Source organism: Coffea arabica, chromosome 1e, assembly GCF_036785885.1.
Source record: "Coffea arabica cultivar ET-39 chromosome 1e, Coffea Arabica ET-39 HiFi, whole genome shotgun sequence".
Lineage (NCBI taxonomy): Eukaryota > Viridiplantae > Streptophyta > Magnoliopsida > Gentianales > Rubiaceae > Coffea > Coffea arabica.
The window spans coordinates 915,921-984,947 of record NC_092311.1 but is presented as its reverse complement, the minus strand read 5'-3'; the positions used below and the strand labels follow the sequence as shown (position 1 = coordinate 984,947).

The window sequence follows — 69,027 nt, the reverse complement described above, 5'->3', positions numbered from 1 at the left end:
TTGACTAGATCTTTATTATCAAAGTCCTGGTGTCTGGTTAGGAATAGAAGTATTCATGTAGAATAGACATTAAGAGGTCAATCAATTTTCATGTTTCTGGCCTAACTTCATGCTTTAAACGATTTTGATGCCACATTTTGATTACTAGGACAAGAAAGGTTAACATGTGCTTAGTCCATAGAATTAATTAGGCCTGTGATTTTCTTAGAGTTCCTTTACACCTTTGATCAATTTATCCCACAAGATCATCAAGAAACAAGATTAACAAACTTGCATCAGGGAGATCAGAAAAAATGAACCATGTAATATACTTCTTTACAGGACTACAAATGCAAAGTGTTAAGACACCAGCACTAGGAAAGACATGAATTCAGATCTCCAAAGGAGTTTCCGCTTAAATGTCCAAAATATCCTTTTCCTTGCTTTTTCTTTTTCTTTCTACCTTATGTTACCCATGGCAAATCTACATAAAACACTTGCCAAACAATGGCAAGACGGAAGCAACAAGCATTAGACCTACTACAGCAAGAGACAATATTGAAACTGAGGTTTGAAAACACTGAAAGTTCAGTTCACACATTGAAATTTTAAAGTTAATACAAGCAAAAGTTTGTGGTCTCTACCAGCTAGGCTTCCATCCTCAAGCAGTTAAATGAACCTAAAAAGGGTTAAAGGGCCTTTATAAATTTGAGCTAAATATAAGCTGCACCATATCAACAACTAGAGAAGAGTTTTCTTGTTGGTTAATACGTCCACCACTCATGCCCTGCATTTGCATCTTAGACACAAATTTTCCACATCTGCCTAATTATTGTCTAATCATGCATATGTGTGTAGTTTACAACTCAGAATATATCCATATCTCAGTTCCGAGTTCATATCAAATGGTCAGTCTACATCATTTATTTATGCAAGAAAACATGACATTTATGGATACTAAAGCGAAATACATATGCAAGCCTTTCATCAAACTGCAGAAAGCAGATTCTGGTTGCCTGCTCATGTACAATCATCAAGTGAAAATTGCAACAAAATTGCTCTCTTGGTTCTGAAAAATTGTTCAATTTCTGCTACTCTCAATGCTTTGACCAAAATTATGCCTAAAGGGCAGTTTGATTTTTCAAAGGAAAAAGTTCTTAAGATTTCTGTTGCAGTGAATGGAAGAAAAATCCATCCAAACCTTAATATCCCCAGGCCCTGAAATGAATTTCATTAGTTTCAACTTGTATACGTCCTAAAAGAACTTTACTGTCTGTCACAAAAGCAAATACTTCAAGATCGAAACCTTGAAATTCACATTTCTATTTTAAAAGAGTTGGACGCTTTATAAGAACAAAATGGTATCTAAATTTTTGAACACGAGAATCAACATTGAAAGTCTGACTTGCATTTCTTTTTGTTAGGTAAAGTCTTGACTTTCTTATCACCTGACAGCATAGTCCCTCAGAAATCCCATACTAATACAATGTCACAATATTCAAACTTTTCAACTGCATTAATCTTTTATAAATTCCCAAAAAACAAAAAAAAAAAAAAAGAAGAAGAAGAAACAGAAAAGCTCCAAAATTCCAAACTGTCAGACCCAATCAAAATCGCAAAAATCAACCAAGACTTGAAAAGAATCATCAATACAGTGCTTACAGTGAAGGGAACCAATAGATAGGAGGCCCATTGGTGGACTCATCATAGTTATGATAAACAGAATAGTAAATGAGCTGATGAAGAGCATGTGGATGGCATGGTTTCAACAATTTCTGGGCTGTCAGCTCCCTCCATAGTTCCTTGGGGTCAAACGGCTCCTCCCCATTATCACTATTTCTGCTAACCTTAAAAATCGAATCTTTGAGGTGCCTTTGGAACCCTTTTGCCTCCTCAACTGACAGGCCTGCTCCAACCAAGTCTTCCACTCCCACATCACTAATGCTCTTCCCCATGTCTCTCCCCTTCTTTCCCTATCTGGGCTCTGCCAATTTCTCCTCTACAGTCCCCAAAGCACATAAACAAAACAAGTGAAGCTATAAATAGACTTGTCCATAAAGCTTAAAACAGACACTAAAAACTTGCTGTACCAGTGGTGCTTACTACTTAGCTCTTGCTTCTTGGTACTACTTACCAAAAACATAAGACAAACATAGCCTGCTCCGAACCCTGTCGGTCCGTAGAGATGGTAGAATTGAGAATGACAGGTAAGAGTCAGTTACTAAACTAAAAAGGTTGGTGAAGCATCCATGTGATGCATATGGCACAACGACCAATTCAGATTCTCTGTTTTGTAGTCAATTCTGTATACTAGTGAATTGCCCATCATCAGTAATCTAGCTTATGTTTACTCGAGTAATTCGAGGATTATAGGAATGAATTTGGTTTAAAAATGTTTTTGCATTCAACATTTTGGAATGAGAAGGGTAAAATGAAACACTTGATAAATAGATGATGAAAAAAATAACTACACGTGACTACATTATCAACCAATAACCATGCGGACAATTTTTGATGCATCATTTGATAAGTTTGACGTAGTAACATATTACGTGGCAAAAGTACAAGCCAAAAGTCTGGCATATCACGCACCAAACACCATAAATATACGGCTAATGGCAAAAGTACAAGCAAAAAGCCTAGCATATCACACACCAAACACCATAAATATACGGCTAAGTAGGAGGTTGGCAAAAAATCTAGCATAGCACACCAAACACCATATATATATATATATATATATATATATATATATGTTTATTATTACCATCTACACCTATTTGTACTCTAACATATACTAGGCGATGATCGATCAGGGTTACGGAGAACCGACGGGGAGTGAATCACCATCAGATCATAATAGATCTAAGCAAAATTACATTAAGTTGTAATTTTTTTTATGGAATGCAAGATTTGAATCCTTGATTTCTCACACGTACAAGACATGTGGTGGCCAACTCCTCTAAAGAAAGTGGGTTAACACCATAAATATATGGCTAAGTAGTAGGTTGGCGATTTTGCACGCTGGTGTAGGTAGAGTAAAAGTCTTATATCAGATGATCTGCTTGAAATTCAAATAATCTACCACCACTTAATCTCGATGCAATGATATTACTCAAAGATAATCAGCAAACTAGAGCTGTGTATACGTCAAACCACTCGCGAACGACTCCAATCAAAACTCATCGAGTTCGAGTCGATTGAGTTCGAGTCGAATTCAAATTCAAATTAAAAAATACTCAACTCGTTAGCTCACGAGTATGCTCAATTATATATATCATTATCATTAGGAAGTGTAAGTATAAGCACTTTTTTATCTTAGTTTTTGTTATCCCTAAATTACCCTCATGTCTTTTAATTAGAATTATTGCATTTTAATGTGGTAATAATTAAAAGAAATAAAACACTCCAATTGATTACATCTTAATAGTATTGATAATTATAATTAAAAATTGCTCATTAAAAACTATTTACCTACCATTGCACTCCACTCTTGGTATTAGGGAGTATAAGTGTAAATTTTTTTTTATTTTAGTTTTTGTTATCCCTTAATTACCCTCGTATCTTTTAATTAGAATATTGCATTTTAATGTGGCACTAATTAAAAGAAATAAAACACTCAAATTGATTACATCTTGATAGTATTGGTAATTATAATTAAAAATTGCTCATTAAAAACTATTTACCTTCCCTTGGACTCCATCTCCGATTATTATACGTATCAAAATTTCTTAATTGAAACATGAAATATTTATCATTAGTCGTTAGTTAAGATTGTAAAAAAAAAAAATCAATGTCAAAATAGAGATACTCTCTAGAAAATGAAGAAACATACAAGACGAAGAGAACATTTGTTCATCTGTATATTTTCATACAAATATCACGAGCAAATTTTACAATTATGCACTTTTTGCCAATATAAAGAATTTTTCATATTGCACCCAATGGAATTTCAATATACAAAAAATGATGACATATTTATAACTGAAATAGTAGTATTAAATTGGAAAAAAAGAAATCTGAAATAGCAATATACAAACCACTATTATTATTAATAGCAATCGATTAAAACAAGAAAAATTGAAAAAACAATTGAAAACTATTCATAAAATGACATAAAGTAAATAGGAAATGAATTAAAAAATTTAGAATACAATTCAAATAATACCAAAGACAACAGTCAAATCACTTATATCCAAGGAAAGACACACATTATTATTGACAATAATATGTAATGCTTCATTTGTATTGGTTTGAGCAAACCATATCCATCTATCAAGGCAGAAGCCATTTCTAATGATAAAATAAGAATTATACTAAGAGTAAAGTTAAAATGAAAAATGATAAAATGAAAATGTTATCCAAATTGTTTTTGGTGATGCCCAAAATACCCTTATTTTTTCTAATGATTACATATATTTATTGTATTGAAATATTAGCTAATAATGGAAACGGTTATGAAATGAAAAACTTTAAAATTAAGTAAATTTTATTTATGGTGACAATTGTAATTAGACATTTAGTGCATTCCAATAATTGATAATAATGATGGCGGTTATGGATTAAAAATTGGCAATTAAAAAATACAACACTGCAATATACAAAAAATTAATATTAAAATTGTTAATTAGCTACAATTCTCACTCCAATTCCATGATCATCAAAAAAATAATACTAAAACCAAAAATATTGTGCTCATATGAAAAAAGTAGACTTGTTGCTTTTGCTTCGCATGGGATTGTGCTAAAGATATGAATAAAAAAAAGGAAAATAGAAAAACTCTAACTATCTCTATCTATAAACTTTCAATTATCAGAATATACAAGCCAAAAAAACTTTACGTCGTGAATCATTTATACTCCATTATTGACAAACATAGAATCAACATAATACAAAGAATTTAAAATTACATGTATGTTCATTTATTTTTCTAACTTAATTATATTCTTTGTTTATAAAAAATTACAATGATTATGGTTTATATGCAATAGAATCATGAATATACAATAATTTTGGTAAAACATGATGTTATCAATATTTGAAATGTTAGAGTTCAAACAATAAATCAAAAAGTGTTTGGTACATGATTCCAAATTCAATCCTAAAGGAAATGTCAATTACATTAGAATGTTTTCGGTCTCTTTTCATTTAATAAAATTTTTAAAAGTAACTAGCTTAAAAAAATAAATAACATAAAAATACTATATTATGATGTTGATGATCAAAATTTCATAAAAAAAATTTTAGTATCTAAAGAATAATATATTTTAAGATATTACAATCACGTGCAAAGCACGTGAACTATTACTAGTGTGTGTGTGTGTATTTATATATATATATTAATAGTGAAATTACATACATATTCCTAATATTTTAGTATTTGTAAATAAAAATTTTTATTTTATTCATTTTTAAAATATATTCTGGGAGTGTTTTTCAAAAACTTTATTGTAATTGTATACATGAAACGCGGTAGGTGTAACATCCCGAATATTAGGAGGTTGTTTGTGAAGAAAATATTAAAGTATATTTTTTCGGGTTTGATTTAAAACCTTATTTTGTTTTAAACGACTAGAAACCCTAATGTTTTAATCAAAAACCCTAGTTTACTTGTGACTAAACGGTTTCTTAAATCTTTCATATTTTACTAGAGATTCTAATGTTAATTATTGAAATTGTAAATACCTCACGTTTTCTTAAAAATTTCCTTTTATTTGAAAATTATTATTTATTAAGGCCCTACTACCCAATTGTTCAACAATAAGTGCAGATGAACCTGGAAATAGGGTTTTACACTTCGGTTTCAAGATTTGAGCAAAATTGGGGTTTTCGCGATTTTTTTCGCCGGATGAATTTTCGGTACTGACCAAGGATCAATTTGGTGATTAAAAGTGACTTTTAAGTGAAAAATAATATGTGAGTAGTAGCAATGATATAAAGTTAGTGAATGGGAAGTAAAAACCCTAGTACGTGAGTTTTAAGAAAAAAGGCGCGAACCAGCGGGTCCCGCACACTACCGATTGAACGCACCACTGGACCACCACTTTCTTGCCATACAAGTTTATCACTAATGGAGAAAAATATCTTCCCCCTCTTAGCTCTCCTATTGGCCGAAATTTAAGGCAAAGAAAAAACAAGGAAAGAGAAAATTTGAGTGGTTGAAATTGAGCCAAGTGTTAGGCCAACTTGTGGTCACAATTAGTCCTAATCCTCTTGTCTTATTAACACCATATTAGCAGCCTTTCTTCCTCATTTCTGCACCTTCACAGCCGAGCAAGAGAGAGAGAAAAGGGAGAGCAAGAAACAACCATTTTCTTCTTGATTTACACCATCCAAGTAAGAAACAAAAATTCTAAACCGATTAATCTTCTCCTTGAGTGATTAGCTAGTGTTTGGTGGTGAAAGTTTGGAAAAGGAAAGCTTGGGGCTGCTTTTAGAGACTTCTAACCAAGGTAAGAGAACTCATCTCTCTAAGTTTTGCTTTTGATTTTGTTAAATTAAGTTAGTAGTTTGATTATAGTGGTGGAATCATGGATGATTAGCATGATTTAGAGGTTTTCCCCAATTTATTTGATGAACTAGGGGTTCTGATTTTCTGCTCAATGTGATGTATGATGTGTAAATGTTGCAATTAAGGTTATATAAGGTTGTTTAGTGGTGATTAGAACCAGAAATTTGAGGAAATTACACTTAGAGCTAAAAATTCCAGATTTCTGGAAAATTTCCCAAGCATTCTGTCCGAAATTGTATCTATATGTTAGAGGCCGATTTGGCCTTTGGTCAAAGAAGGAAAGTTGTAGAGAATGGCATTTTATAGGTGCCTATAAAATTTCAGCTCAATCGGAGCAACGGAGGTCGTGAAAAGTCCAAAATACCCTTGCTGTTTTAAGAATTTCCCAGCAGTCCGTTTCTTCAGTTCAGTCCAGTTTATCACGATTTTTGACCAGGATCCATTCTGATTTAGCTCTGGGCCAAAACATGAAAGTTGTAGTGTTCTGAAGTAGCTTTAAAATGCCTCTAAGAACACATGATTTGGACTTGTGTACACTGAGTTATGACCATTATAGTGTTCTGCGTTTAAACAGCCGACGAATTGGTTTCTGGTTTAGTAATTTGAGAATTTGACTAAGTTACATTAGGAAATGGACTAAGTGACCTTCATGAATGTTGTAGCTCTGTATCTTAGCTTCGAAACAGCATAGGTTTTGCCTTAATCCGATAAGTGTAGCTTCGGATAAGTTATTTCCGCTTTCATACATCAAATCTGTTTTGTGCTAGATTGAATTTCTACACTTGCTATCGTTGTGAATCTTATTATTATGATATTGTGAGCCTATGGAACGGCTCTTGGCTTGAATTGTTTTTATGTGTGATGTTGGGTGGTGTTGAAGAAAAATAATGAAGCCTAAATGGCTGGAAAATTAGGTAAACACAAAGGGCATGCTGCCCAAATTTACGCTCGAGGACTATATAAATACACTTGCGACTTGGGTCGAGTTGATATGAATAGTACTTGAACCATCTAGGGTACTTGAGTCTTCTTGTTCGAGGTATATAAGTAAGGACTTGGCCGAACTTGTACCCTTGAGAAATGAAATAATGATTGCTCAAAGTACGTTTTCCCTTGTACTTTCGACTCGCATGACCATTTCAAGTATAAATGTTACAAAGTTTTATCATTTAAAAAGTGAGCGAGTATCTCACGAGTATTCTCTAAGTGAATTTCAATTCTTGATTCTTGTTGAACGAAACGTTTAAGTTTCGAACTCTAGTCATGTTTCAAAGTTCTCAAATTGAGTTTTATCGCAGATTTGGACTCCGAACTCGGAGTATAACCTGAAAGTGACCAGTAGCACTATATCTTTTGGGTGAGTGCTTTCAAATACCGAATTGAACTTGATACTTGAACTTGATACGTGACCAATCTGATTACATGTTATATACGTGAATTGTAAGGGCAAGAGTGTACTTTATCGCACTTGCCCTTACGTGATATACTTGTTTATTGTTGCAATTGACTTGATATACTTGTTTATGATGCGCGCACTTCCTGGAATTCCAGAAACCCTGTGGCGAGTTACTCTAGTCGAGCCGGCAAGGGCTTGGTCGATTGGGTAACGAACCCTGGGTCTCTTGTATCGTCGAGTGGAGTGATATCTCCTCGGCTAATCGGTATACTCGAGTATTACCACCCGTGTTCTTGAGGATTTTGGGCCCAGCTGGGGGTTGAACGGTGGACGGAGAGTCGTGTAAGTGGTGTTCTACTGGATTGGTTACTTACTTGAAAGTTGACGGAGTGTCAACTACTACGGGATCAAGCTTCTGGTAATGCCATGGGAATTTGGCTCCTGAGAGTCATCCGTATCCTTATACTTTGGAGTGATTATTGTTTATTGGATTATTGTTTCTTTTGAAAAATTTTTACATTCGCCCATTTTAAGATTTCTACTTGACGTGTTACTGTTCACATTTATGAACACTTTATGCTCGTTACTTTGCTATATCGAAAACTCGTACTTATAAATAATGGTCAATTTGCTATTTGGAACCTCACTGGGCTTTTAGCTCATTCCACTCCATTTGTTTTCCTTTCAGGGGTACGAGCGAGGTGTGAGATATGTAAAGTCTAGCATAGACTAGCTGTTTGATTTTGACTTGTACTCACGCTATTTCTCGAATGGAACATGTTGTATTTGGATTGTATTCATTTTGATCTAGTTTGGTGTATTGAGACTTCGTACTTCGATTTCTATTAATGTAAATTATAAGCTTGAATTAGGAATGTTATTTATGGTTCATGAATGTGTGTACGTGACTCGATTGAGATAGTGAGTGAGTCCTGGCGAGAGCTGGGCAGGCGGTCCGCCGAACCCTTTGGTACGCCTTAGGGGGAGGTGGGGTCGTCACAGTAGGAGTTTCGGAGCAGGAGTGAGATTTACTGTGTTGCTGAATACAAGCATCAGCGCTGGAGGTAAAGGAAGAGAGAGTGCAAGATGGGAGAATGCACAGTGCAATCCGGATATAAAACAGTAATGGGCAGAAGAGGCAGAGGCAAGGAAGAGATCAATAAACCAACAAGCTTGGAAGGTACTTCGGAGCTTAGACATTAGTCACAAAATTAAACTGTTCATTTGGAAAGGACCAAAGGAAGGCTGAAGATTCGACACCTAATATGTTCAAGTTCTGGAGAGGAAATGGAAACACTGGAACATATGTTGCTAGATTGCAGCAGAGCTAAAGAGATATGGAAGTTGGCTCCAGTGCAATGGGATGGAATTAAAAACTTGACAGGAAACTTCAAAAACTGGTGGCCATCAGTAACCGAAACAAGACACAGGGTTCAAGGGAAAGATCATATAGGTCTCACGGCCTACACCTTGTGGCAAATATGGAGAAGCAGGAATGAGAAGAAGTTCAACAGCAAATTACAGGATCCATCTTGAGTGATAACTAAAGCCTGTAATGCTTGGATGGAATTTGACAATGCAGCAAGGAAAGCTAGGATTTGTAGCATAGGCAAAACAATAGTACCACAGCAACACAATGTCCAAAATGCTAGTCAAAATGCTGATATTATATCAACTGGAGTGCATCTGAGGATAGCTATACAATGGAGAAAAGAAGCAAAGGCTGTAGGGTATGGCATTGTGGCAGAGGACGGAAGAGTACAGGATCTAATGCGATGGCCAATGAGAGAAAGAGCAAGTGAGAATCAAATTCAACATCTTTCTGAAGGAGTTAAGCTTGATCTAATCAAGGCAGGGGAAGAGGGATGCAGCCTAGTCAACATTGGAGTTCCTGTCAAAATCTCCTATAGCAAATTCAAGGGGCAAAATCAACGAATGCATGGATAACAACATTGATACATGACATCCAAAAGCTGAGTACTATGTTTAACAAATGCTGCTTCTACCTAGGAGTAGTTAATAGGAATGATCTAAGTTTTCAGTTTAGTGCTCAAGCATTGAGCGTTTACCAAGATGTGGAATGGGTTAATCCCAATTTGTTGTGCTAATGGCACATTGTAAGATTCGAGCCTCTGCTCACATGTAAATACTTTTGTCTCAATAATACAATCCTACCATTTCGTCAAAAAAAATAAATAAAAAATACAGAGCCCTTTATTTTTTAGTACGCTCGCCAAACTGTTCTTAACTAAGTACCTCAAACTCCAAAACTTCTTTGTTTTCGGATAAGCGACAGAAATTACTAATGTTAAGGCACACCCAAATGTGTGTGCAATTAGGAAGCAATTGAAATGAATCAAGTTTGTATAGATTTTGTTTGTTACATACAAAAAATTTATATAAAATTTTCATGGAAGAATTTTGGTTTATATGATTATGGTGATTTGGTAGTTACAATACTAAGTAGTTATATTGGTAAAATATGACTAGGTGATAAAATAAAAATTAATTTTTGTAAGGATAAAATTGAAAGTTCAAAAGACGACAAAAAATGTTAACATCAATTGCCATTACTCATGCATTATATATTGTATAGGTGATATTATTATTATTGTTATTATTTAATTACATGGAACAACAAAAACAAGCTGGTTCAGTAGACAATTAAAAAATTTTGTTTTCATTTTGTTGGTTATAACTATTTACAACTAATCAAGATAACTTGCTATTGTTTAATGTTAAAAATTTGCTAAATTTTATCAATAACCCAAACTTGATAAACAAATGAAGAAACTTAATTCAATTTGAATTAAGTAATTTAGTGTTAACAATTTTACCAATTTTATTTTTACCTTATTTGGTATACAGTCATGTTCAACTCGGTAAAGGTTTAATGTAATTTAGTAACTAAATGAATACATCTAGTGCAACTAAATGAATACATCTAATTTAATTTTACCAATATAATTTTGCCTCTATATTTAATTAAGAATATTTTTGCCTCCATAAGCAATTAAGGATATTCGTACACTCGTTTGGCCTAGTGTAAGTTTGGCGTTCATAAGTGTTACAAAATGAATTGAACCCACTCACAAAGTCAATATGCAAAAACATTTTGTTTGCCATTTTAAAAGCCAAACTAAGACTTTTGTCTTTCAAAATTCATTTAATTTTATGTAGGAGTGGATATGGGTCGGATACCACCCAGTGCATCATTTGGCTGATCTTATTTACACTTTGCAAGTCAGCTGCTTTTTAACCCTTATTCGTTTCACGTATCAGCGAGTATCCATACCTGAATTCAATCACTCAAATAATATTTTATATTCTATATGATCCACAATGATGCTTAGTTCACAACTAATTAGAACCCTATACTCTTTTTTTCCTTATGTGCTGGCAGAACTCTCACTTGGCCTGGAACAATCTCTTGAAAAGAGGACTAGATAGTATTAGATAAGACATCTACACAGATAAATATTTGAATCTCTAAAGTTTTGAGTGAATTGTTTCAATTTTTCATTCTCTAGGGACCAAGTGTGAAAATCTTCACTTTTACCTTACAGTTTTTTTTTTTTTTTTTTGTCAAAAACTTTTACCTTACAGTTGAGTTGACCAAAAAATCTCCACTTATAAGTCAAGTCGCAAGTTGCGGAACCATACCCTCCAGCAAACCCCCCCGCCGCCGCCGGTGCCTCTTCGCGGCTCCCGCCACCGCCTGATCTCAGGTGAGCTAGCCTTCCTTCATCTTTTCTTCCTCTCGTCCTCAAATTAATGGGTTTTCGATAATTTATTTTTCTGAATTTGGTCACTTTTTATTCAGTAATTAAGTTCTTGGTGAATAGGCAGAAATTCTTAACATGTGGGAATGGCAATTTCAGTTCACATTAATCTGTTTAAATTTGGTTTTGTCCGTAATTCTTAGGTATTTGATGTTTAGTATTATAAATCATATTACTGTGGCTAATGGGTGAGCTAATTTTTGCATAATTGAAGAATGTTTCAGGAATAGCCAGACCAGTGTTTATTGTTCTTGTCTTTCTGTTATACTTGAAAAAGTTAGGATTTTTAGAAGAAAATGAAAGCAAGAAGTAAGACTAAGATTACTGAAAATTGATTGAGGAAAGGCAAAAAGAACTCTCCTTTGTCTTAATCCAATGTTGATGAATATCTTGCGGAATAACCATCTGTAATTGTTGAAAGCTCAACATATACTTCCCTCTGAATGGGACGTAACAAGAACGACAAAAAAATGATAAATTTAATCCTATTTGCAGGAAAGAAGAATTATGAGGGGTATTTTTGGTTGTTTTTGTCTATGTAAGCCACGTTTTTGAAACAATGGGAATAGGGTAGCGTGATGACAAATGGATGCACGTTTTCAAAAATGATGTCTTTCTATTGCAATAGAACTGTCAACAATATGCTTGATGGATCCTAGATGGGTTCCTCTTCTTTTCTTTTTGTTTTCCCCCTTCCTGGGGCAGGGGACTGAGCCTCCCGGGGGGGGGGGGGGTGGAAGTATGTGAGCTCTTTTATTGTTCTGGTTCATCTGTTGTGGTTTGTTTGGATTCTTTTCAAATTGTCTGCAAAAATACTTCAGCTAAGATAAACATGGTTGCTGTTGTAGGATTACAGCCCATTCATGGTAAAATCGATAGCTGAGTTTATTCTTTTCAACAATCATGTATCATTTGCTTTGTCTTTCAGGATCCTAACCTTAATAGAAAGACATAATGAGGTTGGAAAAGTGTTGGTTCTGCTCTTCTACTGTATATCCAGGACATGGTATACAATTTGTTCGGAATGACGCAAAGGTAGGATAAATTTCTTCTCATATGTTCTCCACAGAATGGTCTAGTGAATTCATTTATTTGAGCAAGGTTTGCTTTCCAGTGCTAAATTGATTTTGAGGCCAAATCGATAGTGTAGAGAAAGTTTTTTAAAAAAAAAGAAAGAAGTGGGCTTCAACTTGTTAGCAATTCTACTTGATCATGCATTTTAATTTCAAAACCTGAGAGATTGGATGTAGCTTATTGAATTTGCCAGGAACTTATTTCTCTCATGTTGGTGGTGGTGCTTCTTCTCAACTCATTTGTGACTCATCTTGAAATAAATGTGCAAATGATAAGAGATGATGGTTAGTAAAATCATGGGAGCATGTGTCTAAAGTGACTACAGTTGTGTGCTTGTGTGGGGCATCAAATGCAGGATGTTGTCTAATTTTAGCACTAGGTTCAACAGCTTTGTGATCAATTATAATTTGAACTGCCAGAAATCGGAAAAAAGAAAAAAAAAAGAACAAAAGGAAGAAACCTCTCAGAATCTCTCCTAGAAACATTCACTGTCCCAACCCAAGGCAAAATAGGATCAGTCTTATCTTAATCAAATTTTCTAAGATTGAATCAGATTAACGTGAGAAGAGTTATAATTGGTATGTATACCTAGTCTCTTTGGACTGTAGCTTAATATTTCTAATCTCCAATTCTAGAAGATAGACCTATATAAACAAAGCTAATCTCCTAATAGGATTGATATTGGATATCAGATAGCCAATGTTGCAAACATTTTTTTAATGCACCTTTAAGTGCTAAAAACCTAATAATATTAAGTGATGGATTCCATGAGTGAGGGCTAGACCATGAGACTGTCAAGATTGGGACACTTTATAATATGACTATCTTTATTATGTTAATGAAATCTACATAAATTTTTTAATAAATGTAAACTACTAATTCCCAGAAGCATGTATATATATTGAACTGAACTTGCATATAGTAGTCATAACCATTAAAAAATTGTGAAATTCCTCATTTTCAGTTTCTCCTTGTTTCTGTTAAATGTCATGCTTTGGAAATTTAAGACCTTTAAATAAAGGTTGAGATTTTCTATTTTTTGTCTTCTTGATATGAGACTAGTTTTTCTCATTCCAGTTGACCGTCCATCAATTTCTTGTTTGTCATTTTGTTTTCTTGATTCAGCTAAGAAACTGCATCGAATTTTAAGATGCAAAGGTAGGATAAATTTCTTCTCATATATTCTCCACAGAACGGTCTAGTGGATTGATTCATTTGTGCTAGGTATGCTTCCCAATGCTAACTGATATTGAGGCCAAATCGATAGGATAGAGATAGTTCTAAAAAGTGAAATAAGTGTGTTCAAACTTGTTAGCAATTCTACTTGCTCATGCATTTTAATGTTTAAAACCTTGGTGATTTTATATATCTTATTGAATTTGCCAGTAACCTTATTGGTCTCATTTTGGTGGTGGTTCTCATTTTTACTTGTGTTCCAACTCATTTGTGGCTGGTCTTGGGAAACTGTATAAACATGCAAATAATAAGAGATGACTGATGGCTAGTAAAACGATAAGTAACTAGAGTTGTGTGCTTTATGAGGCATCAAATGCAGGGTGTTGTCTAATTTTAGCACTATGGTTCAACAACATTATGATCAATTGTAATTTGAACCGTCTGAAATTGAAAAAAGGACAAAAGGAAGACAACTATCGGAATCTCTCCTAGACATAGTTTGCCGTACCAACCCAAGGCTACATTGGATCAGTCATATCTTAATCAAGTTTTCTAAGAATGAATCATATTAACGTGAGAAGAGTTATGTCTGCTGCGGATACCAAGTCTCTTTCTATTGTAGCCGAATATTTTAATTGCCAATTCTAGAATATAGGACTCATAAACAAAGCTAGCCTGTACAAAATAAGCTTCGTTATATGATTGAAATTGGATATCAGATCGCCAACATTACAAACTTATTAAAACACCTTTAATTGCCAAAACCTGTAATGTTAAGCAATGGATTCCCTGATTGGTTGCTATGAGATTGTTAAGATTGGAACACTTATGATATATATGTCTTCGGTATGTTAATCAAATTTATATAAATGTTTTATTAAGTGTAAACTACTAATTCCCAGAAGCATGTATATATATATTTGAACTGAACTTGCATGTAGTAGAAACAACCACTAGTAAATTGTGAAGTTCCTTATTTTCTGTTTCTTCTTATTTCTAATAAATGTCTTGCTTTCGAAATTTGAGACCCCTAGATAAAGTTGAGATTTTTTATTTTTGTCTTCTCGATATGAAACTACTTTTTTTTTCCCCACTCCTGTTCACTCCCCATTTGTCATTTTGTCTTCTTGATTCAGCTAAGAAACTGCATTAAATTCTATGGCATCTACAGCAGCAACTTATGTTCTCTGATGCCCAGATCAAAATTTTGATATCGAGATGTATAGACACACCTTCATGTGCATGACTGTAGTTGGAATGGTTGTTCTTGATGGGGGCAGTAGCAATAAAAATAGATGAAATGTCGACCAGTGAGAGCCACAATAAAAAAGGCTACTGCATGTTTCTCCGGGCAATGGAAATATGATGCTCTGACACTGCTATCCTGAATTAGTTAAATATGTTGCAGTGTACAAGAGTCCTTAAGGCTAATTTGGCAAATGTGCTTCACCTAACTGATGCGAGATTTGTATAGGTTGTGCATCTGTTGGAGCATGCTAAATTAAATCTGGATCTTAAATTGCTATTCTCTTTGCCTCTACATTACTTGTCCTTGACATTTGACATTTTTTATAGGTTGCATTTACAATATAACCACTAGACTTCTTAAAGGTTATTCATTTGCAGATCTTCAGATTTTGTAGATCAAAATGCCACAAAAACTTCAAGATGAAGAGGAATCCTCGCAAAGTCAAATGGACCAAGGCTTATAGGCGGTTGCATGGAAAGGACATGACTCAGGTGAACAAAATTAGTTCTGTAATCTTATTTCGCTTGGCCCACTTTTCTTATATTACCCTTTTCTTTAGCTTCATTAATGCTACGGTGTTCTTTTGTTGATGCAATGCAAAAATTTGTAGGATTCAACATTTGAATTTGAGAGAAAACGAAATAGGCCGGAGAGATATGACAGGAATGTCACGGAGAACACCTTGAAAGCCATTAAGAAGATCGATAAAGTCAGAGTTGATAGGGAGGCCAGACATCATACAATGAGGTTCTTTCATCTACTTGTGCATTCATCATACTGCAAAATCAGTTTCTGCCTTTTGCTCCATGTTGCTAAAAACCATTCTAACCTCTGTTTACACACTGGCAGGATGAGGGGAAAGAAAACCATGGAGCAGAGAGAGGCAGCAAAGGAACTGGAACAGAGCATCCACATGGTCAAAGCTCCGGCTCTACTCCAACAAGAGCCATCTCTCACGTTGCCAAAGATCAAGGTCAAGGTTTCCCAACAGCTATCAGAAGAAAATCGAATGGAAGAGTAACGTTACCACAATTGCATCCTTCTCAAGCCAAGATCTTACCAAGTATAGCAGATGAAGGTTCAAGAGGTCCAAGCTGGATTAGTTTTGTAGTCATTGGAGTTTTTATTAGAACTAGTGTGAGCGTATGTGCATTGCACAGCGCAAGTATTACGTTTTGTGGTACTTGTTCAAATTATCATTCTTGAGATCAATTAAAAGAAAATTTTTAGCTTTTATAAGTAGCTATCCAATATACTATGAGGAATAGCGTCCTAGTTTTATTTGCAGACGTGATATTTTCAAAATCATTGATCTACAAATATCCATTCCTTAGATAAATTATTTCGTGCCTATTATCCCTACTCTTTATGGTACACTAAGCACGACCAAATTGAATATTGGTTTAATTATTTATAGAATAATAAATTCTTTTTACATATTTCCACTTACCAAAACTAATATTTGATTCTATTTCCTTCTTGAATGTAGTTTGTTATCTTTTCTTTTTCTCAATATAATCCTTATAATATATTGAGAGAATGTAAGATAACTCTATGTTTTTGTGAGTGTCCTTCGTAGTAAAGCAATTACTCATTATTGCCTTCTTTTTTCAAAAAAAAAACTAAAAATGCAATAAATCCAATAATTATAAGGGAAAAAAAAAAGAAAATTGGAACATAATTTTGACCTGTCAAATTTGTGGATTGTGTTTCTTTCTCTATTTCGAAGGTATCACGAAGGTATATGAGCTTATAATTGATGAATATATCATATTATCATTTATCAATTTAATCTGGTGGTAATATGTCAAAGAGCTTTTGAAAATAACAAATTAGCAGTACTTTTCTAAAGAGGTTGCGGTTTACTTCGGTTCCTTGGTCCTATCAGATAATCCAAAGTTCCATTACAGATTTGGACCTAACCGCGTGCGATGCCCAATCATTAATATAATTTAGCAAACCATGATTAGTTGGTTCATTAATATAATACAAGTTGATTCATTTAATAAGGACAGATTGCTCATTTTCAAAAGGTTGTGCGTTTGAATCTTACTATAAATATGAGAACTGCGTTAATGAGAAATATTTAAATTTGTATTCATTGACTATTTATGCACGACTATAATTTATGTGTACGTTGATTACAAATCTAAATATCTCCCAAGTCATCTACACAAAATTTAGAGGGATTTGAAAAAGTTTCAAAGCTGTACGTAATCCAAATCTATCAATCTAAACTCCTATATACATATTCTGATTTAGGAATTTCTCTTGATCTAACTCAAAAGTTGTTAATTGTGATTTGAGGTACTTGTTGAAGGGAAAGGTTGCTAGAGGTAAAAAATGAGTAAAGATGAAGTTTTGGACTGATAAAGGGATGTGGATGATTTCTGAGAGGGGATCGAGGATCCAGATTGGATTTTTCCACGTACGTGATTTAGTTGCTAGATGAAGAAGTAAATAATTCAATTTCATATTGTTTCTTGAAAATCTCTAACAAATTAGTTTTCAGAATAGTAAAATTGAAAAAAACCTTTTCACAAACGAATACAATTTTTATTTATTGTTTGCAGATACACACAGCGTACGTGCCTTAATCACTAGTGTTATTAATTTGTGTTCTTTGTCGAAAGTGAATATTTAATAAAAAGTTTGAATTATATTCATTGCCTACATATTGAAAAATTAAAAGCCTTCACAAAATTTAGTTTCAAAGCCATGCAAAATTGTCTTAACAAAACTTGAGATAAACAACTTGGTATCTGAACTTGTATCTAGCATAGGCCAATATATTGCTTGTGAGGATGCTTTAGATGGGTTCACCAATTGCAATTAGGAGAGTCTTTTCTTTGTGCTCTCAAGTAATCCTTTTTGAACTTGAATAAGTAAAATAAAAATTGTTTTCACACAAAATAAAGAAAATTAGTAAATAAAAATTAGTTTTGGTCCAAATTAAATAAAGGAGTAATTGGTCAATTGCTTCTTCCAACATTAATTCTGTAGCTTAAATAAGACTTAGCAAATTCAAACACAAACAAGAAAAATTTGTGACATCATACCTAGATCAAGTTTGAGAAAAATTTGTGACATCATACCTTTGCAAGTTTTCGATTGTTTTGAAAAATACAAACAAGAAACCAAAAGTCCATCCTCGTGCAAAGTTATTCAAAGGGACTTGCGAATTGAACATTTATCATCCTGTAGCAAGATGTTCAATTATCATCCGAAGAAGGTTGAAATTCAAGTTCTGAAGCCTATTTCGAACAATAAAAGGAAGTAATTAGATCATTTACTTCACAGATGGACAAGTCCTTTAGCTTTCAAAGGATTAGTTGAAACTAATGCATCACTTTACTGAAGTTAGAAAGTTAAACGGGTTCATTAATGATTTTCTTTTCCAGTCACCAACAAAAGTTGTATGAGATGAGCTTATAGTTTTTCTTTTGTGTCCCTAGTACATTTATTTTTCTTTTTTGTGCTCTTCCAAAAATTGTTGACATTGCTGATCAGATAGAATGATTTTCTATGATTTTGATGAACCCCTAACTGCTTAAGGTACTAAAGATTCGAAGTTTGATTCCGGGCAATCGCTCTCTTTCTCCCTTCCTCCCTCTCCATCTAATCCAGCCTTCGATAAAAAAGTTTAAATAAATTAAGAAAGTTAGTTGTAAACTGATACTCTGGAAGGAAGAAAAGCATTAAATACGATCTCATCTCGAGAAAAGGTCTTACCAGAACTCCACATCTATGTGGAAAATGCATGTGGTAAAGTTGGAAATATTTACATGATCTTGTGGCCTTGGTTTCACAAACGACCACATTAGTCTTTCTGTACTTGCGCGAGGAAAAGAAAATTGAGAAGTCGCAAGTAGTTGTTGTAGAATCATTCATTGATTGAATTGTGAAGAAATAGTTTACAAAGTTTTCACTTTGCATTTACTAGTTCAACCAAAGATAGCTATAAATAGGAATCTTTACCACATATTCATCCACAATCTGAGAAGAAACAACTTTTCATCTTTTCTAACTAGCTGATATAGTCTGATACTTCCTTTCTGATAACCATGGCTTTTCGCTTCCACATAGCTGCAGCCATCTTGGCACTTGTTTTCACAATGGTCCGTGCATCTGATCCAAGTCCATTGCAGGATTTTTGTGTCGCAGTTCCTGATGCCAATGCCGGCGGTGGTAAACTTTCTGATCTTGTTTTGGAAAATTTCAGGACTGTCTTGTTTGATAGTACTATAATGTTGCATTTTATACTTTAACTGATGTTTCATGATCTTGGTTAATGCAGTATTTGTCAACGGAAAGATATGCAAGGATCCAAAGCTTGTGGAACCCGAAGATTTCTTCTTTCAAGGGCTAAACAAGCCGGGAAGCATATCAAAGCCACTCGGGTCCAATGTAACACAAGTAAATGTGAACCAAATTCCAGGACTCAACACTTTAGGTGTTTCCTTAGCACGCCTCGACTTTGCGCCTTATGGTTTGAACCCTCCCCACATTCACCCTCGTGCTACCGAGGTCCTCTTTGTTTTGGAGGGCACTCTTCTTGTTGGCTTCGTTACTTCGAATCCGGGCATGAACATGAAGAACAAGCTCTTCACCAAGGTTTTGAATCCAGGAGATGTGTTTGTGTTCCCGCAAGGCCTCATTCATTTCCAATTCAACCAAGGAGAGACCGACGCTGTTGCTTTTGCTGGTTTTGGCAGCCAGAATCCAGGAGTCATCACCATTGCCAATGCTGTATTCGGATCAGATCCTCCAATTTCTCCTGATGTTCTTGCCAAAGCATTCCAGGTTGGAAACGATGTCATCAAAAAACTTCAGTCACAATTTTGGTGGGATAACAACTACCCTTAAATAATATATATGGGTATCTCTTGAAATTAAAGGAGCTTCAGGGTGCAATTAATAGTAATGTGTTAAAGCATAAATAATTGGGTCCTTCAGACCTTGACCTCCTTACTGATGTACTTTAAACTATAGATTAAATACTCGTAGTATTTGGACCCTTTTGTATTACTACATCAATCTAAGAAGAATACTACATTGGCACTTTCCGTGGTACGGACAAAGCAAGTCAATGAATTTGTACTTTGCGCACCATCAACACTTCTTAATAATTCAGCCTCTTCCTTTATCTGCCCAGTGTCTTCCACATTATCGGTGTAGTACTTGAGTGGATTGGGATGCACAACCCATGCAAATGAACAATTTAAAATATGAATCTCTAAATATTATTTGGCATGCATCTACACTTGTTAGTGTAATACAATTTCTACACCAAGAAATGTAGGAAAGATTAATACAAGAGAAAATGGTGAAAATAGTTGGAGAAAAATAAGAAAGAAAATGAAAAATTATATAAAAATAAAAGGAAACAACAAAAAAGGAAAAACATTTTGTTTCTCAAAAAGAATTGTTGAAACTTTTGTCGTGCGCTTTAAAGCCACTAAGTTTGGTGATGGAAAAAGTTTGTTTTGGTGATGGAAGTTTTGGTGTTAATAAAAAGGTAAAAGGATTAAATAAACAAAAACAGGGAGTAGAGAAAAAGAAGAGACTATATCAAAAAGAAAATGGCAGAAGTTGTCCAAGAAAATAGAGAAGAAAAGGAAGAAATTATGTGCGAAAAGATAATAAAACAAATGAGAAGAAAGTAAAAATTTTATTAGACAAAGTTGAAAATTTGGTCAACTTTTTTAAAACCGGCCATTTTGATGGTAGAAGAAAGTGAAACAAGAACTACTTTTGGTGTTAGAAGAAAGAAAAATAAAAGGACTAGATGGGATAAAGTGAAAGATCATGGATAATAGATAATTTTCATAAAACTTTCAAGGACTAAATAATCTATTTGCAAAAAAAAAATTTTCCGTTCAAATACTAAATTGATTGTAAATTGAAATTATAGGACTAAATGCCCAACCCCTAAAAATTAGGTTTGAAAACTAATTGTAAATTGACTGTACTAAATATGTTTTCAATGAAATGAAAATTGTCCAAACCCTAGACATTGACTGCGATAAGTTTCATTTTCCCTTTCATTTAGACTATTTCTCTGATATCATGAAGTAACTAAGGTTTTTTTTTTTTTTTTGGTTGCCCGCCCGGTATTCGAAGCTTTGCCCCGACTAATCCGGACCCGACCCGCGTCGCGCACCATAAGTAACTAAGGTTAGTAAATATTAGAATTGATCGATTGATACATTTGATAATTCCTTACAAGGGTGGTTAATGAATATTCATTAGAAACTTTCTAAATTTTCCTATTGAAGACGAATAAATCATACGAATGAGCAAGATAACTTTAAACTTAACTTTAATTATTGCATTCTGTGATGTAAACGAAAATATCAAAGGTAAATTACTTTTTACCCCCTATGATTTGGTGTCTTATTATATAATTTCCCTATAGTTTAAAAACATATATTTAACCCTCTCATAGTTTGGGTTAAAGTATTACCATTAGTTTTTTTAATTAAATTTAACGGTCAATAATAAAATGTCAAAGTCAAACTAATAAATTAATAAATTTACCCTCTCACTACTTTTTTTCTTTTTTCCTTCTCTCTCTCTCTCTCTACCTCTATCTCTCTCTCTCTCTCTCTCTCTCTCTCTCTCTCTCTCTCGGGAAGAGAAGAGATGATTTGGAAATTTTGTGCTTTGACCTACAAAATCTTAATTTTGTCTAAATACAAAAAAGATGAAGGGGAAATAAAAATAATAAATAAATAACAAAAAAAGATGGAACGAAAAAATAAAACAAATAAATAAGAAACAAAAAATTGCCAAATATTTTTTAACTACAAATGTCATTATAGGTTTTTAAACCAAATCTTTAATGGTAATTTCTATTTTTTATTTACCATTTTTTATTTCAATTTCTTCTTTTTTATGTTTGGAGGAAAAAAAGAAGTAATGAAAGCTATTACTGCTGTGAACTTTGATTGGGTAAATATACAAGGACAGGAGTAAAATCTGGTATTGAATTGAATGAGTAAAAGAAAATTAAGTTTCATCCAAAATTTTGGAAAGTTAATCAAGGGTTACATCTATATTTTCTTCAACATTTAATAGCTTAAATAAAATATGGCAATAATAAACCAAGGTGATTTAAAAACCAGCACTAGAAGTTAGAACTTCCCAATCTGCATATACGCAAGTCTAGAGTAGATTTTGAAAACATAAAAAGAAAGAAAAAGTCCATCCACCTTCTAAGTTACGTACACAGACAAGAAACAGGAAATGAAAAGGTCCATTTACATGTTATTAATCAGTCTTACTGAAAATGACAAAGTCGAAAGTAGTTGTTGCAGAATCTTTCGTCGGTTGAATTGTGCAAAAATAGTACACATAGACAATGTGGCATTTTTTAATCTTTAAGATAAGAAAATATAATGACCAGTTCAACGTACCAAAAGTGGCTATAAATAGGCATCTTTCCCACATATCCTTCCACCACCAGAGAAGAAACAAGTTACCATCTTTCTAATTAGTTCACATAGTTTGATACCTCTTTTGTGATAGCCATGGCAGTTCGGATCCATATTGCTGCAGCCATCTTGGCACTTGTTTTTACAGTTGTCCATGCATCTGATCCAAGTCCACTGCAGGATTTTTGTGTGGCAGTTCCTGATGCCAATGCCGGAGGTAAACTAGATTACTTCAAAAATTTCTTGACTCTTGAATGTTATACTTGAATTCTAACTATGTTTGACAAACTAACTTAGTTGAATCTTGGCTAATGCAGTATTTGTCAATGGAAAGATATGCAAGGATCCAAAGCTTGTGAAACCCGAAGATTTCTTCTTTCCAGGGCTTAACAAGCCTGGAAGCACAGCAAATCCACTCGGGTCCAATGTAACAGCAGTAAATGTCAACCAAATTCCAGGGCTCAACACTTTAGGTGTTTCCTTAGCACGCATCGATTTTGCGCCTTATGGGTTAAACCCTCCCCACATTCACCCTCGTGCTACCGAGGTCCTCTTTGTTTTGGAGGGCACTCTAGTTGTCGGTTTCGTTACTTCGAATCCGGGTATGAACATGAAGAATAAGCTCTTCACCAAGGTTTTGAATCCAGGAGATGTGTTTGTGTTCCCCCAAGGCCTCATTCATTTCCAATTCAACCAAGGGCATTCAAATGCTGTTGCTTTTGCTGGTTTAGGCAGCCAGAATCCTGGAGTCATCACCATTGCTAATGCTGTTTTCGGATCAAAGCCTCCCATTTCTCGTGATGTTCTCACTAAAGCATTCCAGGTTGACAAGAATGTCGTCAAATATCTTCAGTCACAATTTTGGTGGGATAACCATTACTACCCATAGTATGGGTAATACCCTCCAAAGGAGCTTCAGGGTGCATAAATAATTGGATCCCTAGTTTACACATTGATCTCCTTACTAAATTACTTCAAATCATACGTTATTTTGGACCCTTTGTTAGTGCACGAATTCTATGAACAATATAATACATGGCATTTTCCGTGTTTCGGGAAAATACAATTTGTGGTCACTATAATTTTTTCTTAATATTTGTACCTGAATTATAATCAATTTATGAAGAACATTTGTTTTTCTTTTACCCTTGCATACCGGAAAGATGAACCCTGTTAGACTAAAGGAATGCATCATGCATCTCCACGGACTGGATGAACTTTCTCTACCAATACTTTAAATTTTAATTGTTCAATATAAAACCTTTGGAGCTGTTGTAACAAGTGTTCAATGTGTTTCACAATCTCACCCAATTTTGGTGGGATAACAACTACCCGTAGTATGGGTAACTCTTGAAACCAAAGGAGATTCGGGGTGCAACAGTAATGTGTTGAAGCATAAATAATTGGGTCATTTCCACTTTGATCTCCATATGGAATTACTCCAAAATCCTGCATTATTTCGGCCGCTTTGTTACTACAATGGTTCTACATAGATTAATACATTGGCATTTTCCCGCCTTACAGGAAAATGCAATTTATAAATCACTACCTCTTTTCTTAATTTTTTGTACCTTGTGATATAATCAATATATGAACCATATTTGTCTTCTTTTATTTTTGGATTCTAGAAAGATGAATTTTGCCTGATTAGAAGAACGCATCTCCACAGATTGGATGAATTCTTCTTACCATAGTTTCATTGTGCAATGAAAAACCTTTGGAGCACAGATTGGATGAATTCTTCTTACCATAGTTTCATTGTGCAATGAAAAACCTTTGGAGCACTTGTAAGAAGTATTTGAAGTAGGACTAAAAATGAATTAAACCGCTCGCGAGCTCAAATTCGAGCTCGACTTGAGTTTGAACTGATCAAGTCAAACTCGAGTTCAAAGATATTCAACTTGTTAATTCGCAAGCCAACTAGATATTATATATATATATATATATATATATATATATTATTTTAATAATAAAATTACATCTATATCTCCAATATTTTATTATTTGTTAAGAAAAGTTATAATTTTATTCATTTTTTAAAATAAAATAATTATTTTTTATTTTTTTAAGTTTGAGCTTGACTCGAATTTTAGTCGAGTTCGAACACGAACTTTACATTTTTGAACTCGTCAAATTCGAGCTCGAGTTCAAGTTTCATAAAACTAAGTTGAGAGTCGATTTAATTAGGCCAAAATTCAATTCGGTTCGATTCGTTTGCACCCCTAGTTCAAAGCGCTGCAAAATCTCACACCAAAAAAAATAATAAAAACCATTGCGAAAACAAAAATATCAACATGTCTGTTTGTTAACACCATCAAAATATATTCAATATACTGAAAAGACGTATAATTGGAAATTCACCTAACAACAAAGATGTAGCCATTAGATTATCCTCAAGCTCAATCTCAAATTAGAAAGAGAACAAAATCATCTATGTCCATCATCTGTAAAGTAATCTTGGCAGCTTCTTTCTCCCTTTTCAATAATTCAGACGCTTCCTTTATCTACTCTGCATCTATCACTCGTGCTGCCTCTTCTTCCTCTTTTTTTTTTTTTTATTTCAAGAGAGAATTTCTTGGCCGCTGCCAAGAGCGGTTACATGAAAAGGCAAAATTGCAAGCTACAAAATCCTTCTCCGAAAACTAGGAAAGCCTGACCTATCCATCTGTATGTCACCGCGAGCCATAGGGGGTAGCTCTACAAAGGAATCAAATAAAGCAAAACTGCCCCGAATCGCACCCATCTTAGCCAACCTATCCGATGGTTTATTTGCCTCTCTAAAGCAATGTGCTATTGACCGAAACTGACTCTGAAACCGCAACAGATCGTCCACTTCTACCTGCAACCGCCAGGGGCATGCCTGCTCCCCTGATATTATCTGAACTAGGGTTAGAGAATCCACCTCCAAGTGGAGATCCATGTAACCCCGACCTACACACTGTTTTACCCCATACAACAAGGCCTGTAATTCAACATGTAGGGTGGTGGTGACGCCAAGGAAACAGGAAAATCCAAACTGAAAACCCCCCTGAGAGTCCCGCAAAACCCCTCCCCCTCCACTCAACCCAGGATTGCCAAGTGAGCACCCGTCCGTATTCAGTTTATGCCCTGCCCTCGGGGCCACCCACTTCACAGGCAAAATGAGCACCCGTTTTGGCCGACCTTCCAAGTAAGCGTGCAAGCTCCTCCAAGAGCCATAGGCCCATGATAGTGAAGGGAATTGTATGTGCAACAAATCCCTCACCCGCAACAAGGTCCGAGCAGCCACTACTTCCCCATCTGACCTCCCCCCTTACATTAAAGCATTAGTTCTTGCTCTCCACAATTCCCAACATATCAGAGAAGGCAATAGGCGATAGACAAATGCCAAGTATTGGTTCGGCGCTGGGCATATCCACCACGCGATTGCCATATGGCGGGCCGAGCAGATACAAGTATTCATCCTTTCCTGAACTTCGAACGCCTTCCACGCTTGTCGGGCAGTTTTCCCTGTGCAAAACACATGGTTCAATCATTCCTCCAGGGGGTCGGCACAGCAGCAACATCGAGAAGGACCCTAGACTCCAAATCGTCGTAACTGTTCCAGTAGGGGTAACCTATCTGAAAGAAGGCGGAGCATGAAAAAAGAGATTGTGATTGGTAAGGACATGTGCCAAATGCAGTCGGCGATGAAAGACCCATTAGAATGGGAGCGGACAAGCGATAGAGCTGAGGCAACCGAGAACTCCCCATTGGGGGTTAACATCCACACCATCCTATCCTCCCCCTGAAGTGTTGGAGGAGTGATTGTCGTTACCAGCCGAACCAACTCCGGCTGCAGAACTTCTGAGAGTAACCGAACGTTCCATTCCCCTCCATTAACAAAATTCGCTACCCGCTGATTGTGGAAGACCTCCACTCGGTGACACAGTGGACCGGACCCTACCCAGTTGTCATGTCAAAAGTCCATTGTCCCTGACCGAACAATCCATCCGATGTTGTCCTCCACTAACCCCTGGATCGCACACATCCGTCTCCAAGTGTATGAACTCCCTATCCGCTCCTCCACCAAGCAGGGGTGTCGACTTCTACATTACTTGGCCGCAAGGAAGGAAGCCCAAAGGGAACGACCCTGTCTTCTTCCTCTTTTAAAAAAGAAAAGGAAAAAAATTATATAAAAAGAAAAGAATTAATGTTGTCTAGATTTTCAGTGTAGTAGTTTTTTTATACTAGTGGGATTGTAATGCATGCTACAAGTGCAAATGAAAATTTTGAAATTTGAGTAAATATTATTTAACACACATCTATAGTTCTAATTTAATAAGATTCTTAAACTAAAAATGCAAAAAAGAAAATGAAGGAATAACATAAAAAGAAATCAAAAAAATTATAGATTTCCTTTTTTTGAAAAAGAATATGAACAGTTTGTCATGCCCTTTTAAGCCATAGAGTTTGGTGATGGAAAAAGTTTTCTAGCAAATGGTATTTAAGGGGAAAAAAATAAAAGGACTAAATAGAAAAAAAATCAGGGACTAGAGAAAAAGAAGAAAGGAAAGTATCAAAAATAGCTAAAGAAAGTAAAAAAGAAAACAAAGAATTGATGTACAAAAGAAAATAAAAAAAAAACAACAAGAAAAGTAAAGGTTTTTTTTTTTTTAAGGAAAGGTTGAAATTTTGGTCATGCTCATCAACGTTGTCGAATTTGAAGGTAGAAGGAAGTGAAATCAAAAAGTACTTCTGGGGTTGGAAAAAAAATAGAAGCATTAAACATGATAAAATAAAATATCATTTTTTATTTATTAAGAAAAAAGATAATTTACAAAAAAGAAAAGTTGAAGGACTAAACGAGCTATTTGTCAATTTTTTTTCCCACCCAAATTGGTTGATTTGCTATCACTTCTACTATTGATTATAAATTAGATTTGTAGGAACTAAATGTATTCTCAATGAAACTTTGTGGATGAAATTTTTCCAACCACTAAATATTGGAGAGGAAAAGTATCATTTTCCCTTTCAAACTATTTTTCGTGATCATATAAATTAAGTTTAATAAATGTTATAATTGATAGATTAATACATATGATAATTCTCTACAAGTGTGCTTAATATGAATATTCGTTAAAATTAGTTCTTTTAGTTTTAGAAGAAAATTTTCCTAAGTATTCAAGACAATGTCTGTTCAAGATGAACAAATCATATAAATGAGCAGGATAATTTATGATTTTAGCTTCAACTATTCTTTTTAACCCTCCCATCCCTTTTTACACCATTTCTACTCCCAGTTATCAAAGCTAGTTGTCAAACCACAAACCTGATTTTAACTTCAAATAATTCATTCATTTTGATGTAAATGAAAATATAAATTACTCCACTAATTAATAGGGTAAATATACAGGCATGGGTTTGAAATCTGGATTTAAAATTGAATTGAGTGAATTGAAATTGGTTTCATCCAAAATTTTGGATAATTAATCAAGGGTTACATCTTCCTTCCTTTTTCAATATTTAATAGCTTAAATAGAACGCGGCAATATCAAACTAAGATGATTAAGCAGTCACTAAGAAGGTAGAATTAACTTTGAACTTCCAAGCTGCATATTCGCAAGTTCTGAGATGATTTTGGAAAGAAAAAGTCCAGAAATGCGCTGAATTACACGGACAATAAACGGATAATGAAAAGAGGTCTATATATTTAGGTGCTATTGATTGGAATATTTATGACCCGCGAGCAGGAATTATTTGCACAGACAGGAAACAGGAAATGAATGCTTGGTATTCCAGCTAGCTAAATTATGCACATATAATTACATATCATAGGTTTTGCCAAAGAAGTTTGAAATTCAAGTTCTGAGCCATCTTTGTATAATTATCTGAAGTAATTAGGTCCTCTACTCCCAGACGATTACCATATATTTGATTCTTTCGTGCTAATCCCAGATACTACTTTGTAAAGTTGGATTGAGCCTGCGATTTCAAACTGATTAGTTGCAACTAATGCATCATTTTACTGAGGTGAGAGAGTAAACATCTGGAAGCAAGAAATATCAAAGGCCATCTCTTCAAGAAAAGTTCTTACCAGTTACTTGGTCCGTCAACACCTTGTATCAGTATACCACTTCGTGGGAAATGTCCAAAATGACCGAATCAGTCTTTCTATGCTTGCAAGAGGAAAGAAAATGAGAAGTCACAGGTAGTTGTTGCAGAATCATTCGTTGGTTGACTTGTACAAAAATAGATTAGGAAGACAATGTGGCATTTTTCTAATCGTTAAGATAAGAAAACATAATGACTGGTTCAACCAAAGATAGCTATAAATAGGAATCTTTACCACATATTCATCTTCAATCTGAGAAGAAACAACTTTTAATCTTTCTAACTAGCTGATATAGTTGGACACTTCCTTTCTGATAACTATGGCTTTTCGCTTCCACATAGCTGCAGCCATCCTGGCACTTGTTTTTACAATTGTCTATGCATCTGATCCAAGTCCATTGCAGGATTTTTGTGTCGCAGTTCCTGATGCCAATGCTGGCGGTAAACTATATTATTTTTAAAATTTTCATGACTGTCTTAATTGATACCATTATATTTCTTATCAGAAAAATAAACACTAATATTCCAGTTAATGTGTGACATACTAACTTTTTCTTGATCTTGGCTAATGCAGTATTTGTCAATGGAAAGATATGCAAGGATCCAAAGCTTGTGAAACCCGAAGATTTCTTCTTTCCAGGGCTTAACAAGCCTGGAAGCACAGCAAATCCACTCGGGTCCAATGTAACAGCAGTTAATGTGAACCAGATTCCAGGACTCAACACTTTAGGTGTTTCCTTAGCACGCATCGATTTTGCGCCTTATGGTTTAAACCCTCCCCACACTCACCCTCGTGCTACCGAGATCCTCGTTGTTTTAGAAGGCACTCTTCTTGTTGGTTTCGTTACTTCGAACCCAGGCATGAACATGAAGAACAAGCTCTTCACCAAGGTTTTGAATCCAGGAGATGTGTTTGTGTTCCCTGAAGGCCTCATTCATTTTCAGTTCAACCAGGGACATTCCAATGCTGTTGCTTTTGCTGCTCTAAGCAGCCAGAATCCAGGAGTCATCACCATTGCTAATGCTGTTTTCGGATCAAAGCCTCCCATTTCTCGTGATGTTCTCACTAAAGCATTCCAGGTTGACAAGAATGTCGTCAAATATCTTCAGTCACAATTTTGGTGGGATAACCACTACTACCCATAGTATGGGTAATACCCTCCAAAGGAGCTTCAGGGTGCATAAATAATTGGATCCCTAGTTTACACATTGATCTCCTTACTAAATTACTTCAAATCATACATTATTTTGGACCCTTTGTTAGTGCACTAATTCTATGAACAATAATACATTGCATTTTCCGTGTTTCGGGAAAATACAATTTGTGGTCACTACAATTTTTTTCTTAATATTTGTACCTGAATTATAATCAATTTGTGAAGAACATTTGTTTTTTCTTTTACCCTTGCATACAGGAAAGATGAACCCTGTTAGACTAAAGGAATGCATCATGCATCTCCGCGGACTGGATGAACTTTATATACCATAATTTAAATTTTAATTTTTCAATATAAAACCTTTGGAGCTCTTGTAACAAGTGTTCAAAGTGTTTCAAAATCTCACCCATTGAAGAAAAAATGGAAAAAAAAAAAAGTTTGCAAAGCCCAGAACATCTAAAATGTTGGGTGTACAGGGTAATCTAACCCTCATATAATTAGATGGAAAAAATAGAAATGTCTAAAAAAAAATACAATACTTGTCCAAATTAAACAAGAGCCTACAGTCGACCACTCTAGAAACTCATCAACAAAATACATGATTAAAATATTACATAATTTATGCACATTACATAACTAAAATACTGAATATTCTAAACATTTTGTTTCCTTTTCTCCATTTCTTAAAACTACCAAGCCATTTTTCAACGACAGTAGGTTGCTCCACAACCAAACAGGATAGGTCAAAACTTTTTAAAAACAAAAGTAAGTAGAGCAAAGAAACAGATATAGCTATTATGAGCAAGGAAAAGTAATTTTGAATAGAGGAAAAGTACCAAGAGTAGTGGAGTGAATGGAATTAGTGACAATGAATGTAACAGTTGAAAAATGTAACAGAGTTAAGATTAACTGGTTTAATTCATAAGTCAAAAAGAAAATATAAATGTGCAATGGATCTCCTAACTTAATTTACAAGTAAATGACTAAATAGTTGGAGATTGTATTTTGGGTACTGGTTGCCCTAACCAAATTATATACTCATATATAGGTAGGTTCAAATAACCATGTTTTTGTAAAATAAAAAACAATATCCAACCTATTTATGTCAAGTATATTCGGATAACATAACCATTTTCAAAATTTGAGGTAAGTTACCCTATATTTTGATTTGGACCAATTTGGGGTATCTCAATTGCTCGCATTTTCAGCTTTTCTTGAACACATTTAGTCTCGGCAGCTTCCCTCTCTTTCTCACTCTCCCTCTCTTTCTTTATCTTCTATGTGTCTCTCATTCATGTTACTCTTCCTCCTCCTCTTTTATAAAAGAGAAAAGGAAGAAATTATAGAGAAAATAATAATTAATCTTTTTTGTATTATTAGTGTAGCAATTTTTTCACACAAGCAAACTGGAACACATGCCATATGTGCAAATGAAAGAATTTGAAATTTGAATAAAGATTATTTGGCATACATTTACACTAGCTAGTGTAATAAAATTGCTACACTAACAATACAAGAAAGATTAATTCAAAAAATAGCAAAAAATAGTTGAAAATAATTTTTTAAAAAAAGGAAAAGGAATATTTAAAAAGAAATGACAAAAAAGAAAAGATTTTTTTCTAAAGAATAGACGAACCTTTTGTCATGCTTTTAAAGCTACCTAATTTGAAGGTGAAAAAAGTTTTTCTGCAAAGGAAGTTTTGGTGCTTAAAAAAAATAGTTAAAGTGCTAAATGAAAAAAAAAAGAATGGGAACTAGAGCAAAACAAGAAATTATGTTAAGAAAGGAAAATAGTTGAACTAAGTAAAAACTAAAAATAAAAATAATATAAAAAAAAGAAAACAAAAGAAAAGGGAAGAAAGTTTGCCAAGGAGACTTTAATGTAGTGTTAAGATTTAAACCGTATTAATTAGCCCTAGGTTCAAAACATCTTCCCCCCCCCCCCTTCGTTTCTTAAATCTTACCCTTCCTTTGCCAAAAAATTAAAGAATTTTTGGTTGAGGAGAAAGTTGAAATTCTGATCAAAACTTTTTGACGCTGCTGGGTGGTGGAAGTGAAATAAGAACTAAGTTTAGTGTTAGAAAAAATGTAAAAAGACTAAGTGAGACAAAATAAAAGACCATGGACTAAAGATACTTTACATAAAATGTAAAAGGACTAAATGAGTTATTTGCAAAAAACTTCCCATCCAAATTGGTTGATTTGCTCTAATAAATTGGTAGCAAATTGAAATTATAGGGACTAAATGTGCTTTCAATGAAACATTGGGGACGGAAATTTTACAACTCCTTAACATTGGGGGACAAGAAGTGTCATTTTTTTTTCATTTGAACTATTATTTTAATCATATATGAGTAACTAAGTTTAATAAATACTATAATTGATATATTGATACATGTGCTAATTCTCTACAACGTTGGTTAATGAATATTCATAAAAACTTAATTCATTATCTCAATTTTTACAAGAAAATTTCCCCAAATTTTCAAGCCAAGGTCTGTTCAAGGAATACATCATCCAAATGATTAAGAAAGTTCATAATTTTAACTTTAACTATTCAAATCTACGAAGTAAACGAAAATATCAAAACACTGCTATGAACTTTGATTGGGTAAATATACAAGCATGGTGTAAAATCTGGTATTGAGTTGAAATTTTTTTTTTATCGCACGAGAACCACCATGAAGGAAGCCACATATAGTGGCTGGTAGTAACGGGTGGGAGACAAAGTTTGATTCCTTTATCCCCAAGTGGCTGTTGGCCGGTATTGAATTGAATGAGTAAATGAAAATCCGTTTCATCCAAAATTTGGAAAACTAATCAAGGGTTACATCTATATTTTCTTCAACATTTAACAGCTTAAATAAAATATGGCAATAATAAACCAAGGTGATTTAAAAAGCAATCACTAGAACTTAGAACTTAGAACTTACCGATCTGCATATACGCAAGTCCAGAGTAGATTTTGAAAACATAAAAAGAAAGAAAAAGTCCATCCACCTTCTAAGTTACGTACACAGACAAGAAACAGGAAATGAAAAGGTCCATTTACATGCTATTAATCAGTCCTACTGAAAATGACAAAGTCGAAAGTAGTGGTTGCAGAATCTTTCGTCGGTTGAATTGTGCAAAAATAGTACACATAGACAATGCGGCATTTTTTAATCTTTAAGATGAGAAAATGTAATGACCAGTTCAACGTACCGAAAGTGGCTATAAATGGGCATCTTTCCCACATGTCCTTCCACCACCAGAGAAGAAACAAGTTACCATCTTTCTAATTAGTTCACATAGTTTGATACCTCTTTTGTTATAACCATGGCAGTTCGGATCCATATTGCTGCAGCCATCTTGGCACTTGTTTTTGCAGTTGTCCATGCATCTGATCCAAGTCCACTGCAGGATTTTTGTGTGGCAGTTCCTGATGCCAATGCCGGAGGTAAACTAGATTACTTCAAAAATTTCTTGACTCTTGCATGTTATATACTTGAATCCTAACTATGTTTGACAAACTAACTTAGTCGAATCTTGGCTAATGCAGTATTTGTCAATGGAAAGATATGCAAGGATCCAAAGCTTGTGAAACCCGAAGATTTCTTCTTTCCAGGGCTTAACAAACCTGGAAGCACAGCAAATCCACTCGGGTCCAATGTAACAGCAGTAAATGTCAACCAAATTCCAGGGCTCAACACTTTAGGTGTTTCCTTAGCACGCATCGATTTTGCGCCTTATGGTTTGAACCCTCCCCACATTCACCCTCGTGCTACTGAGGTCCTCTTTGTTTTGGAGGGTACTCTAGTTGTTGGTTTCGTTACTTCGAATCCGGGCATGAACATGAAGAATAAGCTCTTCACCAAGGTTTTGAATCCAGGAGATGTGTTTGTGTTCCCCCAAGGCCTCATTCATTTCCAATTCAACCAAGGACATTCAAATGCTGTTGCTTTTGCTGGTTTAGGCAGCCAGAATCCAGGAGTCATCGCCATTGCTAATGCTGTATTCGGATCAGATCCTCCAATTTCTCCTGATGTTCTTACCAAAGCATTCCAGGTTGGAAACGATGTCATCAAAAAACTTCAGTCCCAATTTTGGTGGGATAACAACTACCCGTAGTATGGGTAACTCTTGAAACCAAAGGAGATTCGGGGTGCAACAGTAATGTGTTGAAGCATAAATAATTGGGTCATTTCCACTTTGATCTCCATGTGGAATTACTCCAAAATCCAGCATTATTTCGGCCCCTTTGTTACTACAATGGTTCTACATAGATTAATACATTGGCATTTTCCCACCTTACAGGAAAATGCAATTTATAAATCACTACCTCTTCTCTTAATTTTTTTGTACCCTGTGATATAATCAATATATGAACCACATTTGTCTTCTTTTATTTTTGGATTCTAGAAAGATGAATTTTGTCTGATTAAAAGAACGTATCTCCACAGATTGGATGAATTCTTCTTACCATAGCTTCATTGTGCAATGAAAAACCTTTGGAGCACTTGTAAGAAGTATTTGAAGTACGACTACAAATGAATCAAACAGCTCGCGAGCAGCTCGAATCCGAGCTTTACTCGAGCTTGAACTGATCAAGTCAAACTCGAATTTAAAGATATTCAACTTGTTAACTCGCGAGCCAACTAGATTATATATATATATATATATATATATATATATATATATATATATATATATATATATATATATTATTTTGAAAAATTATTATTTTATTCATTTTTTAAAATAAAATAATTATTTTTTTAAGGTTGAGCTTGACTCGAATTTTAGTCGAGTTCGAACTCGAACTTTACATTTTGAACTCGTCAAACTGGAGCTCAAGTTCAAGTTTCATAAAACTAAGTTGAAACTCGATTCAATTAGACCAAAACTCAACTCAATTCGATTCGTTTGCACCCTTAATTCAAAGCGCTGCAAAATGTCACACCAAAAAAATTAATAAATAATAAAAACCATTGTGAAAACAAAAATATCAATATGTGAGTTTGTTAACACCATTGAAATATATTCAATATGCTGAAAAGAAGTATAATTGGAAATTCACCTAACAACTAAGATGTAGCCATTAGATTGTCCTCAAGCTCAATCTCAAATTAGAGAGAGAACAAAATCATCTATGTCCATCATCTGTAAAGTAATCTTGGCAGCTTCTCTCTCCCTTTTCAATAATTCAGACTCTTCCTTTATCTACTCCGCATCTATCACTCGTGCTGCCTCTTCTTCCTCTCTTGAAAAAGAAAAGGAAAAAAATTATATAAAAAGAAAAGAATTAATGTTGTCTAGATTTTCAGTGTAGTAGTTTTTTTATACTAGTGGGATTGTAATGCATGCTACAAGTGCAAATGAAAATTTTGAAATTTGAGTAAATATTATTTAACACGCATCTATAGTTCTAATTTAATAAGATTCTTAAACTAAAAATGCAAAAAAAAGAAAATGAAGGAATAACATAAAAATAAATAAAAAAATTATAGATTTCCTTTTTTTGAAAAAGAATATGAACAGTTTGTCATGCCCTTTTAAGCCACCGAGTCTGGTGATGGAAAAAGTTTTCTGGCAAATGGTATTTAAGGGGAAAAAATAAAAGGACTAAATTGAAAAAAAAAATCAGGGACTAGAGAGAAAGAAGAAAGGAAAGTGTCAAAAATAGCAAAAGAAAGTAAAAAGGAAAACAAAGAATTTATGTACAAAAGAAACTAAAAAAAACAACAAGAAAAGTGATGTTTTTCTTTTTTTAAAGAAAGGTTGAAATTTTGGTCATACTCATCAACATTGTCGCATTTGAAGGTTGAAGGAAGTGAAATAAAAAAAGTACTTCTGGGGTTGGAAAAAAAATAGAAGCATTAAACAGGATAAAATAAAATATCATTTTTTATTTATTAAGAAAAAAAGATAATTTACAAAAAAAAAAAAAAGAGTTGAGGGACTAAACGAGCTATTTGTCAATTTTGTTTCCACCCAAATTGGTTGATTTGCTATCACTTGTACTATTGATTATAAATTAAATTTGTAGGAACTAAATGTATTCGCAATGAAACTTTGTGGATGAAATTTTTCCAACCACTAAATATTTGAGAGGAAAAGTATCGCTTTCCCTTTCAAACTATTTTTCCTGATCTTATAAATTAAGTTTAATAAATATTATAATTGATAGATTAATACATATGATAATTCTCTACAAGTGTGCATAATATGAATATTCGTTAAAATTAGTTCTTTTAGTTTTACAAGAAAACTTTCCTAAGTATTCATGACAATGTCTGTTCAAGATGAACAAATCATATAAATGAGCAGGATAATTTATGATTTTAGCTTCAAATATTCCTTTTAACCCTCCCATCCCTTTTTACACCATTTCTACTCCCAGTTATCAAACCTAGTTGTCAAACCATAAACCTGATTTTAACTTCAAATAATTCATTCATTTTGATGTAAATGAAAATATAAATTACTCCAATAATTAATGGGTTTGAAATCTGGATTTTAAATTGAATTGAGTGAATTGAAATTGGTTTCATCCAAAATTTTGGATAATTAATCAAGGGTTACATCTTCCTTTCTTTTCAACCTAATTTCAACCTAAGGTAGACTAAGTGCTTAGGAACTTGTCCGAAGGTGTGTGTTTTTGCTGACATGTCAATTGGTGATTTGCTGAAAAGTTGTCGTCCTCCATGCGCCGTTCACGTGACCTGCTGCATGCAATTGGGCTGTGAATTGCGTTTGTGAGCCACCGACTGTGTTTGCTTCCATGCAACCCACTAAAGAGAGTAATGATAATAGTAATTGTCCTTGTCCTTCAACCCACTTTCGCACCTTTATTTTCTTTTTCCTTTCTTTGCTTCCTAAAGAAACCCATGTGGGTTTGGTAAGAATTGACTACTCCATGCTTCAGAATTCTGAACCGTCCTTTCCTCTCCTCTCAGTCCATGGTCCCTCACTCTTCAGCATCACCGAGACGCCCCTGATCTTTTCCTTCTTCAATCTTCATGATCATCATCTCACTCTTCATTCTTCCATCTTTTTTTTTCAACATCATCTTCATCTTCTTATCTTCTATCTGTCTTGGTGAGAAGAAAAAAATAATTTGCTCCGAGCTTCTTTCTTCCTCTGCCAAAAATAATCTAGCCATTTAATTTTTTTCCCTTTTTTTGAGCGAGATGAGGAGATTAGTTGTAGCTTTTTGAGCAAACTAATGTTGTTTATTTTTGTTTACATTGCAAATTTGCAAGATAAAAGGCCTTCAGATGTTTCTGCATCTGCTTGATCGTCTTCCTCTCCTATTCTTCTCTCTTATTATTTTTTTTTTGGTCAAAAACCTCTTCTTCCTTTCACCATTTTTCTATCTATGCATGTGATAAGCAAGTGATAGAGACAGATCTGAAATCCTTTTAGCTATTGAATCTGAACATTTTGAGATTTTTCTTTCATTAAATTTTCTGTTCATGTTGTTTTCTCCTTTTACTTATCTGATTTGAACTTGACCTTTTTTTTTTTGTGATTGCAGGTGGGAAAAGTTTGTAGATTTCATGTTTTTATTTTGGTAAATTAAGTTTTGGTTGTAATTTTCCAGGTTTTCGGTATTTGAATCCTTAACAAGAAAATATTTGGTGCCTTCTTAGTTTTTGGGGTTTCTTTGACAAACAGCCAATAGCACTGTAAGTGATGATAGAGCCCTACTAATTTAGATACTTGTTTTCAATACCTCTTCAGATCTTGCCTTTCCCTTTTCTTTTACGAGAACATCATTTATTTATTTTAGATTACAAAAAATCCAATTTTTTTTAAAAAAATTCCTGTTGATTTGGTTCTGAGAAGCTAAGATTGGCTTCTAATCGTCTAATGGGGATAACATTTTGCGAATAGTCTAAATTATAGTAGATTTACTGGTCCCTAAAATGGTTTCTATCTTTGTAGCCAATAAAAAATATGATATGATCTGTTGGTCTTTCTAGTTTCTTCATTTGTTGAAAAGGTATAGTTAATTTTTTGCAGCTGAAATAACAAGAAGATGAAGTTGAAGTTGCAGAAATGTAGCTCTTTCATAGCAGAAAAATAGAGAGAGACATACGTGCAGATTCAATGGATCCAAGGCCTCGGATCCATATGGATCCAAGGCCTCGGATCCACTTCTGCAATCAGAGAAAAACTTCGAGCTTCTTGATCCGAGCTCGGATCCATATGGATCCGAGGCCTCGAATCCACTTCTGCAATCAGAAAAAATTTGAGCTTCTTGATCCGAGCTCACTTATCATGATCCGACCTCGGATCCTTTCAAAAACGACCTCGGATCCTTTCCAAACGAAGCCTCAGACCACTTTTCTTCATTCTTCCCTCTTTTTCCTCCTTCAACTCCACTTTTCTTCTTGTTGGTTGCAAGCTTTTATTCTTAAGAATTGTATTTTTGTTTTTTTTTCAAGGTGCATTAATTGAAGTCTCCATTCTTTCAAGTAAAGTTGGAAATTCATCACTTGGACATGGATTCGGATTGCGCAAGTCATAAGGGGAGTATTTTCTTTTACTCTTTCTTTATTTTCCTTTTCTCACATTGAGGACAATGTGAAGTTTAAGTGTGGGGGAGGAAATATGTGAACTTGCATTCTAATGCTATGTGATGATATTTTGTGGATTTAAATGCTTAGAAATATTGGAATTGTGTTTGAATTATTTGCCATGTGGATAATTTGCCTGAAATTGGGTTTGTTGGCAGGGAGTTTTCTTCCATTTATATGGGGAAACTCCGTCAAAATTTGTCTAACATCTTGTCCAATATGTCACTATGGCCCAAAAGTTCTTCAAATTTTTGCATTTTCATTCAAAAAGGGCTAATTTGTTCCAACTTTAAATGTTTTTATTCTTCCAATTGTTGAAACTTTATGTGTATTTTGGAAGGTTTAGTCCTCATTTAACTTGGAAATAGTTATTATGCAATTAGAATTTTTACATTTTAGAAAGTATATTTGGTAAAGTGAGTAAAATTATGCCTATAATTTTACATGTTTAATGAGATTTCTTCTCTTTACTTAATTTTGCAAGTAAGTGATTGACATAGTTGATAAAAGGTTATACTCCTCCTTTGATTAGTCTTATATATTTTCTAAGAGGGAATATCTATTTATTGTCCTTTAGTTTAAAAAAAAAAAAAAAAAGAGAAGAAAAGAAAGAAAAAATTATTCTACTCCAATGATTTTTGTACCGAGTAACCGGGGGTTGGCATCTACAAATGTCGATTTTCGCGTAAAAAGGTACTTGAATTAAGAGTATGCATTGCAACTTGAATAAGTGAAATGTTGAGTAACCGGGAATCTTCACCTAAAAGTGTCGATTTTCGCGTAAAAAGGCATTCTCACTAATTAAGTAAAATTAGTATGAATAAATCCCTCTTAGATGTAAAATTTTGAGAAAAGGATGATTATAGGAGGAGGAAGGCTATAAATCGACTATGTGGGTTGCTTATTTGTGAAATTAGGTTAGGGTAAGAGATTAAGTTTAACTTGTTGAATTTAGGGTATAATTATCTTTCCTTTACTTGATATTATGAGTATTTAGTGTAAATTGAATAATTATACAATAATTATTTTCCAAGTCTTGAGGAATTAAATTGGACAAAGTGCATATATTGTTTCACCTCTTGAATCATTGCATTTGATTATGTGTGAATTGCTTGAGGACAAGCAATGATTTAAGTGTGGGGGAGTTTGATAAGTGACTAATTTACGTAATAATTGTATGACATTTTATATTATTTTTAGTCACTTTGGTTATATTATTGGAAGAATATGAATCATTTTGGCTATAATTGGTGAATAAATGTTTTTAAGTGATTAAATGAGGTTTTTATCACTTTTTACTTGGATTTTGTGTATTTTGACAGTTTTGACACATTTTCGTATTTCGGCTATAACTTGAGTTACAATGATCGGATTGGGATGATTCTTGAACCCATTTGAAGACAAGAGATAGATCTACAACTTTGGTGAAGACATCTAAATCCAGTTTGAAGGTTTTCCAGGTCAAAATGCCGAATTACAATAGCAAATTTCTACTGGTCGAAGCTGGAACAGGGCAATGAGCAGGCAAGGGTATTTCAGTCATATCTCAGCCTACACAGATCCAAATGAGGTGATTCTTGATGCATTAGAAAGATAACTCAAAAGGCTACAACTTTCGTATTTTAGACATGAGCTGGTTCAGCCTCTAACATCAAGAAAAGATTGGTTGAAGTTGGGCCAAAAACAGAGCAAGTGATCCACACTCGGATCCACTATTCATCCGAACCCTCGGTTGTTTCTGGGTTAGTGGATCCGAGGTACTGTAGCAGCTCGGATCACTGGTCAGAAAAGGCTGCTCTGTACGCGTAAAACTCAATTTCACCTCCACCAACTCACATTGGATGCTAGACATGTGAGAAACATTCCCAGCTGTAAAAGGGAGATGTAATCCTCATTTCTTGACCACCTTTCATCATTAAATAGCCAAATTCATTGCAAAAAAGGAGATGGGGAGTTCATAGGAGAAAAATAGAGAGAGACATACGGGAGAAGCTGGAAGCTGCAGAAATGTAGCTCTTTCATCTCTCTAGTGTTAGTTTAGCTTAGTATAGAGTAGTGTAGCTTTCCATTCTTGTTTATTATCTAGATTAGGATGAAGATGGAGGATGAAGAAGGCAAGGAAGAAAGCTCATGTGACAAGGGTTGTATTCCTTCCAAACTCTTTATCTTTTGTATTTGATTCCAAATTTAGTTAATACACAAGTTCTGGATTTTGTGTTCAATATGTGTTTCTAAAGTTTATACCTTGGGTTTGGTTGAACTTTCTATAATTGTTAGTGTTTATTATTTGGTTATTTGACTGCTATGATTTGAGCAAGTTATTTAGCACTTTAGCTCTTGAAATCATGATTAATCTGGTACCATTAATTGTGATTATCTAAGGTGTTGTTTCTGCAATGAAAATTGAGATTTAACACTAGTTCAAGAAGTGCTAAACATAGGGAGTACACTCACGAAAGTAGAGGTGCACTTATGTGGTTTTTAGTGATTCATTTCATGTAATTTCATTGAAGAAATGAACTTGTAGCTAATTTCATAACCATGAAAATAGGTATGGATTAGTTATGAGTATAATTGATTCACTACGAAAGTAGGATTCAAATGCATAAGGAAATTACACCATAATTAGCCTAGATGTAGTATTCAATGATCCAAATATAGCACTTGCATGAGTAGTTAGGGATACCACAACCCAAGGAGCTTTCATTTGTTATTTTGTATAATTTCAGTAGGTTTAATTTGTTATAATTCATTGATAGTCTAAATAATAGAGAAGCTTTAGTAGTACCGGTAATTGCAATCTTCCTTGTGGGATCGACCCTTAATACCCTATACTCGCTCACGATTCGTATACTTGCGATAAATCGCGTGTGGGGTATTTAGGAGTTTATAAATGTAAAACTTGATTAGGATGAGCTTAATTGTATATGTATACTCCGCGCACGTCACATTCATTTAAACCTATTTTACTCGACTAATTTGTTTGGTTTAATTCTTTTGTAGCTTGATTGAGCTGCACGACTATGAAGCTTAAACAATTAGTGATGGCAATTTTCTAGAAGCACTGAAATTAATGAACTTTACTCGAGATGGGTTCAAAATGAACTACATGAGGTAACATGCTCGAATTAAAAATTATCAACAGTTTGTTTTGTTAACAATTTATGGACTTGACTATTTACATCTGGGATAGATAATATTGTCAAAATTCACAGTGAAAGCACGCTTTTCTTTGTGTTTCACATTTTTTGCTAAATAGATAAAAGTGAAAGAATTTTTGTGGTGCAGTTCACCTTTCTCTGTTTCTCTGTTTCTCTGATTTGAATGATGAAATGATAATATGCACGTATTTTCAACTTTTAGCTTCCACTATTTGAAATTTTCTGCACTTTTCCTTTTGGTTTAGCTTGACGTTCTATTTTTCATTCATGTTGTGTTGGTAAAAAGGTGGCATGAATGATAGGTATCTCCATGATTTATAGGCCAAAATGTATAAGCTAGTTTTTGCCTTTCTATTCTTTATTTATTTATCTACCATTCATGTTTTGAGGAAAAATTGGCTGGCAAGACGTATTATTCAAATATATGATGGTTGCTCAAAATGGATATGCTGTTTATTTGCTTTCGATTCTTTATTTATTCGTCGAGGATTAATGTTTGAGAAAAAGTTTGAGTGGCAAGAGGTCCTTGTTCAAATATAATGATAGCTCAAACTTAGAAGTATGGAATGTGCTCTTGATGGCTTTATTTTTTTCGTTGGTACTTTAGTAGTTTCTTGAAATTTGGCAACGAAGCATGGCAAAAACTGCTGGCGCATTATCAGTGGTTTAACTAGATTGTCATTCTAGTCGTGGTTGTTAAATTCAAATATGATTCTTTTTTGATAGGATTTGAATGATGTTTAGATGGTGGAAACTTGGAAGCTAATGAAGTTTTGTCATGAATGCTGGATACTTTCCCTTCTCTCTACTATCTTTAGCAAATAGTCATTATTTACTTCCAGAATCACGTACTATAGTATAGATATCAAATTTTGTGATAATTCTTTTTAATTTTTCAGCACTATTGCATAGTTCCAACAGAATTGGCTGCTCGAGACGCTGATCAAGTAAAGACTAGAGGCATTTCTCTAGATATAGCTGCAAGAGAGTGCTTTTCGATGAATGTATCTTAAATTGTGACTTATTTCTTTTTCACAATTAATGACATGCATAGTGCATTGGGAGAGCCTACCTCAATTATATGTGTTATTATACTCTTCAACTTTATTAGTATTATTATTTTTTAACTCTTATCTGTTTTGGTTTACACCTAAATTAATCACAACTGAAATGTCGACAAAATGCTTCAATTATCAACCACACACAGAAAATTATATAAAAATGATTTTTAATTGGAAAATGCAGCCATTGAGGGCTCTGGGTATATTAACCTTGCAACCTCAGTTCTGGGTACACTAACCTTGTAAACTCACACGCGCGTAGTGCGCGGTGATCCCCTCCTAGTTCAATATTTACTAGCTTAAATAGAACACGGCAATATCAAACTAAGATGATTAAGCAGTCACTCAGAAGGTAGAATTAACTTTGAACTTCCAAGCTGCAATTTGGCAAGTTCTGAGATGATTTTGGAAAGAAAAAGTCCAGAAATGCGCTGAGTTACACGGACAAGAAACAGGTAATGAAAAGAGGTCTATATGTTTAGGTGCTATTGATTGGAATATTTATCACCCGCAAGCAGGAATTATTTGCACAGACAGGAAACAGGAAATGAATGCTTCGTATTCCAGCTAGCTAAAATATGCACATATAATTACATATCATAGGTTTTGCCAAAGAAGTTTGAAATTCAAGTTCTGAGCTATCTTTGTATAATTATCTGAAGTAATTAGGTCCTCTACTCCCAGACGATTACCATATATTTGATTCTTTCGTGCTAATCCCAGATGCTACTTCGTAAAGTTGGATTGAGCCTGCGAATTTCAAACTGATTAGTTGCAACTAATGCATCATTTTACTGAGGTCAGAAAGAAAACATCTGGAAGCAAGAAATATCAAAGGCCGTCTCTTCAAGAAAAGGTCTTACCAGTTACTTGGTCCGTCAACACCTTGTATCAGTATACCACTTCGTGGGAATGTCCTAAATGACCGAATCAGTCTTTCTATACTTGCAAGAGGAAAGAAAATGAGAAGTCACAGGTAGTTGTTGCAGAATCATTCGTTGGTTGACTTGTACAAAAATAGATTAGGAAGACAATGTGGCATTTTTCTAATCGTTGAGATAAGAAAACATAATGACTGGTTCAACCAAAGATAGCTATAAATAGGAATCTTTACCACATATTCATCCACAATCTGAGAAGAAACAACTTTTCATCTTTCTAACTAGCTGATATAGTTTGATACTTCCTTTCTGATAACCATGGCTTTTCGCTTCCACATAGCCGCAGCCATCTTGGCACTTGTTTTTACAATTGTCCATGCATCTGATCCAAGTCCATTGCAGGATTTTTGTGTTGCAGTTCCTGATGCCAATGCTGGCGGTAAACTATATTGTTTTTAAAATTTTCATGACTGTCTTAATTGGTACCATTATATTACTTATCAAAAAAAAAAAAACACTAATATACCAGTTAATGTGTGACATACTAACTTTTTTTTTATCTTGTCTAATGCAGTATTTGTCAATGGAAAGATATGCAAGGATCCAAAGCTTGTGAAACCCGAAGATTTCTTCTTTCAAGGGCTTAACAAGCCAGGAAGCACATCAAATCCACTCGGGTCAAATGTAACTGCCTTAAATGTCAACCAAATTCCAGGACTCAACACTTTAGGTGTTTCCTTAGCACGCGTCGACTTTGCACCTTATGGTTTGAACCCTCCCCACACTCACCCTCGTGCTACCGAGATCCTTGTTGTTTTAGAGGGCACTCTTCTTGCTGGCTTCGTTACTTCGAATCCAGGCATGAACATGAAGAATAAGCTCTTCACCAAGGTTTTGAATCCAGGAGATGTGTTTGTGTTCCCTGAAGGCCTCATTCATTTTCAGTTCAACCAAGGACAGACCAATGCTGTTGCTTTTGCAGCTCTAAGCAGCCAGAATCCAGGAGTGATCACCATTGCTAATGCTGTTTTTGGATCAAACCCTCCCATTTCTCCTAATGTTCTCACCAAAGCATTCCAGGTTGACAAGAAAGTCATCAAATATCTTCAGTCACAATTTTGGTGGGATAACCACTACTACCCATAATATGGGTAATACCCTCCAAAGGAGCTTCAGGGTGCATAAATAATTGGGTCCTTAATTTACACTTTGATCTCCTTACTTAATTACTTTAAATCATACATTATTTGGGACCCCTTTGTTAGTACAATCGTTGTATGAAGAATAATATTTTGGCATTTTCCGTGGTATAGGAAAATTCAATTTTGGTCACTACAGTTTTTCCTCTTTGTTTTGTACCCAGATTTATAATCAATATATGAAGAACATTTATTTTTCTTTTACTCCTGGATACAGGAAAGATGAACTTTGTTAGATTAAAGGAATGTGCATGCATCTCTAAGAAAAGGATGAACTCTCTGTACCATTCTTTAAATTTTAATTGTTCGATATAAAAGCTTTGGAGCTCTTGTAATAAGTATTCAAAGTGCTGGAAAATCTCGCCTTTGAAGGAAAAAGGAAACAAAAAGCCTTGCAAAATCCAAAATATATGAAATGTTGGGTATAGAGGGTAACCTAACCCTCTTGTACTTAGATGGAAAAGATTAAGTTAACTAAGAAAATAATACAATACTTATCCAAATTAAATAAGATCCTACAGTCCCTAACTCTATAAACTCATCAACAAAACACATGACTTCTTTTTTTTTAAATAGGGATACCATCCCTTAATATATTAAAAATCGAGAAAAAAATACATCAAATTAGAGGGGGGCCAAACCTGACTTCTGTTAAAGAAAAAGAAACATGTAATGATGGAAAATAAAACACACATATAATGGAATTGTAAAGACATAACAGATCAATCCAAAGAAATCATCCACACGAGGGTGCTCCACATTTGTGTGATTGCGAGTGAGCATTGGAATTTGGTTTGAGATCTTGACGTGTTTGCATTGTTTTACCTTTTTTTGAAAGCTGTTTTCTCGCTTTCTTTGAAATCACTTGGGTAAATTGCTGTTGTACTAGATTCTGGTCTTGATCTTTGTGTTTGTCGCGTTGTGAATCGTCTTCTTCTTCTTCTTTTTTGTCGTTATTGCATGTTATACTTGAACGAATAAAACTAATTTGATGTGATCGGGGAAATGTACCATGTAATTTTTTCCATTTAACCTCTTCGAACACATCTTTGAAAGGTGGCACTGGATTTTGAGGCATCGTGGTTTTCGTTTTTGTTCTTGTACTTGTACTTGGAACCACAAGGGTTGGTACATCCTCACCCCCACTCAAGGCAACATAAAGAATGTCGGGGTCAGTGGTGTCGACCTTTTGATGATTATCGTCTCCCAAATTCTGCTTCTCAAAAGCTTGGGACCCATCACTTTTATTCCAATTAGAATTTTCGGCATTTTGATTTCTAATTGAAGTATTGTCGGCCATTTGCTGCTGACCATCTCCCAATATTTGCTCCACTAGAGTATGGGACTCCTCACAATCATTTCCATGGTCGTGGGCTGCAATGTGATCGAATGGTCCCTCCCTTTGGTCATCAACAACGAACTTTGCTTTTCCATGCTTGACAGCTTTTTCGTTGCAGTTTTGCCCTGGCACAGCAGCCCCCTCTATGGGCTCCATCATGCCTGGGCCTGCTACCACGTTCAGCTCCACCAGCGCCAATTCTCCCGTATTAGCAGTCCCTTCCAGTACTTCCTCTGGTTCGCCAATCACGCGGTCAGCCATAGCGTGAAGAATGGCATCAGCAGCAGCCTCTATCCCCTTCTCCACAAGCACAACCGTAGACCGTCCAAGCTGGTTCAGTAAGCACGATGCATCTCGTACAGCAGTAGTAGGGGTGTCAACGTGCAGTGACCCCTCGGAATGGCTCTTACCTGAATTCTGTGTCGCACCAGATTTCACCCCATCTCCTTCACTCACCCCCCTTCGCTCCTCATCCTCTGTACGCTGCGTGTTAGCTTGTGAGGAGCGAACCTTTGCGCCCATCACCCCTGTGACCAGATCCTCCCGCGTCTTGTGCATGCGCAAATCAGGGTGCTTCACACGGCAATGATCCTCGCCATGCCCTTGACGATAGCAGTGGCTGCAATAATTAGGGAGGTTCTCAGGGATAAGAACCTGCCAAAAACCATCCCCGTCTCCCATATCGACCCACACCCTCGACGGAATCGATTTGAGCAGATCCACCTCAACCCATACCCGTGCCACATTCGGTCGTGAAAACGAAGACGTAGCCGCATCCACGAATAGCGGCGTACCCAAGCAGGAAACAAGATGAAATAGACATGGCTTAGCAAATAAGTGAATTGGGAGTTTGGGCAATCTAAACCAGACGGGAACAAGGGAAGACTCTCTGTTCACATGGAACTTAGATGTCCACTTAAAAACCCTCATGGGGGATCCATTCACGTACCACAAACTTCGTCCCCAAACGCGAAGGAAATCCGCTTCACACTGAAATTTCAGCAACACATGCCTAGCATCTAACAATCCCACAGTCGCCGTATCCTTCAAATCAAGAGTCGACAAGAATTTTCTCAGGTCAGGCAGCAGCGGCCGCCCCTTAGAGAACTTCCCAACCAAAGTGTAGCAGAATGGAGCAGCAACCACTGCTATGCCAGCCGCACTGAAGACCACTGCAGGCTCTCCACGGTGTGTTGTCATCCTCGCTTGAACTTGCACTACCTCGGACGTCGGTTGTGGCTCAAACAACGCAGAGAAGGCCTTCTTCCTAAAGGGGGAGGAAGAGGCCGACAGCCCCCCACCCGGAGGAGGGGGGGCAGTCTCAGCTGCCATGGTTAATTAGATTTGCCAATGGTTCATGAGCAACAAAACACATGACTAAAACGTTACATAATCAATAAACATCACATAACTCAAATGCCGAATATTCTAAACATTTTTGTCCTTGTCTCCATTTCTTAAAACTATCAAACCATTTTTCAACGATAACAGGTTGTTCGACAACCAAAAATGACAGCTCAAAAAATTTTGGATAGAGGAAAAGTAACAAAAGTAGGGGAGTGAATGGAATTAATGACAATGAATGTAACAATTGAATAATGTAACAGAGAGTTAAGATTAACTAGTTAATTTATAAGTCAAAAAGAAAATATAAATGTGTAATAGATCTCCTAACTTAATTTACAAGTAAATGACTAAATGGTTAAAGATTGAGGTTTGAGTATTGGTTACCCTAACCAACCATACACATGCGCGAAGATTCGGATAATCGTAGTTTTTAAAAGTAAAAAAAAATTATATTCTAACATATTTATGTCAACTTGGTTCGAATAATCTAATCATTTTCAAAATTTCAAGTTACCCTATTTTTCAATTTGGACTAATTTGGGTATCTGGATTACCCGACATTTTCAGCTTTTCTTGAACACCCCTAATTCTAGCAGCATCCCTCTCTTTCCTGTGCTCCCTGTCTTTCTTTGTCTACTCTGCATCTTTCTTTCGAGTTGCTCCTCCTCTTTTCTAGATGAGAAAAGGAAGAAATTATTTTTAAAAAATAGAAATGAATCTTCTCTACATTATTAGTATAGCAATATTTTTGCATGAGCATATTGGATACCTGCCATGTGCGCAAATGAAAGAATCTGAAATTTGAATAAAGATTGTTTGGCATACATCTACACTAACTAGTGTAATAAAGTTCATACACTAACAATGTACTATGTAGGAAAGATTAATTCTAAAAAAACACAAGGAGGTTTTTTCTTTCCTTTTTAAGAATACTTAAACCCTTTGTCATGCCTTTTGAAGCTACCTAATTTGCTGGTGGAAATTTTTTTTGACTAAGCAAGTTTTGGTGTTTAAAAAAAAAGTATAGGCACTAAATGAAAGAACAAAGATGAGGGATTAGAGGAAAACAATAAATTATATATAAAAAAGGAAAATAGTTGAAAATAGTTGAAGACAGCAAAAAAAGAAAAGGAAGAAATTAAATAAAAAACAAAACAAAACAGACGGAAAGAAAGTTTGTTGAGGAGATTTTAGTCTACTGATTAAGGTTTAGACTTTATAAATTAATCCTAGGTTCAAACCCCCCATTCTTCTTTCCCACTGTTTAAATCCCACTCCCCCTTTACCAAGAAAGTAAAGAACTTTTTCTTGAAGAGAAATCCGAAATTTTGGTCATACCCTTTTAATGCCCCTGGGTGGTGGAAGGAAGTGAAATAAGAACTACTTTTAGTGTTAGACAAAAAACAAGACCACTTGAGATAAAATTAAAGATCAAGGACAAAAGATACTTTATGTAAAAAGTCAAAGGATTCAATGAGCAATTTGCAAAAAAAAAAAAAAAAATATTGCCCATCCAAATTGGTCGTAAATTGAACTCATAGGGACTAAATGTGTTTTCAATGAAACTTTATGAATGGAAATTGTCCAACCCCATAATATTGGGGACAAAAAGTGTCAATTTGAACTATTTTTTTATCATATAAAGTACTTAGTTTAGTAAATACTATAATTGATATATTGCTACATATGATAATTCTCTACAAGTCTAGTGGACGAATATCCATAATTAATTCTTTATGAAATCTGATTGGGTAAACATACAATGATGGGTGTAAAATCTGGTATTAAATTGAATGAGTAAATGAAAATTGGTTTCATCCAAAATTTGGAAAACTAATCAAGCGTTACATCTATATTTTCTTCAACATTTAATAGGTTAAAAAAAATATGGCAATAATAAACCAAGGTGATTTTAAAAGCAGTCACTAGAAGTCAAAACTTACCAATCTGCATATACGCAAGTCCAGAGTAGATTTTGAAAACATAAAAAGAAAGAAAAAGTCCATTCTCTTTCTAAGTTACGTACACAGACAAGAAACAGGAAATGAAAAAGTCCATTTACATGCTATTAATCAGTCTTACTGAAAATGACGAAGTCGAAAGTAGTGGTTGCAGAATCTTTCGCCCGTTGAATTGTGCAAAAATAGTACACATAGACAATGTGGCATTTTTTAATCTTCAACAAGAGGAAATATAATGACCAGTTCAACGTACCAAAAGTGGCTATAAATAGGCATCTTTCCCACATATCCTTCCACCACCAGCGAAGAAACAAGTTACCATCCTTCTAATTAGCTCATATAGTTAGATACTTCCTTAATCTGATAACCATGGCAGTTCGCGTCCATATAGCTGCAGCCATCTTGACACTTGCATTTGCAGTTGTCCATGCATCTGATCCAAGTCCATTGCAGGATTTCTGTGTTGCAGTTCCTGATGCCAATGCCGGCGGTAAACTCTCTATTACCATGAAAAATCTCATGACTGTCTTATTTAACAGTATTACAATGTTGCATGTTATGCTTCACTAAGGTACTAGTTAATACGAGGCATGCTAACTTTTTTTGATCTTGGCTAATGCAGTATTTGTCAATGGAAAGATATGCAAGGATCCAAAGCTCGTTAAACCCGAAGATTTCTTCTTTCCAGGGCTTAACAAGCCTGGAAGCACAGCAAATCCACTCGGGTCCAATGTAACAGCAGTTAATGTGAACCAGATTCCAGGACTCAACACTTTAGGTGTTTCCTTAGCACGCCTCGACTTTGCACCTTATGGTTTGAACCCTCCCCACACTCACCCTCGTGCTACCGAGATCCTCGTTGTTTTAGAGGGCACTCTTCTTGTTGGTTTCGTTACTTCGAATCCAGGCATGAACATGAAGAATAAGCTCTTCACCAAGGTTTTGAATCCAGGAGATGTGTTTGTGTTCCCTGAAGGCCTCATTCATTTTCAGTTCAACCAAGGACACACCAATGCTGTTGCTTTTGCTGCTCTAAGCAGCCAGAATCCAGGAGTGATCACCATTGCTAATGCTGTTTTTGGATCAAACCCTCCCATTTCTCCTGATGTTCTCACCAAAGCATTCCAGGTTGACAAGAATGTCATCAAATATCTTCAGTCACAATTTTGGTGGGATAACCACTACTACCCGTAATATGGGTAATACTCTCCACAGGAGCTTCAGGATGCACGAATAATTGGGTCCTTCATTTACACTTCGATCTCCTTACTTAAATCATACATTATTTGGACCCCTTTGTTAGCACAATAGTTCGATAAAGTGTAATAAATTGGCATTTTTTGTGGTACAGGCAAATGCAATTTATGGTCACTACATTTTTTTCTTAATTTTGGTACCCTAAAGTTATAATCAATATATGAAGTACATTTGTTTTTTCTTTTACATTTGGATACAGGAAAGATGAACTCTGTTAGATTAAAAGAATGCATCATGCATCTCCACGGACTGGATGAACTCTCTATACCATACTTTAAATTTTAATTGTTCAGTAGAAAAACCTTTGGAGCGCTTGTAACAGGTATTCGAAGTGTTGCAAAATCTCGCCCCCTTTGAAGAACAAGAAAAAGCGTTGCTAAATCCAAAGGGATAATTTCAGATACATCTCTTGAAGTTTCTAACAATTGCACTTAAATACCCTCTAAAATTCAAAATTACACTTACCTCCCCTCTGTGATGGATTTGACAACATGTCAGCACCAAAAGCCTCCTAATGACCAACTTACCCTCAAAATGTTGTGACTGATATTATTGCAAAAATGTGAGAAAAAAATTGCCTACAACAACAATATTTTTTATTTGTTTTTTGGCACGAGCATCTGCAAAAGAAAATTTGATTATGTCATTTCTCAAATGTTATCATGAGAAGCAAAATTGATTTTATTATTCCTTAACTGCCATAGAGAAGAAGAATGTCAAGAGTTGAAAATAGCATGCATTTTTACACTTTATCTAGCTTATGAGCTACCAAGATAGAGCCATTGCATCATATCCAGCTCTTCTTACATTTAACGGTCAAAAGTGCAGAATTGTATATGTACTCTTTGTTATATTGAGAGGATCCCTACTGCTTTCTATATCTTTTTTCTCTTTTTTAATTAATTTTTATAAGCAACATGGTAAATGTTTCGTTCAAAATATAAAGAGGCTAAAGTTGACAAAAATTTATGTGTCAATACATTTTCCTACTTTTTTTTTAACTTTCTTTTAATGATAAAGGCTGCAATATTTATCAAATGTGTCCATGAAAGGGAGGTGAGCATAATTTTTAATTTTAGAGGGCATTTAAGTGTAATTATCAGATACATCGAGGGAGGTATCTGAAATTATCCCAAATCCAAAATATGTTAGGTTGTTTACACCACGGAAAGGTATCATATCCCACATTGATGTGAACTTCTCTACGGAATTCGTGTCTAGCTAAATGCAGTATATGCATACTGAAAAGAGGTCTAATTGGAAATTCATGTAACAACAAAAATATTTAGCCAAATATAATCACGTATAAAACTGTTTTTGATTTCATTGATACATACCAAAACATTATTTGGCTCCGCGATACAATGCCTATTATAAGCTTACGATAAGGTAAAATGAAGGGTTAAAAGCATTAAACTCTCCTAAACTTTACCCTTAATTATGCTTTACCCCTCAATTCAATAAATAGGCACTTTGCTCCCCTAATTTATGTTTTAGGACAAAAGTTCCCCTTTATATTAATTATTATTTTATTTCTTTTTCTCCCTTTTACCTTTGTCTACTTGTCCATTTTCTTTATATTTTATGTAAAAAGACATTTTAACAAAGAACGAATGGTTGGACCCCTTGTCATGCCCATTAAAGCAGCCTAATTTGATGGTGCAAAAATTTTTCTAGTCAAGGAAGTTTTGGTGTTTTAAAAAAAAAAGTAAATGTATTAAATGGGGGGGGGGGGGAGAGAGAGAGAGAGAGGCATAGAGGATTAGTGAAAAAGAATAAATTATATGAAAAGAAAAATAGTGAAAATAGTTGAAGAAAGTAAAAAAGAAAAGGAAGAAATTATATGAAAAAGAAAACAAAAACAAATAAGAAGAAGTTTGCCGAAGGCATTGTCTAGTGGTTAAAATCAAAACTCAGGAATTAGAAGTATTGAGTTAAAATTCCCCCTTCTTCCATCCCACATTTTCTTGCTTAAAAAAATAAATTTAAAAATGAGAAGAAAGTAAAGATTTTTTTTTCTTAAAGAGAAAGTTGAAAATTTTGGTCACACCCTTTTAATACCGGTGTAATTGGTGATGGAAGGAAGTGAAATAAGAACTATTTTTTGGGCGAGAGAAAAAGTAAAAAGACTAAATGGGATTAAAACATCATGGACTAAAAACACTTAGCATAACAAGTGAAAGGACTAAATGAGCTATTTGTCAAAAAAATTTCCATCCAAATTGGTTGATTTGCTATAATAAAGTGATTGTAGATTGGAATCATAGGGACAAAATGTATTCCCAATGAATTTTTAGGAACAGAAATTGTTCAATTTCCAAATATTGGGGACCCAAAGTATCATTTTTCCCTTTCATTTGGACTATTATTATAATTATATAAAGTAACTAAGCTTAATAACTATTGCAATCGCAATATTGATACATAAACAAGGTTGGTTAATGAATAGCCATTAAAAATAATTCTTTAGCCCAGTTTTTGCATGAAAATTTCCCCAAATTTTCAAGACAAGGTCTGTTCAAGATGAATGAATCATATGAATGAGCAAGATGATTTACAATTCTAACTTTAATTAATGATGTAAAGGAAAATATCAAATCACTGCTGTGAAATTTGATTGGGTAATATACATGCTTAGGTTTAAAGTCTGGTTTTGAATTTGAATGAGTCATTGAAAATTGGTTTCGTCCAAAATTTGAATGTATCCACGTGCTAAGATACATAAGACAAGAAAACATAAAATGAAAAGGTCCATTTACATGCAATTACCTTGAAGCAGAATGTAGTCCATTCAGTCAATATAATACACACAAATAATTACATATCGTTGGTTTTGCAAAAGAAGGTGGAAATTCGAGTTCTGAAGCCAAATGAGAATGAATTAATTAAGCAAAGTAATTAAATCATTTTCATATATTTGACTCTTTCTTGCCGATCCCATCTGCTACTATGTAAAGTTGGATAGAGTCTGTGAATTTTAAATGGATTAGTTGTGACTAATGCATCATTTTATTAGTTGTGACTAATGAATTAATTAAGCAAAGTAATTAAATCATTTTCAAAGGCAATTTCTTCAAGAAAGAGTCTCGCTTCTACCGCGTCTGCGCCAAAAGTCCATGCATCAGGAAACATAACTTTATGTGGCCAATAGTTAATACGGTAAACATGGAAATATTTTTACAGATCAGGTTGAAATTTTGTTCAATGCCGTATGTTATGTAATTCATACAATATTTGGTGTAAATATTGCAATTTTAATGTAAACGTGGATTTTGTCATATCATACAATATAGGCCAAATTATACTTTACTTCCCTGTGAGTTAGTGTTTTTATACATAACCCCCATATGGTTTCAAAAACTATACATAACTCTCTCATGATTTGAATTAAAGTGTCAAAGTGACGGAATTTGTAATTCATAACAGAGTCACCTAAAATATCAAAAATACCCCTATATTAAGTTGAAAATTATTTATTAACCATAGGGGAGTTTTGTGTATATTTTGACAAGCATTAAACCACAAGGGGGTTATATGGTAAAACATTAAACCATACGAAATTAGTGTATCATGCATATTATGTTCATATATTTTGGTCACTTCAGTTATTTTAATTTTTAAAGAAGGGTAATTTCGACATTTCATAGGTTCCGTTACAAATGATCATTTCGTCATTTTGATACTTTAATCGAAACAATGGTAGGGTTACGTATAGTTTTTGAAATTATAGGGGTATTATGTACAAAAATACTAAATCACAGGAGATAAAGTCTAATCTGTCCTACAATATATATATTTGCAACTAAATCAAAATCGTATGAATTTATGCTAGAAATTGTAAGAATTACAACGATTGGATTGAACTGAATATCAACCGGAGAGCCTCCTGATCCTCTGTTTACATGACCTTATGGACTTGATATAATAAATGACCAAATCAGTCTGACCGTACCTGCACGAGGAAAAGATAACTGTGCAAGTAGTTGTTGTAGAATCATTCATGAGTTGAATTGTGCAGAAAAAGTCTACAAAGACCTTAAGGAGCATTTTTTATCCTTTAAGACAATGAAACAGACTGAACAGTTCAACCAAAAATAGCTATAAATAGACATCTTTCCCACATATCCTTCCACCACCAGAGAAGAAACAAGCTTCCATCTTTCTGATTAGCTCATACAGTTCGATACTTACTTTCTGATGACCATGGCTTTTCGCTTCCATATAGCTGCAGCCATCTTGGCACTTGTTTTTACAAGTGTCCATGCATCTGATCCAAGTCCATTGCAGGACTTTTGTGTGGCAGTTCCTGATGCCAATGCCGGCGGTAAACTATATATATTGCTTTCGAAAATTTCTCGACTGTTGCATGTTATACTTGAATTATAACAAAATAACGTGTGGCAAACTAACTAAGCTGATCTTTGTTACTGCAGTATTCGTGAATGGAAAGATATGCAAAGATCCAAAGCTCGTGAAACCCGAAGATTTCTTCTTTCAAGGGCTTAACAAGCCAGGAAGCACATCAAATCCACTCGGATCGAATGTAACAGCAGTAAATGTCAACCAGATTCCAGGACTCAACACTTTAGGTGTTTCCTTAGCACGCCTCGACTTTGCACCTTACGGTTTGAACCCTCCCCACACCCACCCTCGTGCTGCCGAGATCCTCGTTGTTTTAGAAGGCACTCTTCTTGTTGGCTTCGTTACTTCGAATCCAGGCATGAACATGAAGAACAAGCTCTTCACCAAGGTTTTGAATCCTGGCGATGTGTTTGTGTTCCCGGAAGGCCTCATTCATTTTCAGTTCAACCAGGGACATTCCAATGCTGTTGCTTTTGCTGCTCTAAGCAGCCAGAATCCAGGAGTCATCACCATTGGTAATGCTGTTTTTGGATCAAATCCTCCCATTTATCCTGATGTTCTCACCAAAGCATTCCAAGTTGACAAGAAAGTCATCAAATATCTTCAGTCACAATTTTGGTGGGATAACCACTACTACCCATAATATGGGTAATACCCTCCAAAGGAGCTTCAGGGTGCATAAATCATTGGATTGGGTCCTTAATTTACACTTTGGTCTCCTTAATTACTTTATATCATACATTATTCGGATCCCATTGTTAGTACACTAATTCTGTGAACAATAATGCACTGGCATTTTCCTTGGTTTAGGAAAAATGTAATTTGTGGAATCGCTACTTTTTTCCCTAATTTTGTACTCTCAGATACAATCAATAAATGAAGCAAATTTGTTTTTTCTTTTACTTTTAGAATTTTATTACAGGAAAAGTGAACTCTTCTAGATTAAAACAATGCATGCATCCTGCATCTCCAAGGACTGGATGACTCTCTATCCCATACTTTAATTGTCCAGTGTGAAGCCTTTGGAGCACTTGTAAACAGTATTCAAAGTGCAGCAAAATCTCATACCCAAAACAACAACCACAAAAAAAAAAAAAAAAAAAACCTTGCAGAATCCAAAATATCTATTTGTCAGATTGTTAACACCATGAAAGCCTATCATATCTTGCATATAATGAAGCCAACAAGAAATTTCAGATATTTGCATGACATTGTTGTTCGCTCATTTGTTCATTTAGGTGACAGGAATTATAAGCTAGAGAAACTTTTGGCGTTGTTTTATTTATTTATTTTTCTCTATCCTAAAGCAGTAGAAGGTACTCGACCTTGCTGCTCAGTCTACAAATACAACTACTGCTGTGGAACTATGCTAGTTTGTGTTGAAAAGACCAAGGGAATGGCAGCCAACCAGCATCAAAGGCAGAAAGATCTTAACAACCTTCATGAAGGTGAATTGTTTGAGGCAGAAAGAGCTTAAGAATTTTCTCGTAATTATGCTCATGTTTTTAAACTCGGACTGGATCGGTCAAACCAGAAATCGGCCAGGTGTCCGATCCGAGTTATCCTGAAAAACCGGATGGATAGAAACCGGAAGAACAAATTGTGTCAAAGCTTTCCTTTTTTTTTTTGAAAAGGTCAAAGCATTTTCAAAACTATGTTTTGACCCCTAGGTTGTTAAAATTATTAATATACCTCAAATATTTCGTCTTTATAAATGTTGTCCTAAAGTTGGGTGTCATTTTTCAATCAAATCCATAATTTTAATTCTAAACTTATTAATGTTCATTGAATAATATAAATTGCTACTTAATTGTTCTATTTTTTTGTATTTTCTTATTAAATATATTTGAAACATCAAATATATATATATACATATATATATATGAATATATCTTTATTAATATTAACATGCTCTTAGGTATTTGACATACAATATTTTAATTTTTAAATAATTTTTATTTATGACATCATCCGATTCAATTCCGATTAAACCCATCGATCCCTGACCCTGAGCTCAATCGAGTCGATATCCAGTCCGAATATGAAAACATAGCCTCAAACTTGGATGTGTTAAAAGATGCCTACCAAGTCTTTGTTGGTTCATTGCAAGAGCAAAGTACTAAGGATGGCAACAGGGTGGGGTTGGGACGGGGACCTCTCCCCCACCCCCGGCCCGGCTGCCTACAAATTGCCCCCTTCCCCCCCGTCCCTCGCCTCCCGCTCCCCTCGCCCCACCCCGCTTCCCCTATGGGTGCTCCCGCGGAACTAATAAAAATTTGTTATATAATTTTATTATAGTTAAATTTTACCAAAAATCAAGTACTAAAATATCAAGACATCACCAAATTATTATTCATTGTAATTTCACTATTGAAACTTATAAAAACAATCTAACAAAAGTTATTTGAATATAATCCAATATGATGAAATAAATATAACTAAAGTAGTTAAGTTTTCACTTTTGGCACAAATACAATCACTAATTTATTATTGTGCTTGTGCTTTTTTTTTTTTGAGAAAAAAATGTTATTGTATTAAGTATAATTAGAGATTTAGTATAAATGTATTAGTAAATTTAATATAATTAATTAATAATTTCTATTAATTGATATATATAACTATTAGTATAATTGATAATATCAATTATATTACATATACGAATATACATTATATAAGACATATAACTAATAGTATCATTATCATAAATTTATAACTAATTAAATTAAATAATAATATATACTTATATACATATATTTATTTTTTTTAAGCGGGTGGCAGGCCGGAGGACTGTTCCCCGCCCCCGCCCCATTAGTCCCCCGTGGGGCAGGTACCCGCGGCCACCCGCCCCATTGCCATCCTTAAAAAGTACCATCTTCCTTGGCAAACATAAAAATGTCTTTAAGATGACGAGTTGTCTTTAGTTTCTTTAACCCGAATTGAATCATGATTAAATTTAGACGGATCCTATTTGTATATGTATTGCATGGTTCAATAGCTTGTACAATTGTTGTGTCATTTGAAAAAGTTGCAAATGTAACGATTGTTTAGAGTCTTTAGACTGTTCGTGTTTGACCAACATCCTAAACAGTAAACAGTGCAATGGAAATGCCTTTAAGCTCTGTTTGTTTATTGGTCATGCAAATGAGAATTTGTTTCTTGGTGCTGTAAACTAGTTAAATTTATTTTTCTCCTATGTGGATTCAAATGGCTCTAGTAATTCATTTTAAGCTTGAATGAGCAAAATTAAAATTTTTTCTCAAAATAAAATTGAAGAAGAGCCAGTAAAGTATAAATATCTCTGATAGCAATATTTGCAATCACTGACTTTTCTCTCCTATGTGGTATAGCCAATTTACAAACAAACAAATGACATAACTAATTGAAAAACAAGTGTCATAGATGATAAATAAAGGATTAAGTAATCTTGAAAATTTTTATCTCTCTCAACAAGTCTATTACATAAAGTTCTTTTTATTTTTAGGGATAATTGGGAGGTTTCTGACAATTTCACTCAGCTCCTTCCAATTTTAGAAAATTACGCTGACCTCCCTTGCATTTACCATTTAAGTAACATTATAGACCCATTAGGCTAGAATTATACTTAAGCATCCTAAAATACCCTTATGCAATATCATAACATCAAAAGAATGTGAAAAAAAGATTTATTGATCAATTTAACCAACAAAAAAAGTAACAAACCTTTTTATCCAAATTTGCTATGCTTCCACGATAATTGTAAACCCAAAACTTCATCAACCGTTCAAGCAAACTCCAATTTAATTCCCAAATTCTATCAATTTTGGTATCACTAAAATCCCAATTTTACCAAAATTGCACTCCAACTTAATCTCCAAATTCTATTAATTTTGGCATCATTAAAATTCCAAACTCTACCCGAATCACTTTACAAATAGACCATAACCACCACCACCAACTAAAACGCCCTCAAAAGCTTCCCGCACGAAATTAACACTATATTTTGTCAATTGGCTAATCTCACATCTCAAATTGTGAACCCAACACCTATCGCATATCACCTTCCTTGAACAGAAGACTTGGCCAACTATTATTGATGTCTATGCCAAGAGCAACCCCATATTCCAATGGCGTTATGAACAGAGAAACGAATCTTTATGACAAACCACCACCAATACTTGTAAATCAAACAAAAATGAAACTAAATGAAGATATTAGATTCGAGTACGTAATAGATATAATAACATAACCTAGAGTCATCCCTTTTTCTCTTCTAACCATAGCCCATTAATTTCATTTTTTTTCCTCTCTGTCACAACCATCTTCATCATTTCCATCTAATTTGACCATGAAATTTTCATTTGCTCCCTCAATTTGTAATTTTGGAAATTTTGATTCTTTAATATATGCAAATTATATACGAAAAGAAATAAACAAGGGGACTGATAGTTAAGTACCACAAAAAAAAATAGACAAAAAATAAACACTTCGGATAGGTTTGCATGGTGGTGTAGTTGATGGGTAGAAGAGACTATGGGGTTATAGGTAGGAAAGAGAGAATCATAAGAGATAAAACAAAAGGGAGGGAAAGAGAAAAGAAACTGTTGTTAATTAAAGTAGGGTTGAGGATGATGCCGAGTTGTTACAGGTTTTTATATTTTCTTTTACTTTTGGCTTGGTTTTTGTATCCCACATATGTGGTAAATTATCTATTAAGTAGAGGGTATTGTAGTCATTTTATTGAACCGAGGGAGATTTTTGTAATTTTCTAAAATTTGGGGGAGCTAAGTGAAATTATTAGAAACCTCAAGGGAGGTTTCTGAAATTATCCCTTATTTTTATTTCTCTTCTAACAACTTTTGGCTCTTCATTTGAATTATTTACCTAATCATGTAAATTAACTAAGTTTAGAAAATATTATGATGGATATTTGATACGTATGAGAATTCTCTAATAGTCATTAAAATTAATTCTTTAGCACATTTTTACAAGAAATGTTTTTTAAAACAATGTCTGTTCAAGATGAATAAATCATAACAAATTAGCAAGATAACTTATAATTTTAACTTTAATTATTTGATTCAATAATGTAAACAAATATATCAAACACTACTATGAATTTTGATTGGGTAAATATGCACTCCATGCATCATTGCGTTGGTTAAATTTTGGTTTTGAAATGAATTAGTAAATTCAAATTGGTTCCATGCAAAATAAAGGATAATTCATCAAGGATTACGTCCATATTTTCGTCAACATTAAATAGCTTAAATAAAACATGGCAAAATTAAACTAATCTCTTTCTAGAAAAAATTTAAATTTCAACAACTCCAATATGATTTAGAAGTTATAACTGCCAATCTATACATGCAAGTCCTAGTTTGATTTCGAAAAACCTAAAAACTAGAAAGAAAGAAAGAAAAAGTCCACAAACGTGCTGTGCGCTACGCAGGCAAGAAACAGGAAAGGAAAAGGTCAATATCACCAATTATCACCATGAAGCAGGAAGTAGTCCAGCTAGTTAAAATATACACAAATGACTACCTATCATGGTTTTTGCCAAAATGTTCAAACTTGAATTTTTTAAGCCAAATGCACTGTATAACAAAGAGATGGAATTAGATCCTATACAACATCCCCAGATGATTCTCATATATTTGACTTTTTCCTGCTACTCTCTGAAACCTAGATCGAGTCTGTGAATTTTAAACGGATTAGTTGCAACTAATGCATCATTGCACTAAGGTTAGGAGTTAAAATATCAAATAGCATTGGAAGAAAGAAATATCAAATGGCACCATCTCTTCAAGCTGCACCAAAACTCCTGGCGTCACCCAACATATGGTAAACTTGGATGGTCTCACATGATCTTATGGCCTTGATATAATATAACATTATAACTATTAGGAAATTGGCTTAATTTCTTTTAGGTAGAATTCTTATTTTGTGTGGAAGTAACTAGTTTCCTAATTGATTTTAGTTACTTGAAGTAGTAGTCAAGTAAAACCCTATTTAGCTAATGCTATTTCCTACCCTATATGAGTTTAAGAAATAGTATTGGTTTCCAATTGTTATTTGGTTTTTTGGCAATAATGTTATCTATAAATAGGTGGGTTGGCATAACACACAAAGAGAAACACTAGGAGATACAAGGGGCATCATGTAGCCTTATACATGGGGTGTGAGAGAGGGTTCTTGGGAGATGAGAGATGGTATACAAGGGTTAGGTTTGGATTCAAGTTGTATTCTTGTAAAAGATTTTCCTCTCATAATAAAGAACAGGTTTCTCTCCGTGGATGTAGGCTCAATGGTGGAGCCGAACCACGTTAAATATTGTGTGTCGTCTATCTTTCATGCTTGTGGCTTGTTCCGCATTAAATTGTTGTGCACTTGATATTTCAATAGTTGTTTATTCTGCACTTGGATCCTAACAAGTGGTATCAGAGTTTGGTTGCGAGACTGGTCTACTCAAGGTTCGTAGTTGGATCCTAGTTAACTATTGAGATTAAGTGGGTTGGTGGCTATTACCAATTAAACAATTTAATGAGTGGTATCCTTGTTTCAATGGTTTGGCAAAATGCATTGATGGTGAAGGATGGGAAGTCTAAAAGCACAAAAATACTTGACGGTGAATCTAGGCAGGTGATTCAAGAGTCAAGAAAAAGGTGAAGTCCAATTTTGATTTTGGACGTGAATTGGTGGAGACTTTCTCATACCTCCAATGGTTGATACTTCATCTCGGTGGATTTTAGATTTTAGTTATGCTCTTTGGATGGTGTGGCACGTGTCCCAAAAAAAATAAAAAAAATCTAATTTTCATGCGCCAGAAGACTCTGACAGATACGAGTTTTTCGTTTTAGGTGCAGTTTTGAAAACCACACATGGCAAGACAATCTTGATGATGGAAAGAAGTATGGTGACTTTACTACTTGATTGCCTCAATAGTTAGGGTTAGGGCTCACAGAAGGGGATCCCAGATTGCAAGTGGTGGTGAGAAAAAATCCTACAAAGGAAGATGGTGAATTGAGGCACCTTCTCACGAGTCAATTGGAGGTTGGACTCGGGATAACTACACATGTTCATTTGCCAATTGAATCAATTTGGTGTCAGGACTGTATTGATTCGGGTGTGTAGTTTGGTACCATATTATTTGGTAGTTGAAGGCAAATGGTTGCTAAAAGAAATTTTTGTCAATGTGGAGATTTGTTAGGAAATTGGCTTAATTTCTTTTAGGTAGAATTCTTATTTTGTGTGGAAGTAACTAGTTTCCTAATTGGTTTTAGTTACTTGAAATAGTAGTCAAGTAAAGCCTTATTTAGCTAGATGTTATTTCCTACTCTATATGGGTTTAAGAAATAATATTGGTTTCCAATTATTATTTGGTTTTTTGACAGTAATGTTATCTATAAATAGGTGGGTTGGCATAACACACAAAGAGAAACACAAGGAGACACAAGGGGCATCATGTAGCCTTATGCATGGGGTGTGAGAGAGGGTTCTTGGGAGATGAGAGATGATACAAGGGTTGGGTTTGGATTCAAATTGTATTCTTGTATAGGGTTTTCCTCTCTTAATAAAGAACAGGTTTCTCTCCGTGGATGTAGGCTCAATGGTGGAGTCGAACTACGTTAAATATTGTATGTCGTCTATCTTTCATGCTTATGACTTGTTCCTCATTAAATTATTGTGCACTTAATATTTCAATAGTTGTTTATTCCGCGTTTGGATCCTCACAATAACTAGATGGCCAAATGAGTCTCTCCATACTTGCATGAGGAAAAGATAATTGAGAAGTCGCTAGTAGTTGTTGTAGAATCATTCATTAGTTGAATTGTGCAGAAATAATTTACAAAGAACTCAAGGAGCATTTTTTATCCTTCAAGAGAAGAAAACAGAATGACTAGTTCAACCTTACATGGCTATAAATTAGGCATATTTCCCACATATTCTTCCACCATCTGATTAGAAACATTGTTTCATCATAGTAGGATAATTCCTTTTTGATAACCATGGCTTTTCGCTTCCATATGGCCGCAGTCATCTTGACACTTGTTTTCGCAATTGTCTGTGCATCTGATCCGAGTCCATTGCAGGATTTTTGTGTGGCAGTTCCTGATGCCAATGCCACCGGTAACTCTGTTATTTCCAAAACTTTCATCGTGACTTTCTTTGATAGTATTATACTGTTGCATGTTGTGCTTAAAATGAATGCACTAGTTAATTTTGTCACATGCAGACTAACTTCATTGAACTTGGCTAATGCAGTATTTGTCAATGGAAAGATATGCAAGGATCCAAAGCTTGTGAAACCCAAAGATTTCTTCTTTCCTGGGCTTAACAAGCCAGGAAGCACAGCAAATCCACTCGGGTCTAATGTAACACAAGTAAATGTGAACCAAATTCCAGGACTCAACACTTTAGGTGTTTCCTTAGCACGCCTCGATTTTGCGCCTTATGGTTTGAACCCTCCCCACATTCACCCTCGTGCTACCGAGATCCTCTTTGTTTTGGAGGGCACTCTTCTTGTTGGCTTCGTCACTTCAAATCCGGCCATGAACATGAAGAATAAGCTCTTCACCAAGGTTTTGAATCCAGGAGACGTGTTTGTGTTCCCGCAAGGCCTCATTCATTTCCAATTCAACCAAGGAAAGACCGACGCTGTTGCTTTTGCTGGTTTTGGCAGCCAGAATCCAGGAGTCATCACCATTGCTAATGCTGTATTCGGATCAGATCCTCCAATTTCTCCTGATGTTCTTACCAAAGCATTCCAGGTTGGAAACGATGTCATCAAAAAACTTCAGACACAATTTTGGTGCGATAACAACTACAACCCATAATATGGGTAATTCTTGAAATTATGGGAGGGAGATTCATGGTGCGATAGTAATATGTTAAAGGATAAATAAATTGGGTCCTTTACACCTTGATCTCCTTACTAATGTACTTGAAACCAAACATCATTTGGACCCTTTTGTACCACTACTTCAATTCTAAGATGAACAATGCATTGGCACATTATGTGCTACGGGAAAATGCAATTCACGGAATCACTACTTTTTCTTGTTTTTTGGGGTACTTGTCCATCAATGTATGATTCACGTTTTTCTCCTTTTCCTTTTTATTTTTTTTGTTCCCCTCCTTAGATACAAGAAATATCGACTCCCACAGCATCCTGTAATAAGTATTTAGTAAATTGTATGTAAGGGTGATGCTGAACCAAGTAACTCGATTCAATCTCGCGAGCTATTCGGTCAACAACTCAACTCGAGCTTGTTTCGACTAAGATCGAGCTCGAGTTCGAGCTATTCTTTTTAGCTCATGAGTCGAATTCAAGCTCTAATATTTTATACTCAAAGGCTTGACGAGCCTAACGAGCTTTTTATAATATATTTTTTAGTTTTTTTATATTTATTATCATGAAATGTCAATAATATTCTTTATTTAAAATTATAAGTAAAATATTAATTTTTATTGCGTGAACTCGATTAGACTTGAATATGCTCAATTAAATTCAATTACACTTGAACAAGCTTGATTAAGTTTGATTTAATTCGATTAGATTTAATTAAATTCAAACTCGAGTTCGAATTCAAGTAAGATAAATTAAAGTCGAGTTCAAGTTCGAACTCAACTTCTAAAAGATCGATGAGGTCGAGTTAAGTTATTTTATCTCAAGTCAAAATCTAGACTCGAGTAGTGCACCACTCTACCTCAACTCAAATGGCCTCTCTAATTGTGTGCATAGCTTTGCAAAATCCAACATCTTGATGTTAGGTTGTTAACATCACACCAAAGTACTACGTTGTAAAATTTTGCAATTTTCCAGATACTGTCATGCCAGTTGTTGGATTTCAATTTCTTCACTGAAATATCTTTCTTCCAACATCTTGCATAGCTTTTTAATTAAAAAGCGTAGTTAGAAATATACGAATCCTAGTATACAAAACAAGTTCATCCCTTGTCCACAATAATAGAGGACAAGAAATTATGACTCTCCTCTTTTCTTTTCTTTTTTTATTGTGGAAATTATGAGTCTTTTCTAGGCAATTATTTTTTTAAAAAAGCAATAATGTTTAGTATTAGTATGAGTCTCTTTCTAATATATTAAGTATGAGTCCCTTTCTAATATACTAAGTATGAATCTCTTTTAGTATTTCCAATATTTCTCTACAGATAGAGCAGTAGAGTGTTAAAAAAGATAGTATATCGTTATAATTTGTCTATTTTTACCCCCGTTTCACGACAAATTAGATGACTGTTAACTCTTATATTTATCAAAAACCCAAGAAAAAGAAAAATCCACACTCATATTTTTTGAAATCATAACTACTACTAATAACTTCCATATTTCATTTATTACTTTTTATCAATTGTTCATTAAAAAATATCTGTTTTTCCCGCTGGCCTTTTAGTACCAGTCTTGGATTAAGAATTATTAATATCTGATACGGACGTGGATCAACGGCCCAATATCACCTCCATTGTCTTAACGGAGGGCCCACTAGTTTTGCTTGGAACCAATATATTATATATATCGACCAAAAAAAAAAAAGAGGGAAAAATATTTTCTAAACATCTCTGCTACAGTTTGGTTTTCCCAGCTGCACTCGCCGGTCCCGCCACTGCACTCTCGATCGCCGCCGTTGCCGCCGCCGTCGCAACTGCCGTATCTTCCTGGTTTTTTTAAACCCTCCTATAATTCAAAAAACCAAGTGATTTGGTACTGGAATTTATAAAATATTGGGTAAATTTCTGAAATCGTTAGTTTCTTCCTTACAAGAGAGAAAGAAAAGGGGTTGGAAGATGAACTTTAATTTATTTTCTTCCTTACAAGAGAGAAAGAAGAGGGGTTGGGAGATGAACTTTAATTAGGGCAAGTTCTGGTATCTGTGGGTTTCGTTCTAATCAGGAGTGGATTAGGGCTAATGGTTTTAAATGCTTTTATCATATTTTGGTTGATTAAATGACATTGCTTAGTGCATGTTGTCTTTCTTTTGTATGTGGTTTACCTCAATGATACAATCGATCAGTAGGGTTGTTTTCAATTGTGAATTTGAGGTAGGAAAGAAACTAGGTCTTTGATGTAAAAGTTGAATCCTTGTCTACTTCTAGTTGCAAAGAATTTAGTATTTTACCCTTGTCTTAATCCAAAATGAGCATTTTGTAGATTGCGTAGGTAATTTTTTTTTTTTTTTTGTGTTTTATGGTAGTGCTTTCACTTGGGAGCTGGGATATTGGTTGGAGATTTTACATTTGGCAGTAGGATGAAAGCTAATCAACGTTACAACTGGCGATGGATGAGAACCTAGTTTATTAAGAAATTAGCACATTTAGTTTTTAATTGGTGATTGATGAATTATTGTTTTGAATCTTCTGAAGCAGGATAATAAATGGCTGGTGCATCCTCGTCGCTGAAGGAATATTTGAAAAGATATCAAGATGGGAATGAGGAAGAGGACAAAAAGAAAAAGAAGAAGAAGAAGAAGGCTAAACAGGTTGATACTGGTGTAGTTGTTGTTGATGAAGATCCCATATGGCAAAAACCAGTGAGAATTGAAGAGGAAGAGGAGAATGATTCAGCCGGTAAGTTAGCAAAATTCTCCCCTTTGACAGTGTACCTTCTAAGACTTTTCAATTTTTTAAGTTGTGATTAATGTAAGGTGTTCTGTGCAGATGAAGAGAAGCCCCTGGTTGATGAGGACATTGAAGTCAAACGAATGAAGAGATTGGAGCTACTTAGAGCTAGACGTCCTTTTGGCTCCATATCTGAGGATGGAAGTGGTTGGGTTTCAATCTCTGATGCTCCTAAAACATCAAACTTTAGTGACAAAGTCTTGGATATCTCACCACCACGTAGGCGGAGGGCTGACACACCATCTCCAGAACATGATCTGAGGTCATCTAGCGGACGAGATGCTGATCTGTCACCACCTCGTAAAAGAAGAGTTCGGAATGATACACCTTCTCCAGAACCCATGCTAAGGCCTCCTGGCACAGGTGATGCTGAGTCGTTGCTAGAACGGACACGTACAACTCGAAACGATTCACCTTCACCAGAACCTGATTGGAGATCAAGAGCAACAGGTGCAGATTTCTCACCTCCTCGGCAAAGACAGAAACATTACCTAAAAGAAAAGGATGAAAGGGATATTTCTCCTCCTCGTAGGAGAAAGGCTTCATATGATACTTCATCATCAAAATCAGGGTTTGGACCTTCGGAGTCTCGTAGAGAAGTTGTGAATCTTTCACCCCCACGACGGCAAAGGGTACGCCATCTGTCTCCATCGCCATTGACTAGGGAAGAAACATCAAGCCCTGGAGATCCAGATTCTGACCTCTCTCCTCCCCGTCGCTTTCATCAAGATCATTTGCATACCTCTCCAGTGGCAGATCTTTCACCTCCAAGGAAAGGTAGGAAGGATAGATATGTATCAAGTGATCTCTCTGCTCGACAGGCCACTCAGCACTTGAATGAGAATGATGCTGTACAAGCATCCTCTGCTTTAGACCTTTCTCCTCCAAGAAAAAGGAAGGAGAAATCTCCAACTTCAAAGCAGCAGGTGAAAACTGGTCTAGTTACTGGGCAAGACCTCAAAGAAGAAATCGCTAGAAAGAAGAAAGAAGATATGTTGAGGTTTAAAGAAATGGATCCTTCTATAAGTGGTCGTGGTGCTGAACCTGTCTATCGTGATAAAGTAACAGGTAAGAGAATGTCAAAAGATGAGTTCTTAAAATCGCAAAAGAAGGAAGAGAAGCCCAAGGAAGTCAAATTGGAATGGGGTAAAGGATTGGCACAGAAACGAGAAGCTGAAGCAAGACTGCAGGAATTAGAGAGCGAGAAAGACAAACCATTTGCAAGAAGAAGAGATGACCCTGAACTTGACAGAATGCTCAAGGAAAGAGTCAGATGGGGTGATCCTATGGCACACTTGGTCAAGAAAAAGCAGTTTGGGCCAGTTATGGAAGATTTAGGTGATGATGAGAAGATGAAAGAATCAGGTTTCATCATTCCTCAGGAAATCCCCAGTCACAGCTGGCTAAGAAGAGGATTAGATGCTGCACCAAACCGTTATGGTATTAAACCAGGGAGACACTGGGATGGCGTTGATCGCAGCAGTGGTAAGTTTACTTCCACCTTTTATAGAGTGATATAACCAGTAATGTGGTTTCTGTTGTTTCGCACATTGGCCCCATGAAGATGCTTTTGTCCAAACTCATTTACGTTATCACTGTTGCTACTAATTATCTGTTTGATCTTATGCATCTATTAGGTTTTGAGAAGCAAATGTTTAAGAGAATGAATGAGAAACAAGCTACAGAGAGGGAGGCCTACTTGTGGTCTGTGTCTGATATGTGAGGACTAATAATATCAGCATCATGTGATACTGATGGTTGAAACTGTAGAACAGATGCGGATAAGGGATTTACCAGGAGCATTGGATGGTAAATCAACACAGGAAAAAGTTGGTTTCTTCTTTTCTCCAACAAGTTTATCCTAGATGTGAGATAGAGGTATATTTCATTCGAAGAAATTGAAAGGAATGCTTGGAAGCAGTTGCCCGTTTGGAATTTTTGCTGTTTCTTTTTTTCAGATTTTGATTTTTTACTAGCTTATTGATGTGGAGCATCTGGCCAAAAAAAAAAAATTATAATTTGCTACAAGCTGAAAAGTATCTCTCTACGTTCGATGATTCTTGGCAAATAGTACGTCTTACCAAGATGAAGTTAGTTGGTTTGCTGGTCCCCAGATAGATGGATTTTTGAAAGTGTAAATCTATGAGACCATTTTGCTTCACGTGGATTTAATTCGAGGACATTTGTATTGTCCAGTATTGCATTTTGAATCTGATTTGTAGTTGACTGCACAGTCCATGAGATCTTTACTTGTGAATTCTGTCTTCACCCTTTTGAGAAAAATGGAATACTTCTCAAATTCTGTCTTCACCCTTTTGAGAAAAATGGAATACTTTGTTGCATTTTGATCAGTTCGTGTTTATTTCGGAAGTCTTTCATCTGCTGCAGCCAAGGGAATGTCTTTGTGCCCGAATTTATGTCTTTGTGACATGAAGCAGGGAATTCAAAACATG

General features: G+C 34.9%; 11 protein-coding genes and 3 long non-coding RNA genes across 25 annotated transcripts in view; 13 read left to right on the top strand and 1 right to left on the bottom strand.

Annotated features, from left to right (window-relative positions):
* LOC140007558 (probable CoA ligase CCL12) overlaps positions 1-2,392 on the bottom strand; it is a 9,607-nt gene extending 7,215 nt beyond the window's left edge. The window contains exons 1-2 of one of the 3 annotated variants that reach the window (XM_072050256.1): positions 2,114-2,392; positions 1,642-1,978 (exon numbers count right to left, since the gene is read on the bottom strand). In XM_072050256.1, the coding sequence (XP_071906357.1) occupies positions 1,642-1,934 (293 nt within the window). In that variant the 5' untranslated portion in view covers positions 1,935-1,978; positions 2,114-2,392. The other 2 variants (XM_072050243.1, XM_072050249.1) reach the window with 2 other exon arrangements.
* A 3,855-nt stretch (positions 2,393-6,247) lies between these two features.
* On the top strand, positions 6,248-9,994 carry LOC140007541 (uncharacterized). Its single transcript, XR_011814853.1, has 3 exons — positions 6,248-6,431; positions 7,789-7,847; positions 8,575-9,994. It is a non-coding gene; the product is annotated as an uncharacterized lncRNA (long non-coding RNA).
* Positions 9,995-11,491: 1,497 nt separating this feature from the next.
* Positions 11,492-16,406, top strand: LOC113699645 (probable ribosome biogenesis protein RLP24). The gene is made up of 5 exons (XM_027220013.2): positions 11,492-11,614; positions 12,597-12,703; positions 15,545-15,658; positions 15,778-15,914; positions 16,017-16,406. Exons 2-5 carry the CDS (start codon positions 12,623-12,625, stop codon positions 16,186-16,188), a joined length of 504 nt encoding a protein of 167 aa, XP_027075814.1. The 5' UTR covers positions 11,492-11,614; positions 12,597-12,622; the 3' UTR covers positions 16,189-16,406.
* A 2,774-nt stretch (positions 16,407-19,180) lies between these two features.
* On the top strand, positions 19,181-20,279 carry LOC113699637 (germin-like protein subfamily 1 member 18). Its single transcript, XM_027220007.2, has 2 exons — positions 19,181-19,355; positions 19,465-20,279. Exons 1-2 carry the CDS (start codon positions 19,232-19,234, stop codon positions 20,031-20,033), a joined length of 693 nt encoding a protein of 230 aa, XP_027075808.1. The 5' UTR covers positions 19,181-19,231; the 3' UTR covers positions 20,034-20,279.
* Positions 20,280-22,647: 2,368 nt separating this feature from the next.
* On the top strand, positions 22,648-23,679 carry LOC113688647 (putative germin-like protein 2-1). Its single transcript, XM_027206541.2, has 2 exons — positions 22,648-22,820; positions 22,921-23,679. The coding sequence occupies exons 1-2, from the start codon at positions 22,700-22,702 to the stop codon at positions 23,490-23,492; spliced, it is 693 nt and encodes a 230-aa protein (XP_027062342.1). The 5' UTR covers positions 22,648-22,699; the 3' UTR covers positions 23,493-23,679.
* Positions 23,680-28,995: 5,316 nt separating this feature from the next.
* Positions 28,996-30,024, top strand: LOC113699620 (putative germin-like protein 2-1). Its single transcript, XM_072049663.1, has 2 exons — positions 28,996-29,116; positions 29,235-30,024. Exons 1-2 carry the CDS (start codon positions 28,996-28,998, stop codon positions 29,819-29,821), a joined length of 708 nt encoding a protein of 235 aa, XP_071905764.1. The 3' UTR covers positions 29,822-30,024.
* A 3,073-nt stretch (positions 30,025-33,097) lies between these two features.
* LOC113690629 (germin-like protein subfamily 1 member 14) lies at positions 33,098-34,174 on the top strand. The gene is made up of 2 exons (XM_027208622.2): positions 33,098-33,271; positions 33,374-34,174. Exons 1-2 carry the CDS (start codon positions 33,151-33,153, stop codon positions 33,940-33,942), a joined length of 690 nt encoding a protein of 229 aa, XP_027064423.1. The 5' UTR covers positions 33,098-33,150; the 3' UTR covers positions 33,943-34,174.
* Positions 34,175-36,719: 2,545 nt separating this feature from the next.
* On the top strand, positions 36,720-37,448 carry LOC140020992 (uncharacterized). Its single transcript, XR_011824949.1, has 2 exons — positions 36,720-37,387; positions 37,418-37,448. It is a non-coding gene; the product is annotated as an uncharacterized lncRNA (long non-coding RNA).
* A 3,919-nt stretch (positions 37,449-41,367) lies between these two features.
* On the top strand, positions 41,368-42,664 carry LOC140020989 (uncharacterized). The gene is made up of 2 exons (XR_011824947.1): positions 41,368-41,510; positions 42,457-42,664. It is a non-coding gene; the product is annotated as an uncharacterized lncRNA (long non-coding RNA).
* Positions 42,665-43,817: 1,153 nt separating this feature from the next.
* Positions 43,818-44,876, top strand: LOC113699610 (germin-like protein subfamily 1 member 14). The gene is made up of 2 exons (XM_072049660.1): positions 43,818-43,938; positions 44,059-44,876. The coding sequence occupies exons 1-2, from the start codon at positions 43,818-43,820 to the stop codon at positions 44,643-44,645; spliced, it is 708 nt and encodes a 235-aa protein (XP_071905761.1). The 3' UTR covers positions 44,646-44,876.
* A 4,794-nt stretch (positions 44,877-49,670) lies between these two features.
* On the top strand, positions 49,671-50,695 carry LOC113699600 (germin-like protein subfamily 1 member 7). The gene is made up of 2 exons (XM_072071667.1): positions 49,671-49,883; positions 49,968-50,695. The coding sequence occupies exons 1-2, from the start codon at positions 49,715-49,717 to the stop codon at positions 50,537-50,539; spliced, it is 741 nt and encodes a 246-aa protein (XP_071927768.1). The 5' UTR covers positions 49,671-49,714; the 3' UTR covers positions 50,540-50,695.
* Positions 50,696-54,751: 4,056 nt separating this feature from the next.
* LOC113688639 (germin-like protein subfamily 1 member 18) lies at positions 54,752-55,841 on the top strand. The gene is made up of 2 exons (XM_027206532.2): positions 54,752-54,926; positions 55,036-55,841. Exons 1-2 carry the CDS (start codon positions 54,800-54,802, stop codon positions 55,605-55,607), a joined length of 699 nt encoding a protein of 232 aa, XP_027062333.1. The 5' UTR covers positions 54,752-54,799; the 3' UTR covers positions 55,608-55,841.
* Positions 55,842-62,910: 7,069 nt separating this feature from the next.
* LOC113690622 (germin-like protein subfamily 1 member 14) lies at positions 62,911-63,987 on the top strand. The gene is made up of 2 exons (XM_027208616.2): positions 62,911-63,070; positions 63,206-63,987. Exons 1-2 carry the CDS (start codon positions 62,950-62,952, stop codon positions 63,775-63,777), a joined length of 693 nt encoding a protein of 230 aa, XP_027064417.1. The 5' UTR covers positions 62,911-62,949; the 3' UTR covers positions 63,778-63,987.
* A 1,500-nt stretch (positions 63,988-65,487) lies between these two features.
* On the top strand, positions 65,488-68,784 carry LOC113699564 (uncharacterized). Of its 10 annotated transcripts, none has more exons than XM_027219965.2 (4): positions 65,488-65,660; positions 66,323-66,523; positions 66,614-68,059; positions 68,212-68,784. In XM_027219965.2, the coding sequence occupies exons 2-4, from the start codon at positions 66,331-66,333 to the stop codon at positions 68,295-68,297; spliced, it is 1,725 nt and encodes a 574-aa protein (XP_027075766.1). In that variant the 5' UTR covers positions 65,488-65,660; positions 66,323-66,330; the 3' UTR covers positions 68,298-68,784. The 10 variants fall into 10 exon arrangements, with proteins under 10 accessions (XP_027075766.1, XP_071906299.1, XP_027075752.1 ...); XM_072050198.1 differs by having other exon boundaries at positions 66,151-66,523; XM_027219951.2 differs by having other exon boundaries at positions 65,488-65,684.
* Positions 68,785-69,027: the final 243 nt, after the last annotated feature.

Bases quoted from the DNA above. Each gene is read 5' to 3' on its own strand.
- LOC113688639 (XM_027206532.2), top strand. From the start codon at position 54,800: ATGACCATGGCTTTTCGCTTCCATATAGCTGCAGCCATCTTGGCACTT. The intron at 54,927-55,035 runs GTAAACTATATA...TTGTTACTGCAG, and splicing joins TCCTGATGCCAATGCCGGCG to TATTCGTGAATGGAAAGATA.
- LOC113699564 (XM_027219965.2), top strand. From the start codon at position 66,331: ATGGCTGGTGCATCCTCGTCGCTGAAGGAATATTTGAAAAGATATCAA. The intron at 66,524-66,613 runs GTAAGTTAGCAA...TGTTCTGTGCAG, and splicing joins AGAGGAGAATGATTCAGCCG to ATGAAGAGAAGCCCCTGGTT. The intron at 68,060-68,211 runs GTAAGTTTACTT...TGCATCTATTAG, and splicing joins TGGCGTTGATCGCAGCAGTG to GTTTTGAGAAGCAAATGTTT.
- LOC113699620 (XM_072049663.1), top strand. From the start codon at position 28,996: ATGGCTTTTCGCTTCCACATAGCTGCAGCCATCCTGGCACTTGTTTTT. The intron at 29,117-29,234 runs GTAAACTATATT...ACTTTTTCTTGA, and splicing joins TCCTGATGCCAATGCTGGCG to TCTTGGCTAATGCAGTATTT.
- LOC113699645 (XM_027220013.2), top strand. From the start codon at position 12,623: ATGAGGTTGGAAAAGTGTTGGTTCTGCTCTTCTACTGTATATCCAGGA. The intron at 12,704-15,544 runs GTAGGATAAATT...ATTCATTTGCAG, and splicing joins TTGTTCGGAATGACGCAAAG to ATCTTCAGATTTTGTAGATC. The intron at 15,915-16,016 runs GTTCTTTCATCT...ACACACTGGCAG, and splicing joins GCCAGACATCATACAATGAG to GATGAGGGGAAAGAAAACCA.
- LOC113699637 (XM_027220007.2), top strand. From the start codon at position 19,232: ATGGCTTTTCGCTTCCACATAGCTGCAGCCATCTTGGCACTTGTTTTC. The intron at 19,356-19,464 runs GTAAACTTTCTG...TGGTTAATGCAG, and splicing joins TGATGCCAATGCCGGCGGTG to TATTTGTCAACGGAAAGATA.
- LOC113699610 (XM_072049660.1), top strand. From the start codon at position 43,818: ATGGCTTTTCGCTTCCACATAGCCGCAGCCATCTTGGCACTTGTTTTT. The intron at 43,939-44,058 runs GTAAACTATATT...ACTTTTTTTTTA, and splicing joins TCCTGATGCCAATGCTGGCG to TCTTGTCTAATGCAGTATTT.
- LOC113688647 (XM_027206541.2), top strand. From the start codon at position 22,700: ATGGCAGTTCGGATCCATATTGCTGCAGCCATCTTGGCACTTGTTTTT. The intron at 22,821-22,920 runs GTAAACTAGATT...TGGCTAATGCAG, and splicing joins TCCTGATGCCAATGCCGGAG to TATTTGTCAATGGAAAGATA.
- LOC113690622 (XM_027208616.2), top strand. From the start codon at position 62,950: ATGGCTTTTCGCTTCCATATGGCCGCAGTCATCTTGACACTTGTTTTC. The intron at 63,071-63,205 runs GTAACTCTGTTA...TGGCTAATGCAG, and splicing joins TCCTGATGCCAATGCCACCG to TATTTGTCAATGGAAAGATA.
- LOC113690629 (XM_027208622.2), top strand. From the start codon at position 33,151: ATGGCAGTTCGGATCCATATTGCTGCAGCCATCTTGGCACTTGTTTTT. The intron at 33,272-33,373 runs GTAAACTAGATT...TGGCTAATGCAG, and splicing joins TCCTGATGCCAATGCCGGAG to TATTTGTCAATGGAAAGATA.
- LOC113699600 (XM_072071667.1), top strand. From the start codon at position 49,715: ATGGCAGTTCGCGTCCATATAGCTGCAGCCATCTTGACACTTGCATTT. The intron at 49,884-49,967 runs GTATTACAATGT...TGGCTAATGCAG, and splicing joins CATGACTGTCTTATTTAACA to TATTTGTCAATGGAAAGATA.